The sequence below is a fragment of the Schistocerca nitens genome, chromosome 2 (genome assembly GCF_023898315.1).
Source record: "Schistocerca nitens isolate TAMUIC-IGC-003100 chromosome 2, iqSchNite1.1, whole genome shotgun sequence".
NCBI lineage: Eukaryota > Metazoa > Arthropoda > Insecta > Orthoptera > Acrididae > Schistocerca > Schistocerca nitens.
Window position 1 is genome coordinate 118,308,103 of NC_064615.1, and position 72,089 is coordinate 118,380,191.

The 72,089-nt window shown below is 40.4% G+C and overlaps 2 protein-coding genes across 3 annotated transcripts in view; one reads left to right on the plus strand and one right to left on the minus strand.

Moving 5' to 3' along the window:
- Positions 1-21,261: 21,261 nt before the first annotated feature.
- LOC126234867 (myb/SANT-like DNA-binding domain-containing protein 3) lies at positions 21,262-22,119 on the minus strand. Its single transcript, XM_049943607.1, has 2 exons — positions 22,053-22,119; positions 21,262-21,893 (listed from the first exon to the last, which is right to left on the minus strand). Exons 1-2 carry the CDS (start codon positions 22,117-22,119, stop codon positions 21,262-21,264), a joined length of 699 nt encoding a protein of 232 aa, XP_049799564.1.
- Positions 22,120-43,387: 21,268 nt separating this feature from the next.
- The window catches only part of LOC126235793 (UV radiation resistance-associated protein), a 123,398-nt gene continuing 94,696 nt past the window's right edge, over positions 43,388-72,089 (plus strand). The window contains exons 1-3 of one of the 2 annotated variants that reach the window (XM_049944606.1): positions 43,388-43,733; positions 50,320-50,440; positions 69,390-69,690. In XM_049944606.1, the coding sequence (XP_049800563.1) occupies positions 50,360-50,440; positions 69,390-69,690 (382 nt within the window). In that variant the 5' untranslated portion in view covers positions 43,388-43,733; positions 50,320-50,359. The remainder of the gene's footprint in view (positions 43,734-50,319; positions 50,441-69,389; positions 69,691-72,089) is intronic. The other variant, XM_049944607.1, reaches the window with a different exon arrangement.

Below are 72,089 nucleotides of genomic sequence, written 5' to 3' on the forward strand. Positions count from 1 at the left end.
GTGTGCATTCTTTGTCGTCTTCCTCGAGAGCTGAGAGAGAGAGGAACCCGTGACGTAGCATTTTGTGAATGAGTAGACTTCATCTGTCTGTATCTAGATTTAGCCGCCATTAGAGGAGAAATTACAAACTAATGTAAGTTGAATTATTGTTGTTGTCTAAATACATTATAATTTATCAAAAGTGTGTATTACTAATGTAAATTAGCTTGCCCATGTCATCTATAATATTTCTTTAAAGAATTTTCAGCATTTTTTAGCGGTGTTGCTTGGTTGTGCCGCGACCGAACGATTTGCAGCGGCGGCACATTTAAAATAATTGTTCCGCTAAGAAAAATTAACCAAACCCGTAAATCGGGAGCAGATAAAAATTAGCAGTGAATTAAGTAAATGTTTTTCTTTTACAGCGATCCTGAGACTGACGGAATTTATTACTAGTTTCACATTTGTGCATTCATAGGCGGATAGTTAACGTTGAAATTTAACAATTTGTTGGTTCTTTCAAATAACTTAAATGTGTAGTGAAGTGTGTTTTATCAATGATAATTAAACGTTCAGGTCGGCTTGGCAATATTTAACCATTTTCTGCTAATAGAGACAGTCTTGTGTTCCATAGCTAACGCCGGGAAAGAGTTCAGTAAATATTTATCTTACAACGTCTACGACAAGACAAATACAAACTCCCGTGCGGATAAAGGTAGGAACCCTCACTAGCAATAATAATCTCAGAAACAGGTATAGTACGGTAAGCTAATATTTCCCGACTATTAAAGGATTCCAATCCGGCTCTAACTGCATTGTTACAAGCAACGAAAGCTACAGTTAGCCATCCGTTACCCAAACTGGAGGAAGAAGAAACTTTCATTAAAGAAAACTTTAATCTCGCACCACAAAATAAAGTAGGTCCATGAATAAGAACAAATTGAGCAGTTTTAGAAACTTCTCTGGTTTCGTTCTTTTTACCCTTAGCAGAAGATGTCGAAGCACCAAGAGTGCCGTCCACATTTAGAAAATGTGTGCCAAGGCCGAATTATGTAAAAGATTTAATTCTCAACTAAATATTCTTAATCAGTTAATATGAATTTATCAGCATGAGAGGGTTGACTAAGTTCACGTAATTTTAAATGTACTTAATTCTATCTAAATGAATTTTTATTACCACACGTAAATAAGAGGTTCTACAACAAAGTTCGTACGTACAGAAAGAAAGAAAGGTAAATTAACTAAAAACAAATTTAAAAAAGGTATATATATATATATATATATATATATATATATATATATATATATATATATATATATATAAAATTTCATTAAAGTGACCGATGTAATTTCAGCGAACTGTACAGTGTATGTTGTGTTACGCCAATTCGTGTCATTGGCTGCGCATGACCCATCTTCGCGCAAATTCGTTGGTGGTTGCGAAATTATAGTCCGGCATTTGATTGTTGCCGACTGCTTGCCACTGCATCGGCTAGTTGTTACCACTTATTGGCGATGGATAGCATTGTACTGGCAGATCCTAGTTCGCTTTTGACTTTCCCTGTTCTATAACCTCGCTTAAATCTTTTGTTTTCCCTTTTCCATTACCATATCTATTCCCTTTTGTAAGTACCGTGGCAGATATGGTTGCCATGGCTGTTCCATTGCAGCAACTGATATTCAAGATGGCCACAGAATGAGATCACAGGTATTTACTTTATCCGTCAAAAGAACTTACTTAAGGCCCGTCCACACGCAACGATCTGTCTGCGCACATCACATCTGCGCAGACAGATCGTTGCGTGTGGACAGAAGATTTGCACCAACCTGAGGTGTGTGGAAACCTGGAAGTTGGAGTTTGAGGTTTGAGCGAAATCTGTGGGTTCCAACCACATCTGCGCAGACAAGTTAGAGCGTGTGGACAGGAGATCGCCGCAAATCTGGTGCGAAACAGATGTTTGCTCAGTCTAGTGTTTGTATCTGTGCGCATAGGGCATTAAAATGGCTGATACTCGTTAGTGTTCTCGAGAGTTTGTAAGTGAATTCATTGAAATATATAGCAACCACCCATGTTTGTGGAAGATTAAAAGTAAAGAATATAGTGACCGAGACAAAAAGACAGCAGCATACAATGCTCTAACTGAAAAATTGCGAGCAGTTGACGCCTCGGCAAACAGAGAAACGGTAATAAAAAAATTAAAAAAAATTCGTTGCAAACTGCTGAAATTATTTGCGGATGGATGTCGAAACTTATAATTATCTCTTCATTTAATTATCTCTTCAAGCTTGCAACCCCTCATATTATGAGAAAAAATACTCGTATGAGAGGGGCAATTTCTGCTCATGAACGGCTGGCGGTAACATTAAGATTCCTAGCAACAGGAAGGAGCTACAAGGATTTGGAATTTTCAACTGCAATATCGAAACAAGCGTTGAGTAAAATAATACCCAACACATGTGAAGCTATTTACGCTGTCCTGAAGGATGAGTTCATGAAGGCAAGTCAAGTAAATTAAGTCTGTCAGCGAACTGTTTACCGAAAAGAGTTATCCAAAGTTCAGAAATGTAGAAGATCTGGTGTAAGAGTAGATCAAGTATACCAGCCAACGTTATGGTATTTTGATCTGCTTGGCTTTCTTAATGATCAAGAAACGCCAAGAAGAAGCAGGAGTACAATTGAAGATGAAATTGGAGTGTCAATGTGCCAGGAAATGGAACACGAGGTAATGTAAAACAAAACAGGTTCGCCCTGCAACTCCCGCAGTAAATGTACGTGAGAAAACTGCTTTCGCCTTAGCAACCACTGTCTACACCATTTTGACCGCCTTCTCTGTTTCCTGCGGTTGGTCTGAATGTTTTTTGTAACACAAGTTGCGAACACAGGCCACAACGGAACTTCGTCCATTTCTATATTTCAAAATAACTGAATTAAATTTTTGACGTTACGTGGAGCGTAGTCGCTTGCCACGGATATTTCTTTTCTCCATTGCGTTTCCCCCCTTACTTTCAATCATACTTCCCAGGTACTTGAAGTTCTCTACCACTACAAGTGGTAGAGAACTTCAAGTACCTGGGAAGTATGATTGAAAGTAAGGGGGGAAACGCAATTGAAATAAATGAAAGGTGCAGAAAAGCAGGGCAGTTCTACAAATGCATTAGGGGGCTTATTTGGAGCAAGGAGGTGCCACAGAAATCCAAGGGAATTATATATCGAACCTACTTTGTACCCATATTGGCATACGGAAGTGAGACATGGGTAATGCACAAAAGCGACAAAAGTAGAATACAGGCTAGTGAAATGAAGTTCCAGAGGAGCAGGTTGAGTGTAACAAGACGAGACAGATTGCGAAATGTGTATGTGAGGGAAAGACTAAAGGAGGAACCAGTACAGGACAGGATAGAAAAATCAAGACTGCAGTGGTATGGACACATGAAGAGAATGGATGAGGGAAGAATTCCAAAGAGGATGTTTGATCTGCAACTGGAGGGGAAGAGGCCCAGAGGAAGACCAATAGATAGATGGGTGAAGGGAGTGAAGGAATGTGTGATGAGAAGAGGAGAGAACTGGACAAAGGTGGAAGAGGGGGAATGGTGGAAAGACAGAACACGATGGAGAGGCTTGTGTTCCCGACAGACCCAGCCAGTAGCTGGAAACTGTCCAAGATGATGATGATGACAGACAGATGGCGGGCGAGTAGTAGATTGGGGTTTGTGTCGTGTAAACACACCACATTTGCAGCGATCCTTTGCATGTACAGACATCTGCGCTGACAGAGCGTTGCGTGTGGACCGGTCTTTAAGAGGAAATGGTGTCAAATTTAAATTTTCTTTGTTTCGTATACTTGGAGTAGTGTCAGCTCTTGTCACACAACTGAATATTAACGTCTCAGCAGAGCTTGTTCTTGAAAAAACTTCGTGTTATCTGAAGTCCCGATAATCGCGACATAACCCAAATTTTTGCTAACATAAACACAAAAAAATTTATTCAAGTTTTCTTGATAGCGTAAAATTCTTTAAAAAGAGATAGCTACTAGTTTCATCAGTGTCTATTGTCGCAATAAAAGTGTAATTAAACGTTCCTCAATCGTATTTGACTAACACAATTCGTAATGTTTACTAGTTAGAGGCGATCTAGGCCTAAATTTTCCGAGTTATAAACGTTTAAAAACTTGGGCAAACACGCTTCATAAGGTAAATTCTCTAAAAGCAAAGTAATTACTAATCCGTCCTTCTGTCACTGTATCTCTAAATCAGTACAAAAACAGACAAAACTGCACGTAAGACCTTTTGTGTCGTTTTTTGTTTACGTACAGCCAGTCTCGCGTCCCTGACAAATTTAAAACATTCTTTAAACTTCATTATTCTTTCGAAACTGACCATGAGTGAGAAACATGGGAGTTGTTATAGGGTAGTGAGTTGAGGGATTTGTTGCCAATCTTCTAGGAAATATTTTCACTGGAGGGGGATGCAGTCGGGAGAATGTTGGGAGATCAAAAGAGGCTCTCTTCTGGAGCTGCAGAGTATGCAGTAGGAACATTTTGGTTGGGGAACAGGAGAGGAAAATCTGTGCTCTTCAAGCACAGTTGGAGGAATCAAGGAAGGGTGATAGGGGGGAAGGGGGTGGTTGGGAACTGAGAGCTGAGCATGAAGAGAATGAAGTTAATAAATCTGTTCAAAAAGTAAAAGTAAAAAGTCAGTAGGGATAGACGAAGTACCAATGTATGTACTAAAACAATTCATACAGATTATGCAAGGCGCCTTAACAAATATAATAAATGAATCCTTCACATCAGGGACATTTCCAGAGCAGTTAAAACAGGCAACAGTCGTACCTTTGCTTAAGAAAGGTAATGCAGAAGACATAGCAAATTACCAGCCCATTTCCCTGCTTTCGCCATTCTCAAAAATAATAGGAAGCAATTATGAAAGACAGATTGATGAATTAGCTGAATAAATACAATCTTTTAAGTAAATCACAGTTTGGTTTCCGAAGTGGCAAAAATATGGAGTCAGCCATAGTAGGATTCACAAAAGTTGTACTTTGATGCTCTTGACAAAGATGAGTATGTCACAGGCATATTTTTGGATATTCCTAAGATCTTTGATTCAGTTGACCACAAGATTCTGTAAAATAAATTAGAAGCATTAGGAATAAGAGGGGTAGCTAATGACTGGTTTTGATCATACCTAGCAGATATGGTACAAAGAGGAGAGATAACACATACTTCAAATAGATCTAAACATTTAATAAAACACTTATCAGAACCAAAATACATTAATATAGGCGTTCTGAAAGGTACTATATTAGGACCAGTACTATTGCTGATGTACATCAATGACTTTCCCAGTAGCGTTACTCATAGTGAAAAAATTCTCTTCGCTGATGGTAGCAATATTAAAGTCACTGAGAAAACAAGAGAACTCCTTGCAGGGAAACAAATGAAACTCTCAAGGAAGTTTGCAATTGGTTAATAAGCAATTAAGTGACATTGAACATAATGAAAACTAATGCCATGAATTTCAGTTTGAAGAGGGAGAATAACAATGTTAAATTAAATGTAAATGGCACCTCTATAGATTGTGTAACAAATTTCTAGGAATGAATACTGATTCTCAGTTGAAGTGGAGTGAACACACAAAAGTACTTGCAAACAGAATGTCATCAGCATGTTATGCACATGGAATCTTATCATCAGTATGTAACATGCAATGTCTTGTAGTTACATACTATTCATATGTACACTCAGTTCTTAGCTATGACATTCTTTTTTGGGGAAGAAGTGCACAAAACATCAACACAATTTTCAAACCCCAGAAAAGAGCCATAAGAATAATAACCAAAAATAGTAGTCAAGCTCATAGTAAAGATCTGTTCAAAACACTGGGGATTTTAATTGCTCTATGTGAATACATTTACCAGTCAGTTGTACACATCAAAAATAACATTGGTAATTACTGCACAAGCAGGTCTGTCCATGACCATAGAACAAGAGCTAGACTCAACTTACATTTACGAAGAAAAAATAAACATAAAACTCAAAACAGCACATTGTACCAAGGAATAAACCTGTACAATAAATTACCAAAAGAGATTAAATAAATTACAAAAATACACTTGTGGTGTCACCGCCAGACACCACACTTGCTAGGTGGTAGCCTTTAAATCGGCCGCGGTCCGTTAGTATACGTCGGACCCGCATGTCGCCACTGTCAGTGAGTGCAGACCGAGCGCCACCACACGGCAGGTCTAGAGATACGTCCTAGCACTCGCCTCAGTTGTACAGACGACTTTGCTAGCGATGCTACACTGACAAATACGCTCTCATTTGCCGAGACGATAGTTAGCATAGCCTTCAGCTAAGTCATTTGCTACGACCTAGCAAGGCGCCATTACCAGTTTATATTGAGATTGTAATTATGTATCATCAAGAGCGATGTTCTCCAATTATGGATTAAAGTTAAGTATTCCAGCCGCTACGTTCTTTTCTTCATAGTATAACTCCTTTAACTGTTCCAGACCTCACGCCAGTCTGCGTGAGATTAAACGCGTGCATTTCAGCCTCCTCTAGCAACACGGTGTTGGCTCTTCTGCCAACACATCAACACTTATCTAAAAAGGTAGCTAAAAGTATCTGGTACGCAATAAATTTTATACATTGAAGGATTACGTAGATAAAACAGAGTAGCGGTTTGGTAAAAAAAAGTTATACAAATAAATAATAATAATAAATAATAATAGTGGTTATAAAACATTCCACATAACACCTTCACACTATGTTTTTTCCTTCTTTTTTCCTTTTCTGGAAAAACTTACCCCCAAGCTGTGTGTAGCACAATAACACCTATTCCTTTTTCTGAGCTCAATATCTCACTTATTGTAGGAGAATGCTGACTTAGTTTTTCAGAATAGCAAATGGGAAGTTACGGCAGAGAAAATGGTCCAGATGTGTGTGTGTGCAGTGAGTGAAGTGATATGAAACAATGTGTGTATAGTGTGTGCAGTGACTGATAGTGAGATATGAGTGAACAGTGTGGCATTACATTATTTAATAAGTTATTTGTAAGGAAAGTATTGTATGCCAGGAGTAAATCTAATGATTGTTTCTAGCTAGAAATCTGTTAACGTATGTGTGTACGAATTAGCTTGTTTTAAATTGGTCTAAACTTGTAAATACTTTGACATGTTATAATGAACTTTTTGCATTTCTTACTTTTATTTTTCGTTCTCTTTAAAGGCAAAGAGAAAAGGTGAAGCAGTTGTCCAGCGTAGAGCTTGTGCCTACCATCTTTTTTTATCTTCAAACATAAAAAAACGTAAGATGCTCTTTGTGCCCTCGGTAGGAGGAAGGACTTGCTCTCTGATAGTGAACAGAGGTTGTCATTTTGGGCAATGTGAATATGTGAAGCGTATGTATTTTCTATGTGCACTGAACAGAAGAATATAGTATTATTTTATTAACTGAAAGATTGTATGAGTTATTATTTCAAGTAGTAACGTAATAAGAAGAACTGAAGCCCACCTGTGTACTTTGGAAAATATACAAAGATCCGATTAATGCAACATGGACACAGTCAAAATTTTGTAGGTGGATATGGTGAACAGACATAATATTATTAATTGGTAAGCATAAATATACCACAAGAGAAAGACTATTTCATTTATGTGAAACTAATATAAAAGGATTCTTTACCCATTTACAGGCATAGCCCAGCTTATTGTGCTTGTCCGAGTGCCAAAAAAATAATCTCATTAATTCAATATATCTAAAAAGCCACACACTTCAGTTTTTTTATTATATTATAAAGTGGCGACAAGTGACAGGCACGATATGTAATGGGCAAAGCTATGAGTATTAGTATTTTTAAGACAATGAATATACATGTATCTTAATAATTTCTTTATGTTCCATGTATGCTGATGACATGACAGAGACGATGATGTAATACTGGAAAAAATAATAACTGAAGGAAAAGAAATAATAAATAAATTAGAAGGATGAAGACAACAATGTGAAGAGTGGACAGCAAAGCACAATAGAAGAATTACCAGTTACAAGTCAACAATCAGGTACGACCGTGCAATGCATGTAGATATTGCGTTCCCAGTAGACGTATTGGAAAATCCAAGCACCTATTTCCTAAAATCCAGAACCTAAACCTTGATAGGTTAACGCAATTGCAATTAAGTAGAGAGAATGGCATTTCTTTATCAGTCTAAAAGTGTATTGAGTGAACGACAATTGAGATTACAATCACAAATAGCTGTATATGCATTTTGTCATGCGAGAAGTAGTGTGAAAGTAAAATCTATATAGAGAAATTATTAATTTTGGTAACTGCAGAGGCGAAAAGATTTCTATAATGGATGGTCAAAATAATAAGCAAATGTCATTCCAAAATCCAAATGCCAATGTAGTAGACTTGCATTTGAAAAATGCAACAATGAGCGGTTTGGAACCGTTAAGCGGTGATTATTTGGATGCTGGGCATGACATGCCATTGTTGCATTCAACGCCCATGAATATGAAAATTTCTTTACAAGCAATACATTGATTGCAGTAGACGAAATTAATGACAACTCAAGGCAAGAGACTATTTTAAATGAAAGTAGTATGTGTAGTACAGGTGCAGCTGCTGACAGGCGTAGACCAGAAGTGAACAGGGAAGACATGCATGCCTTATTTCGAGCCTCAACAGAAACAATACAAGCAGGTATGAACGCAATGAAAAGAGAAATAAATTCAAAATGTCGGGTTTAGAGACTAATTTGAACACAGTACATTCCAAAATGGCGGGTTTAGAGACCAATTTGAACACTGTAAATTCAAAAATGTCGAGTTTAGAAACAATACAAGCAGATATGATCCCAGTAAAGTCCGAGAATGGAAAGGGAAATATGAACATGACACACATTTCAGGCGAGGTACGGAATTTACGCACAGAACTCAATAATTTGGATACGAAGGTCACACAGCAGATTTCCCAAATCTCCACGGAACTGGATAAGAAAATTAACAAACAAGTACAAACTTCAGTTCATGATATGAGTGAGAATTTAAAATGCATATTGGAAGAGAAATTTGAAACACTAACATGCACATATGGGATCGGAGCTATCTGGAATCAGAGAAACTCAGGATAATTCACAGGTAATGCAAAAGAATACGCAGGTTAACATAGACAATATACAATCAGAAGTAGTGAAGTTGCACTCTTTTTGTGACGACTTGCCAGAAAATCACAGTGGAGATAGGATTACGTAAGTTAGAACATAAAAGAAAAACTCAGACATTGTGCAAAGTTACGAAACAGTAAAGGACAATAGAAAAGATGAAAACACAACTTTTACAGAAAAATGTGTACGCGAACAGCAGTAAAGGAAGTAATGGGGGTCAAGAAAGAAGAAATTTTAAAATGCGTAGAACATGACATCAGACAAGTAGAACAAAGGTTAAGTGTAGCTATAAACAGCCATGTGCCGATGAGAGAAATCAGTGGCGCGGACAACAATGCCCAACCCACGCCGTTTGACCGCATGCCGACGTGCGACGCGAGCAGCAGGCAAAGCTTTTGTGAAACAGATATGCCAGCACAGCATGTAAATGCTGTTCCATCTTGCTGGACAGCCTTGTTAATGGACGAGAGTTTAATAAAACATCGACAGTTTGCTGTATTTTCAAATGAAACAAAGCGAACGCTCCCAGAAGTGTTTGTCCAAGCCTTTATGAATGTACTGCCTAGGACTTGGACAGAAGCTCAAAAATCAAATATGTGGTAGGACACATCGAGGGTGACACCCTTTTGTGAGCTACAGAGATGTCGGGACTTTTCGAGACATGATCAATTGTAGAACGCATTTTTAGATAAATTCTGGTCAACAGCCATCCAGAAGAGATTAAGATGAGAGGTATTTAACCCAGTATCATATCATCCAAAATTCCGGGGGGGGGGGGGGGGTAAGCAACTATTTTGAAACTTATCTAAACAAGACCCACTACTGGAATAATCCGATATCTCATGTCGATGTATTGAAAATCTTAAAGAACAAGTTACCTGCAAATGTTAGGGAAAAATTAGTAACCATTCCCGAATATGACATCGGGTATTTCCTTTCAGTGCTTGACTCAATAGATCTAATTCATGAGGATGGACAAGCCATGCCTAGTTATCGTAATGGTAATGAACACAACCCAAATGGGTGGAACAACTATGGTAATGGCAGTGGCTTTGGAAATTCTAATGGTCGGGTGCATATGAACGAATGGCATCCTTATGCACCGCTGCGCCAGAACGGTAATCCGCACAATCGGTTTACCCATCAGCCACAGGGTGACTGAAGATACGAAAATAAATATCAGCCCCATAGGTACGGCAATGGACGAGACAGGAGAAATTCGAGAGAAAACTTGGACACTAGGCGACAAGGAAATGCAAATTGCCATGATTGGAATATGCAACACAGGAAGCTGAGAGAGAACCGGCAGCCCGTACAGTCAAACCGAAGCAACCGGGACACGAACTGGCGAACACGCGAACATACAGTGAACATAGTAGAAGTGACCGTAGAAAATTAAACTATACCTGTACCACCCCTGGGAAATAGCAATTGAGCATGACTGTCAGTGTACCACAGTACTAATATGAGCGATATAAACACTAACACGAACAGAAATAGAAAAGAGGAAGTAGACACTGAAACAAACCTACACATACAGCATATCCGGAATCTATTTTTAAGGTATGATAAGGAAGCAGAAATGAAAGATTTGTTTACTGAAGAGAAAGAAACGACACGCAAGGTAAGTGAAATTATTCAAGCAACAATAAAAGTAAAGGTGGGAAACATACAGGGTGTCCGAAAAGTCTTTCCCTGATTACATAAATAGATAACTCGGGCTAGAAGTAAAATACAAATATGAAACTGGTGTCTAATTGTTTACAAACTATCAAAGTTTTTTTCTCACACATCAGTAAACTTCCACATGAGAACCCTTGGTAGCACATATCACATCTAGGCGATATTCAATTTCCGTCCACACATTAGCCAACATCACTGGAGGGGTCGATTCAACGACTGTGGTTATCAATTGCTGCAGGGTTTCAAGATCTGGTACACGTGTTCGGTAGACCTCGTCCTTGACATAACCCCATAAAAAGAAGTCTAATGGGGTTATCTCAGGAGAGCGTGGAGGCCAAACTGTTGGCCCATCACGACCAATCCATCGCCCAGGAAAGGTCATATCGAGATAGGCACAGACGTCCAAACCCAATGATGCGGTGCACCGTCTTGCTGAAATAAGACATCGGGGTGATAATGAAGCAGCTGAGGAACAGCATGCAGTTGCAACATGTCCAGATACACTGCAGATGTGATGGTAGCCACAGCGAAGAAGAATGGCCCGATAATTCGATCGTGCAATAGCGCTCACCAAACATTCACCTTTGGACTGCCTCTGGTGCACTCCATGACCTCACCTAAAACAGAAAAAAAACTTTGATAGTTGTAAACAATTCGACATAAGTTTCATATTTGTATCTTAATTCTAGCCTGAGTTATCAATTTATGTAATCAGGGAAAGACTTTTTGGACACCCTGTAGATATACCAGCTGTTTTGGATACTGGCGCATCAACAAGCCCGATATCAACCAGCTTCTTTAAAGGGATAGCGCGGGAAGTAAATGTACCCACGCTACCCTTAGAGAACTGTAAGATCGTAATGGCGATGGGAAGTAAATCTAAAGTTATAAAATTACAGGCCAGCATACCCATTAGCATATGTATTGTAATTTTGCAGTGTACTTTCTTGTTGGTAGACAAACTTATAGTGAACTGTATACTTGGTATGGAGGTGTTCAGAAGATATGGGGTAAAAATAGACATCGGCGATGGGGAATGTCAATTTCACGTAGGAGAGCGCACACTGACAGTGGACTTAATAAGAACTATAATGACAAATCAGACTAAGAAGATACCCGATATTAATGTTAAATTTATCCACCCTCAAATCGTAATGGCAAATAAAATGGAACTTGATCACGCAGGCGGGGAAATCCTCGATGAGCAAACGGTAGGCAGTAAAATATGTAAATCCACTTGTCTTAACAATGAACAGTGAAGTGAATTGACAAAATTACTCTTTAAGGACCCTAGCATTTTTCGTAAACAGCCCAGTGTTATTAATGGATATGAATATAAAACGGAAATGTGCCCACATGAAACCTATTGTAGAACGTCATATGGCATTCCTTGGGCAAAGAAAGAGGTAGTAAGACAAGAAATAGAGCATATGAGAACGTAGGAGGTTTGTCGCTCTTCGACGTATAAACCGACTGGCGCTCGGTTCCTCTCCAGCTAGGGGATATAATATTTATATTTCTGGTACCCTCCCCCTCTTCTACTATCCTGTTAAGCCAACAAGGAATGTTCAGTTCTGTTCTACTATCTAATATGCATCCTACTGAATAGGAATTTTCCTTGTAATTTTGGTATTGTACTTTCTTAAGACTTAAATACCTATAGAAGCAAAGGAAACCTTGTGATATTCCTTAAGGAAACACTGAATATACAACAAGAACTACAGCAATTATACATAACACTGAACCAGTGAAAACCATTAGATGACGTAGTTATACTACATCAGGCGAAAAAAGTTAAATAAGAGTGATGGAAAGAAAGGAATTCTCAGCGCTCGAGCTTAAGTGAGTCTTGAGCGGTGAAATGTAATGAGACGCGCAGTCGCGCTTAAAGCGGAGCGTACATTAACAATTATATGCGAAGCGGCTAACAGCTGATCTTAGGGTCAGATATGTAAAAAGCAAGGTTGAGTTCAGTGTTCCCTTTAAGACGCGCAAAGACACACTGCGCAACGTGACAGAAACTGTAGTGTCACCGCCAGACACCACACTTGCTAGGTGGTAGCCTTCAAATCGGCCGCGGTCCGTTAGTATACGTCGGAACCGCGTGTCGCCACTATCAGTGATTGCAGACCGAGCGCCGCCACACAGCAGGTCTAGTCTAGAGACTCCCTAGCACTCGCCCCTGTTGTACAGTCGACTTTCCTAGCGATGGTTCACTGACTACATACGCTCTCATTTGCAGAGACGACAGTTTAGCATAGCCTTCAGCTACGTCATTTGCTACAACCTAGCAAGGCGCCATATTCAGTTACTATGTATCCTGAACAGATAATATTGTGAATCATGTACCGTCAAGAGCGACGTTCATTATTAATGGATTAAAGTTAAGTATCAAACTAATTACGTCCGCTTTCTGAATTCTTATCCCTTGTCATGTTCCAGACCTCACGTCAGTATAGTCCTTCCCTCCTCACGCCAAGCTGCGTGAGCTAAAACGCGTGCACTTCGGCCTGCACTAGTAACACGGTGTTGGCTCTTCTGCCAACACAACAAAAACCATTTTAAAATTTAAGCGAGTCGGCATCCACGGCGCGCAGCCAACTGGACAAAACAGAAGCAGTATGAAAAGGAGAACCTATCAGCTGATTACTATGACGTAAGCAGTTACACCAACAAAATGAATTTACTTCCAAGTTGGAGACTATACTGTAAAGAGCACCAATTTTAAATCATTAGGTTAAGCATATGTAGTTTTAAGAAAAGGAGCACATTGACACAAGTAAACTATAAGGAGCATAGAGTATGCTAAATTTTTGAACTTAACACAGGCTATTGAATGTACATAGTTAGAAATAAGTATAAGTATTCAAAGTAGAAGAGAATATACACAGGTATATACCCATCCGACTACACACAACAGGATTAAGAGAAGTCTGAAAGAGAAGTAACAGCATGTACACTTAGGGCCACTGCACCAACGCCGATTAGAAGTTAAGCGCGGTCAAGTCATCATTTACGCCTGATTAAATCGATATTCGGCTGCACCAACCTCAATCAAAGTTAATCGAGGCATTTGATCGCGATTAACGTTAACCGAGCTTGAAGCGGTTAACTTATTGTAAACACGTAACATGGCTGCGCGTTTTGACGTTTTAGATGGTTCAAATGGCTCTGAGCACTATGGGACTTAACATCTGTGGTCATCAGTCCCCTAGAACTTAGAACTACTTAAACCTAACTAACCTAAGGACAGCACGCAACACCCAGCCATCACGAGGCAGAGAAAATCCCTGACCCCGCCGGGAATCGAACCCGGGAACCCGGGCGTGGGAAGCGAGAACGCTACCGCACGACCACGAGATACGGGCACGTTTTAGATGGTATAGAAGTCAAAGAAATGCTATATCTTCAACATATCTATCGTTGCAACCGTGTTGGTGTACTTGTGGAAATGGGAAATCCTTTCGAAGATTATGGTGACTGGAAATTTGAAGAGAGGTTTCGTCTTTCAAAAGAAACAATGTAGTGGTTATTGGATCAAATCCATGATAGGTTCGAATTTCCAAGTTACCAAAATAATCCGGTCTCGCCCATGAACAGACTTCTGATGACATACACAACTGGAGCATCCCCCCAGGGGGTCCACAACTCTTTTGTGGATACTTGCGTAGCAAGCATGGGACCCCGAGTTAATGTGGCCCTCCTTCCTTTCCGGGCTGCATACCTTCCTTTTCTGCATCCTTCCCTATCACCCATCTTCGGCCCCCTCCCCTCACCTCTGGCTCTTTCCTTCCCTTTCTCCTCCTCTGGGAATATGGTTTGTGCCTACGTCCGGAGACGGACGCTCGTAAATGTAACACATTCTTCGCCTTCTCTACTTGTATGTCTTCATCCTTCCTTTGTCCTTCTATTTCCCTTACCTCTTCTCTTTACCCTTTTCTCCGCTGTGGCATTTGAGACCTCTCTTCTTTCCTTTCCCTTTCTTTGTTTTTCCCTTTCTCTTTCTTCCTCCCTGTGCGTGTCTGAAGGCCGACCCACGCATTTTCGTGCGTAGCCGGTGACGGGGTAACACGTAATTTCCCGCCCCGGGTAGACAGGTAGGACATGTACGTACCCTCTGGTAACGGCCAGGCCCAGGGAGGGGTGATTACCCGAGCTGATACCTTCCGAAAGTGCCCATTGGTCCCTCCATCCGTTTGTCGGGAGGTGTGATCTGAGGTGTGAACAATCACCTAAGGCGGGAGTGCCCTCAGAGAAGGCTCCCACAAGGGAGGAGCGCGCCATCGGAGATGCCGGTAATCATGGGGGTTGCTTCCGCGATGGTTTCCTCTTCTTCCACTATGTCTGCTCACAAGCGTAAGTTCACTGAGCCTCAGCCACAGACAGTTCTTCCATCGTTGCCACAGTTCCTTGTTGTTTCTCGGTCTGACGAAGGTCACGACTTCTCCACGGTCAACCCTTTCATTATTCAGAAAGGTGTCGACGCAATTGCAAGTCCTGTAAAGTCTTGTTCCAGATTACGGAATGGCTCCTTGTTGTTAGAAACAGTCAGTGCCCTCCAGGCACACATATTGCTGCGTACTTCATTGCTCCACACCTTCCCTGTCCGGGTTGAAGCGCACTGCACTTTAAATTCCTCACGTGGAGCCGTTTATACACACTCCCTCGACGGATTGTCTGACGAAGAAATTCAACACTACCTGTCTGACGAAGGCGTAACGGCTGTTCATAGAGTTATGAAAAGGGTTGACACGAACATCGTTCCAACCCGTACTGTCTTCTTGACATTTGACAGAGTTCAACTCCCATCCAAAATAAAAGCGGGCTATGAGATAATTTCCGTTCGCCCCTATGCCCCAAACCCTATGCGTTGCTATCGGTGCCAGCGGTTCAATCACACCAGCGAGTCCTGTTCCAACCTGGCCAAATGTGTTACGTGTGGCAAGGATGCCCATGAGGGTGCTTGTCCACCTCCATCCCCTCGTTGCATCAACTGTATGGGTGACCACGCTGCTTCCTCTCGAGATTGCCCCATTTTTAAAGACGAAAAGCTCATTCAGGAAATTAGAGTGAAGGAAAAAGTGTCGACCTTTGCTGCTCGAAAATTATTCGCAAGTCGAAAGCACACTGTGCCTCAGACAGGAAAATACAGCACTGTCCTTGCCTCTCCTCGGCCAACAAATGAGGCGGCCACGCAGAATTGTGATCTCACCTTTAGTGCCACGGTCGTCAGATCGGCCAGCACAAAGATCGCCCGTTCAACCTCCCCACTTTCGCCTGCTCAATCTATGGCTCACCCTTCATTGGGTTCTGCTAAATCTCGATCCCAAAAGTCAGACACCCGGACTTCCAAAAAAGAGCATACTCGTGAAGATTTTTTACGTACCCCAACTTCACAACCATCGGTTCCTCCTTCATCTAAACATCATGTTTCCAAGAAAGCTAATAAGAAACCCAGTTCCTCTCCTTCTCCGCCACGGCGTGTCTCATCTACAGCACCACCTGGCGGTAACCGCCCTCGGCCGTTTTCTGTGTCGCCGAGGCGCACTGCCGGCGGCCGATCAACCGGCCGATCGCTGGTGCAAGAGCTGCTCCTGAACAACCTATGGATCAGGATCTTTTGCCTTCGGCTGAGTGCCGTTCCACACTGTCGGTCGCAAGCTCTGAGCAGTCGTTGAGTTGACGGCAACCTTGGTCACATTCTTCGATTTTCTGTCCACCCTATGTCCATTATCCATTGGAATATCCGTGGCATTCGAGCCAATCGGGATGAATTGACGATCCTCCTACGATCCTACTCGCCGGTCATCTTCTGTCTTCAGGAAACAAAGCTGCGTCCCCAAGACCGCTTTGTCTTCCCCCATTTTCAGTCAGTCCGATTTGATCTCCCCTCTGTTGAAGGCACTCCAGCACATGGAGGACTCATGATTCTTCTCCATAATACTCTCCATTATCACCCAATCCCCTTAAACACTCCATTCCAAGCAGTCGCTGTTCGTCTTTCCCTTTCTGGATACACCTTCTCTGTTTGTACTGTATACATTCCATCGTCCACATCAATGGCACGAGCTGATCTCCTTCATCTTCTTGGTCAGCTTCCACCCCCCTACTTGCTGGTTGGGGACTTCAATGCCCACCACCTGCTTTGGGGATCTCCACATCCATGTCCGCGTGGCTCACTATTGCTAGACGTCTTCCACCAAGCGGAACCTTGTTTGCCTCAACACTGGGGACCCTACATTTTTGTCTGCCTCCACGACAAATGTCTCTCATTTGGACCTTTCGGTCGGTACTGCTCCGCTAGCTCGGCGCTTCGAATGGTTCGCCCTTGCTGATACACACTCGAGTGACCACTTTCCATGTGTCCTTCGATTGCAGCCACAACTGCCATATATGCGCCCGAGACGCTGGAAGTTTGCCCAAGCCGATTGAACACTTTTTTCGTCTCCTAGCGTCGACGATGCGGTCACTCATATTACAGACGTTATTCTTACAGCTGCGGAACGTTCAATACCACGCACCTCCGAATTGCCCCGGCGCCCCCCGGTTCCTTGGTGGAACGAGGCATGCCGCGACGCAATACGTGAGAGGCGACGTGCTCTTCGCGTTTTCAGACACCATCCTACTTTGGCCAACTGTATCCGCTATAAGCAGTCCCGTGCGCGATGCCGTCGCGTCATCCGCGATAGCAAGAAGGCAAGCTGGAAATTCTTTACTAGTTCATTTAACACCTTCACTCCCTCCTCGGAAGTTTGGAGTCGGATTCGACGGTTATCTGGCGCGCCTAGTTTCTCCCCGGTCTCTGGGCTCACTGTCGCGCATGATACGTTAGTGGACCCCGTCGCAATTTCTAACTCATTGGGTCAACACTTTGCTGAGATTTCGAGCTCTTCAAATTACCCGCCAGCGTTTCTCCTGAAGAAACGTGCAGCGGAAGTGCAACCTCTTGCTTTCTCCTCTCAAAATCGCGAAAGATATAATACTGTTTTCTCCATGCGGGAACTCCAACATGCACTCTCTTCTTCTCGCTCCTCCGCCCCAGGACCGGATGGTATCCACATCCAAATGTTGTTACATTTATCAAACAATAGTCTGCGTTACCTCCTTCGCCTTTATAATCGAATTTGGACCGACAGTACTTTTCCCAGACGATGGCGGGAAGCTATCGTCGTTCCTGTTCCGAAACCTGGAAAGGACAAACATCTCCCCTCTAGCTATCGCCCCATTTCTCTCACGAGTAGTGTATGTAAGGTTTTGGAGCGTATGGTGAATTGCCGTTTAGCTTGGTGGCTGGAGTCCCGCAGTCTTTTAACACCTGCCCAATGCGGTTTCCGAAAGCATCGTTCTGCAGTTGACCATCTTGTTGCTCTCTCCACTTATATCATGAACAATTTTCTCCGGAAACGCCAAACAGTAGAAATATTTTTTGATCTGGAGAGAGCATATGATACCTGTTGGAGGACAGGCATCCTCCGCACACTGTTCTCTTGGGGCTTTCGAGGTCGGCTACCACTTTTTCTTCGCGAATTTATGGCAGAGCGCACATTTAGCGTGCGGGTGAACACTACTCTCTCCCGTACTTTCTCCCAAGAAAACGGGGTACCCCAGGGCTCCGTGCTAAGTGTTGTACTGTTTGCCATTGCCATAAATCCAATTATGGAGTGTCTCCTTCCCGATGTCTCAGGCTCCCTCTTTGTGGACGATTTTGCAATCTACTACTGCTCTCAACGGACCAGCCTTCTTGAACGACGTCTTCAAGGATGCCTCGATCGCCTCCACTCTTGGAGCATCGAAACCGGCTTCCACTTTTCTCCCAGTAAGACCGTTTGTGTTAATTTTTGGCGTCGTCAGGAGTTTTTTCCACCCTCCTTACATCTAGGACCTGTCAACCTTCCGTTTTCGGACGTCGCTAAATTCTTGGGTCTTATGTTTGACAGAAAACTGTGCTGGTCCTGCCACGTTTCCTATCTTTCGGCTCGCTGTCTGCGATCCCTCTACACCCTCCGTGTCCTGAATGGTACCTCCTGGGGAGCGGACCGACTGGTCCTTCTCCGCCTCTATCGCGCCTTAGTGCGCTCGAAATTGGACTGTGGAAGCATAGTTTACTCCTCTGCTCGGCCGTCTATTCTTCGGCGTCTCGACTCTATCCACCACCGTGGATTACGTTTAGTGTCTGGAGCTTTTTACACGAGCCCTGTGGAAAGCCTTTATGCTGAGACTGCTGAACCACCGCTGTCCTATCTGGAGCAGTCCTTCTGAGTCGTTATGCTAGCCATCTGTCTTCCATGCCTGCTAATCCGGCCCATGACATTTTTTTCGACGCCTCCTTGGATGTAGGGTATGCGGGCCGCCCTTCCTCCCTACTACCACCGGGAGTCCGCTTCTGTCAACTGCTCCATTCTCTTTCCTTCCGCTTTCCTAAAACCTTCTTGACAACTTGGGGTACAGCACCGCCTTGGCTCCGTCCCCAGATGTGCCTGCTCCGTGACCTTTGTCAATTTCCCAAGGATGGTACCCCTTCACTTGTTTATCGTCGGGCATTTGCTGCTCTATGTGCTCAAATGAAGGAAGCCACATTTATTTACGCTGATGGCTCGAAAACATTGTTAGGTGTAGGGAGTGCCTATATTGTTGGCGACACCCCAAATCGATTTCGGCTTCCCGGCCAGTGTTCGGTTTATACTGCGGAGCTTTACACTGTTCTCCAGGCTGTCCAATACATCCGCCGCTATCAGCAGATACAGTATGTTATCTGTTCAGATTCTCTCAGCTCTCTCCTCAGTCTCCAAGCTCTCTACCCTGTCCACCCTCTGGTCCACTGGATTAAGGACTGCCTGCGCTTGCTCCACTTGGGGGGAGGCGGTTCGGCCAGCTATTCGATCGATTCCCTTCGCCGATCTACGGAGCGTTTTATGTCGTCGTTTGTTCTTTTATGGTAAGCACATTGGTCGACACTTCCCAATAATAAATTGCGGGACGTGAAAGCTCTTCCCTGTGCTTGGACCTCTTCCTCCCGAACGCGTCGTCGGGAGGAGGTAATTTTAACTAGACTCCGGATAGGGCACTGTCTTTTTAGCCATCGACATCTTTTAAGCGGCGATCCTCCCCCACTCTGTCCCCACTGCTCTCAGCTGCGGACGGTAAGACACCTTTTAATTGAGTGCCCCTATTTTACTCCGTTACGCGCCCATCTACAGCTGTCGCCTGATATATCGTCCATTTTAGCAGATGACACGCGCTCGGCCGGTCGCATTCTCGAGTTTATTAGTGCCAGTGAGATGACGTCAGTCATTTGAAGCTCTTTTTGGGGACAACCAACCCCTTTCTGTAGTGGATTTTTAAGCTTTCCTTCTGCTTTTAGTTTCTACAATTTTTTGAGTTTCGTTCCCATTGCTGCTGGTTTCCATTTTCGTTTTTTACCGTTTCCTAAGTCACAGACCGGGCGCTAATGACCATAGCAGTTTTGCGCCCCAAAAACAAAAAACAAAACAAAAAAAAAACTGGAGCATTTAATACAGTGATTGGTGATAGTGCTAATGTACATTCTACAATGGCACAAAGAATTATAAGTGAAGTGTGGGGAATCATAGCAACAATGTCTCGCCGATACATAAAGTTTCCTTCTCGAGTGGAAGTACGCTCTGTGATGGATGGTTTCATCACACTGGCTGGATTTCCTGGAGTCATTGGTACAATGGATTGCACTCACATAAGGATTCAGTCACCTGGGGGATAGAATGCAGACCTTTTTTGCAATAGGAAATCGTATTTCTCCTTTTATTGTCAAACAATCAGCGACCACAATTTAGTAATACGGGACATTGTGACTCGGTGGCCTGGCTCTGTGCACGATAGTACAATATTTCGTAATTGCGTTCGAAGGGCACAGTCTGAAAATGGCGAAATACCAGTCGGTCACTTACTAGGAGATAGTGACTATGCATGCAGGTCTTACTTACTGACACCACTTTCAAATCCACAGAGTGCGGCAGAGCACCGACATAATAGGTCTCACATTACAACAAGGAACACTGTTGAGAGACAATATGGTTTGTGGAAAAGGAGATTCCCCATTTTATCTATGGGAATGAGGTGTAATCCATAAAAGGAAATGGCAGTTATAGTGAGTACGGCTGTCTTGTATTATACTGCAAGGAGCACAAGCAAGGAAGAGCCACCAGAAGATATGGAAATTATGCGGCTGCTGAGGCTATTACGTAGCGAGAGGGGCCCCGATATCGACGATAATGAGCCAATACCTCCCAGTCAACAAATGTATCGTTATGACACATTACCAGGACGAGCAGTTCGTCGCACTATAATTGATAAACATTTTCATTGAGGTAAACTGTTACTTAATACATGTAAAATACGTAATTATTTTTATTTGAAATCATTATAGTGCACAAATAACAAAATGTTTTTTAAACATTTACATTACATTCGGTAGAATTCTCCTGCTTCGAATATTTTAATTTTTCTTTTAGTGCCAATAGTTTGAGATTTTTTATTCTCATTTCTTTCATATGTTCTCTCTTCATCATTTCCAGCTGCTGCTGGAGTACTTCCACCCTCTTCTGTATCACACTGTCCAGTGCAGAGGAGGAAGAAGGTTTAGGTCTCAGTGGCATCCTTCTCTGATTACATGTTTCTTGTGTCCCTGCACTTGAAGGTTTGGAGAAGGGTTGTTGAACATCCTCCATAACAACCTGTGCTGGGATCAGACTTTCGCCAGCTTCAGCAGCAATTACAGTTCCATTACTGTTTGTGGTACAGCTGGCATTGCCAACTGATGCATCATTAACCACATCTACATTTAGATTCATTATTACACTGTACTGTGCATCCGAATCAAAAGTATTTTCCAGTGGCTTCAATGATGAGCCAACTATTTCCGGTACTTTTGCCTTGTGTGGACTCTTTTTAGGTACTGGTACTGCCTTCGCTCCTCCTGTTTTATAGAGTTGAACCTTCTCTTCAGCCAAATCCTTCTGCAACGTCCTCTTCAAATTCTCATAACATGTTTTAAGTCTTTCAGGCCTACTTTTTGTTACACCTGAAATGGATATATTTTGTAGTAGCTGATATCAATTTTTGTTGTGTGTATCTTGAACTGTTATTCAATATTAATCTAAGCACCATGAAAAATAGTGTTTTAATTTACATTATTAACAGATATTTATTGATTTATGATTCAAATAAAATTTAGTCTTACCTGGAGTTGAATTAAATTGTGTTGCTATATTTTCATGCATCCAGTTTTTCCCTAACTGTGCAACCATCCGTTTTTTTACACTCTAATATACTTGAATTGGAGACAACCAACTCCAAAAGTTATACTTCGAATTTGGAAAAATTCGGCGTCCTTTTCTTGTGCTCCATAGTGCAGTAACAATGCTCATGTTATGCCAACAATATGAAAAGCGCGCGTACATACCACAGACCAAGGCAGTTACAACACCCTAGCCACAGGCAGACAGCGAATATCATTATCTTTGCGTGTATATGGGCGCTTGCCTTTTTAACACGCGGAGTTAACTGCGGTCAAACTCCCAATTAGCTAACCACGTTTTGGTAATCGGCGTTTAACGTTGGTGCAGCACAGAGACAACTTAATCGTGATTAAGTTTTAACCATGATCACGGGACCCTCGGTTACCTTGCTTTTTAATCGGCGTTGGTGCAGTCGGTCATTAAAAGAAAGCGATTAGCACAGAACTTAAAAACTAAGCGACTTACATACAGCACGTAAGTAAGCGACGATATGAAAGGTATAATGAACATAGAAAAATGCGTGTGACTGAGACATAAACTATAAAATAGCATATCGTACAAGATGTAGCGAGAGGAGCCATTGTGCACTTATAGAACTATACTTCTTTACAGACAACATTAGAAGTAACCAGCTTGATGTACAGCGAGAACACATACCCACAAATTTCCTATTACAGAACTCACTTACATTAGTTGCTAGTAATTACATTAATTACCTTATAGGAAAAGCACAAGCAGCAAAATGAAACTGTGAACATGAATCGTACAACACACAGGAGATAAGCTAAGTAAATACGAAAACCAACCAATAAGCACAGATTGTAATTACTTGAACTTAAACAAAATAACTGAGGATAGTACTGTATGTTTAAAAAAGTGATATGAAGAAATAAATGATTTTCACTGCGGGATAATACTTGGAAATAGAGACAGTGTGAAATATTTTGGGTTCAATTGGAGGTATTAATTAATCTACGTTTGTGGTGACATATCATACATGGAGTGAAACTAGGAAAAGAACGAAAGTTTGTTAGAGTAATATGAGTTTATTTATATTTGCAGGAAGAAGTAAATAGAGCGGTGATTCCAGTGTGAGAACCTCACAGGTAAGGCATGGGTATAAATTGAGATTTATGTGGAAGATTTTTAATGAATAATTATATGGGTATATGGCGATGAATATGAAGATTAATATTACAGGGGTACCTAGTAAAGGGACACGAAGGTAATGTAAGAAAGAATAGACTATATAGTTTTAAGTCTTAAATGAATGGTTGTATGAGTGTGGAAAGCGAAGTATGATGATGCATGTACGGTAAGTAATTATGAAAACGAACATCTCGAAGAAACAGTGAAGAGTAAAGAAGAAACAGTGAAGTCAATAGTAACAAAGGTATACAGTACATTTAACATACACCACAATACAGTGATTTGCTACATATACATCACAATGTAAGACAACTTAGTATGAAAAATATTTCCTTAGCGACCAACTGCTACAGCTTGAGCAACTGCAAGTGAATATAAATTAAGATATGATATAAAATTCATACGAGGAATGAACACAAAATGCAGTGAAACAATATTTTCTACACTGAGTTCTTGACACACGCAGAAGCGAAAACAGTACTTTAACATAAGCACGTTCTTCTATAGCAGGAATGAATTATGAGTGGAATTACACATGATAAAAATACAGTAAAATTACCGGTCACACATTATGAAGGTAAACGTGTATATGTCGTTGCACCAATAAGGCAGAAATATGGCTTGGAATATGTATTCATGAATGTGAAATATTATGATGATTAACAAGCAGTGATGAAATCAGGATTGTCAAGAGAGAAAACATTCCCCACACTCTCTCACAAACGAGCACTTGTAAATTTGTACATAGTATGAAATTTATCAAATGCCAAGGATAGAATAAGCACACAAACGACGCAATACAAGTAGCAATCCTAGCAGTAGCTTGATCTCTGAAGGAGACCCTAGCAAATCCTCTTTTCTCTATGTAGTGAGCAGTTGGGTTGTTTGAGGGAAGAAACCAAACAGCGAGGTCATAAGTCTCATCGGATTAGGGAAGGACGGGGAAGGAAGTCGGCCATGCCCTTTCAAAGGATCCATCCCGGAATTTGCCTGGAGTGATTTACGGAAATCACGGAAAACCTAAATCAGGATGACCGGATGCGGGATTGAACCATCGTCCTCCCGAATGCGAATCCAGTGTGATAACCACTGCACCACCACGCTCGGTGTAGTGAGTGGTGCTGGAACGTATTTTCTATATGTATTTGTGAAGGTAAAAACACGCAGGAGGTTGGTCCTGCAAGACAAGAGAAGATAATGCAAATATTCAGAATGAATGCAAGATTCCTACTAATTTACTTATTAGTGTGTAAAGAAGGTGCCCAACACGGAATCCATATATGAAATATGAATGTGAATTGTCCTTTTAATTGTCAACTATATTATTGTCAATGTCTGTGTCTACAAAAAATGTATGTACTACACTCCTGGAAATTGAAATAAGAACACCGTGAATTCATTGTCCCAGGAAGGGGAAACTTTATTGACACATTCCTGGGGTCAGATACATCACATGATCACACTGACAGAACCACAGGCACATAGACACAGGCAACAGAGCATGCACAATGTCGGCACTAGTACAGTGTATATCCACCTTTCGCAGCAATGCAGGCTGCTGTTCTCCCATGGAGACGATCGTAGAGATGCTGGATGTAGTCCTGTGGAACGGCTTGCCATGCCATTTCCACCTGGCGCCTCAGTTGGACCAGCGTTCGTGCTGGACATGCAGACCGCGTGAGACGACGCTTCATCCAGTCCCAAACATGCTCAATGGGGGACAGATCCGGAGATCTTGCTGGCCAGGGTAGTTGACTTACACCTTCTAGAGCACGTTGGGTGGCACGGGATACATGCGGACGTGCATTGTCCTGTTGGAACAGCAAGTTCCCTTGCCGGTCTAGCAATGGTAGAACGATGAGTTCGATGACGGTTTGGATGTACCGTGCACTATTCAGTGTCCCCTCGACGATCACCAGTGGTGTACGGCCACGTGCACGTGCACCTTCCGCCGACCACTGGCGACAACATCGATGTACTGTGGAGACCTCACGCCCCACGTGTTGAGCAATTCGGCGGTACGTCCACCCGGCCTCCCGCATGCCCACTATACGCCCTCTCTCAAAGTCCGTCAACTGCACATACGGTTCACGTCCACGCTGTCGCGGCATGCTACCAGTGTTAAAGACTGCGATGGAGCTCCGTATGCCACAGCAAACTGGCTGACACTGACGGCGGCGGTGCACAAATGCTGCGCAGCTAGCGCCATTCGACGGCCAACACCGCGGTTCCTGGTGTGTCCGCTGTGCCGTGCGTGTGATCATTGCTTGTACAGCCCTCTCGCAGTGTCCGGAGCAAGTATGGTGGGTCTGACACACCAGTGTCAATGTGTTCTTTTTTCCATTTCCAGGAGTGTATTATCTACGTGTAGTTGTGAAGGTAAAAATGCGCAGGAAGTCGGTCCTGCAAGACAAGAACAGAAAACCCAAATTTTCAGAGTAAATGAAAGATTCCTTCTAATTTACTTATTAGTGTATAAGATGGTACCTTATATGGAGCCTATATATGAAATGTGGATGTGAATTGTAAATTTATTTGTCAGCTTTATTATTGTCTATGTCTATGAAAAATGTATGTACTATTTTCTATCTGTAGCTGTGAAGGAAAAACATGTGGAGGAGGTCGGTCCTGCAAGACAAGAACAGAGAATCCAAATATTCAGAATAAATGAAAGATTCCTTCTGATTTACATATTAGTGTGTAAGATGGTGCATTTAATGGAGTCCATATATGAAATGTGAATGTGAATAGTAAATTTATATGCCAACTTTATTATTGTCAATGTCTATGTCTACATAAAATGTATGTACTATTGTCAATTTTATGTGAAATTTTATTCTTGAAGAAGAACTATGTGTATATGTATGTGAAGTGCAAAGCGATGGACGAGTAAAACACTCGCACATGAAGTGATACAAAAATATTAAGGCCTGATAATAGTGAAAATAGCGGCTGAGCCATGATAAGACTAAACGCTACAGTCTAGCAAAGTGAATACAGTGAATGTGATGCATGTGTGATGGAGAAATCAGAGGAAATCCTTATATCCACTAAGTGATGTGTGGGGACCGCCGAACTACAATGCATAACGGAGGATAATGCTGAATCCTGCAGTGTGGCCCTTACCTACAATGCCACTGGCTGAGAACCTCGTCCAGGTGCGAGATTATGTATTGGTGTTCTTCGGGTTGAGCGTTGGAGCTGAATCCGTCGTATCCAGTCTCTGGACTAGAAGGCATATACAACACCGATTTCATAAGCCAGGAGCGACATTACGATGGATGCAAGAGGCAGTGCTGCTGCTCAAGTGGCGCTTGCGTCAATGCAATGGGCGTGTTAAACAATGAGCTGCTGCTGGCCATAAGTGCAGCGAACAATGAGACAGCGTGCGCCAAAAGGGCTCCTTCTCAGAACTGCCAATGAACCAAAAGCAAGTGCAAAAAACAATTTTTAAAATGGGGTGAAAGGACAATATAAGAAATGTAAAATTTTTCCCCTGTTCATACCATATGGCTTAACAAATGTAAGGAGAAATAACAGAGATGTCAGCACAACATAGGCATTGCAATTATGTAATATAAATATTTATGAATGTATTTAGGCGTATGAATTTGTAATGGACAAAGAAATGAAGCTTTGTAGATATACTTGTAGTAGCATAAGGGTATTAAAACTCCATTGACTTGCACTAAGTGACCAAATTATGAGCCCTAACGAAAATAAGCCTAATGTATACTGGCTTCCTAAATAAAGATACTTATTTCAGACAGTATACAGTAGGGAGGCATTTATGATGAACCTTTTGCATTTCTTACTTTTAAGTTTTCGTTATCTTTAAAGGCAAAGAGAAAAGGTGAAGTGGCGGCCCAGCATAGAGCCTGTGCCTACCGTCATGTATTTTTGATTTTCAAATGTTACAAAAACGGCCATGTGGTTTGAGGCGTCCTGTCACGGACAGCGCGGCCCCTTGCGCCGGAGGTTCGAATCCTCCCTGGGGCATGGGTGCGTGTGTTGTTCTTAGCATAAGTTACTTTAAGTAGTGTGTAAGTCTAGGGACTGATGATGACCTTGGCAGTTTGGTCCCTTAGGAATTCACACACATTTGGACATTTCAAAAAACATAAGATGTTTTTCCTGTTCCTCAGTAGGAGTATGGACTTGCTCTCTGTTAATGAATGAGAGTAGACGCACGTTACCTTACCGTGTAGTTGCAGACCGCCATTTTGGGTGATGTGAATAAGTGAGGAGTACGTATTTTGAGTGTGCATCAAATAGAAAAATATAGTGTTATTTTATCAACTGAAAGATAGTATGAGTTATTATTTCAAGTAGTGCAGTAATAAGAAGAAGAACTGAAGCCCACCTGTGTACTGCGGAAAATTTACGAAGATCCAACTAACGCAATATGGTCACGGTCAAGATTTTATAGGTGGATACGGCGATCGGACATAATATTATTAATTGGTAAGCATAGATATACCACAAGAGAAAGACTAATTCATCTATGTGAAATTAATACAAAAGAATTCCTTACCCATTTACAGACACAGCCCAGCTTATTGTTCTTGTCCAAGTGCTGAAAAAATAATCTCATTAATTCAATGTCTATAAAAAGCCACACACTTAATTTTTATTGTTATATATAGTTTTATTATATTATAATGTCCTATATCCTTGTAAAAAGAGATCTATGGATGAATAAAGCTACTATTGCTACTACTACTACTACTATTTACATGTTGCTTACCAAAGATGTGTTGAGGTGTTTGTTTATCTGCTGCTTTATGTTGCCATAGTGCCTCTTCATAAATCAGGTCAGTGGAATCCAAAACTGACAAAAAGCACTGTGTCGTGTTCTGGTGTGGCTACTAATTGTTTCCTTATGTGTGGCGAAAGTCGGCTCTTTAATATCTTCAATACATCCACCTGTGATATGGGATTGATCCAATATCTGGTTTCATTTAAATACTTTTCGAAATAACCCCACAAACATTCCATGCTTGCTATTAAATGGAGCCGAGGTAAAGACTTCACATCTTAATCTCTCTTGAATGGCTTCTGACCAGTACTTGTCTAAGAAACAACGTTCAAATTGCTCTTAACTGTGACAACATCCTGCCATTTCAGTGGCCCACAAAAGAACGTCACAGAAGTATGTTGTAGAACGTACTGATAAAAACTACCGGATTCATACGCTTTCCATCTGTCGAATACATGGGAAACTGCCTGTGTCTAAACAGCCCTTCATCAGCGAAGATGTGTGTTAAACATGCAGCATTATCAGACATCTGTGAGTTCCAACAAGTGTGCAGAGCACTTTGTGGCAATTGTGTATGTGTTGTGGGTACTACTGTAGGTAAATTACGAATTTTAAATTTTCACTTGCACTTGCTATGGGGCTTGTGACAAGATGTAGATAACGATTACACACATCCGTCTTGGGTACAGGTAGTTGAATATTAGCAACCTGACCTATTTCATTTGATGACTCGGTTTCCCTTTCATTCATGGCCTCTTCTGCCACATCTACATATACTTTGCTTTCTGATGCTTCCTTTTGCGCTAATATACTACTTTAGTCTAAGGTACCTGCTTCTCCTCTTTTGGTCATATTGTCTAAATTTTTCCTTATCTGAGTTCATTCGCTTTTGGCACATTCAGATTCTAATTCCAAGCTCTACTCTTAATGTTAGCTCCTCTACTGCCAATGGTAAAGCCAATGTACACCTTCATAGTCCTTGTGTAACTTGTTGACAGTCGTGGTCAATTTCTTTATAGTATTACACATTTGGTTTTGATTTGCTCTTATACTATTATTCGTGTCCAGGATTTCCTTTAATTCACTTTCTACGTGTTTTGATTGTCACTGATTGAACCTACCTTTTCGTTCAAAACATCAATATTTTCTTTAATGTCAGGAATAATGTTTTTTCATTTTTTTTAAATTTTCTGATATATCTATGTGTGGATTTTCTGTCAGGTCATTTAATTTTTGTAGGACACTGCTTTGGAAATTTTCCAACACCAGTTTTTATTCTCTTTTGAAATCTGCAAAATCTTGTGATAACTCCTTGTATTTTGTGTTCAAGTTACTAAGTTGTTGTGTAACTGGGTGCAGAATTTCGTGTTCGTAGTTGTCAGTAATTGCTGTAACAGCGCATTGGTGGTACTATTATCTTTGTTATCAGCTGTACTTTGCATGTTAATTTGGGGATTACTGATAATCGGTGTCCCTCCTTTGTTGTCAGAATACATTGCTGTTTCATGTTCCTCTGTTTCTTTCAGCAGTGATACATCGCTTCAGGAGATGTGGTCTCGTCATAGTTTGTGTATCTGTGCTGTCACTTCTTACATCTGTGATACCTAACTCTGATTTATGTCGGCTTTCTGCTAGCTGCGCGGCTGGTGCTTCATTTTCATTTATCCGTTCATGCACATCACCGCCATCTTGGCCGATTGCACCTTCTGTATTACGATCAACGACGGGTAATTTTTGGTAAGCCTATTTGATCATGGTAACAGTTACCAAAAAATTAATAAAAATCAGTAGAAACTTTTTTATGCAGGTCAACTTGCACCTGAAACCTGCAATTTCCTGTGAAATCACGTTTCGAGAAATTCATGTCGAAAAAAATTTTCCTAATAATTTGAACTAAACTGATGAGTCAAAGTTTGACATGATTTTTAATGAAAACGGTGAGTAAAAAGGAAAGAGTGGCGCTACTAAGCATATTCATGCAAGGCATTGCGCAAATTTCCTACCTTCTTTGCGTAGTCAAGCAACTCACTTAGGTCTCCCATTGGCATATAAATTGCTCTTTTGAATTCTCTGCTTCTCGTTTTTTATATTATGCTCCTCATTTTCATATAATGTGGTTTTTGTTCCACTCGTATTCATGCAATAAGAAAATAGACAAAAATTAGTTTTTATTTTACACAATAATGACAAAATCTTACGTATGTTCATTTAACATACGTTAGAAAAAGTCTGTGTTTAGCTATGACTTGCCTAGGAAATTCGGTAGGGAATTGTGGTAGATCTGTGGTCGATTTTGGAATAACCATGCTGGGAGGAAGCCCAGCAGCTAACACAAAGAGTATGAATAGGCATGCAATTTAAGCGATCAGAGATAATTACTACTTGCAGTACTGAAATTAAAGCATGGATTCTTGTTGAAACTAAATCTGGTGCCATGAACAGTCTTCCTAGCAATGTAAGAAAAATAAAATGCAATGTACCAATACTGAAGTCACACAAACCGTATTTTGCAGCAAACTTAATGCTTAGCAAAAAGTCAATTGTTCCATAATTATACATATATACATTTAATAGAAGTCACTATTAAGTTATGCTAACATCATTAATTTACCTCTAATTTTCTGTGGTTCCTGATCGTACAGTCCATCCACTGAATCTTGATGACTAGCAGATATATATTTTTAGACATCTGACAGGATAGAAGAAATCACTGCCTCTTCTTCTGATTGCAGACATAAATCATGCTGTGAACGAATATTGGAGTAGGAAATAAAAATATTATTCTGGCTTGCATTTTTTATCACACACAGCGTTTACTACATACATTGTTGATACACGAGTAAAAATCACACGTCCTTTTTGTGTGAGATCTAAAACATAAGTACTCTCAAATGGGACTGAAACAAAATTTGCTAAAAAATTGAATATTCTCCTGACATTTCTCTTTTGTTACAAAGATAATTTTAAAAGCCTATCTTTGCTGTCTTCTGTGGCAATGTAGAAATTTCTTATTACTAATGAGGAAAAGAAAACATTCATAGAAGTTAACAATGATATAGAAAGTAAAAGATATTACGCACAGGCTGTGATGGTAACATGTAAGAAGATCATAGTATATTATGTAACAGTCTTTAGAGAGGTTGAATGGAGTAGGAGAAGGTAAACAGTCGAATTAAATAAGTACCAAAGAAGACGAGAACATTGGTAAGATGATGTGGTGTCTGAAAAGAATGAAGTGAGGAGATAACTAGTTGGCTAGGCAGATAAGGTTTATTTACCCATAACAAGGACAAAAGAACAGATCTGAAGTTGAAGGAAGATGGCCAAAAGCCCACCAAAGAGATAAAATCAAAGCTGTGGGTAACTGAGCACTGTGTGTACTTACTAATGGCACATGACACATAGGAATAAAGTTTTCCCCAAATTGAGTATATAAGTTTTGATTTCTTTACTGTTTGAGTCGAATATTCATTTCTTTGTTTGTTTTTTAGTATAGGCATTTGTGTTCTAATACAAATTGTCCATTTATTAGACAGTGACCTAGCCCTGATTATGAAAGTGTCGAAGCTAGACATTGCATTTATTTAAAGAATTGCCAAGTTAATAGTTGCAGGAATTTTTCTTTAATATTTCTATCTGCCCAGAATGTATGAATGAAGTTTTACTTTTAGAGTGTATATAAATATGAACTGGGTGCAGAATTAGCAATTAGTGCTAAACATGGCCACTGCATGACAGGTAAAATGTGTAGGGTAAGAACTAACATGAAAGATGATTACATCTTGAATTTAGTAGATCTGATAATAAAATTTCATATTTACTGGTAGGAGTTCTTTTGGAATGAATATTTGTTATCTTGCATATCAAAGCTAGTAGTTATTATGGAAATGGAAATATCCTGTTTAGGAGATGGAGGAGGCACTAAGTTACATTCAGTCTACAGAGTTTTTTATGGAAGTATTAAGAACCAATCAGATGTTGTAAACACCCGGAGTCCACTCTAATTCCTCATTCTTAAAACAGTAAGATTTGATTTATGGTAAAATTGAAGCTGAGGAGGACTAAGTGTTCTTTAAATAGTTAAATTTGAGGTACTCCAAAGCTTTGAAAATATGATAAGGCGAGGAGGCAGCCCTGTACTGCGCCAAATTGTGTGACGCGGTTTTGGTCTACTTGTTGCCATCATGTGTTTGCAAAGGTAAATGGTCGTATAATACCAAGGAAACTAGGGTGAACCACCTGAAGATGTCGGACAGTTGCTTTGAGGAAATATTGGGGAATTTCCACAATGTGATCCTGCGGCAAATCCGTGAAGACTATTTACAACACATCCGCCAGTAAAGCTTGAAGAGACACACCAAGGAAACTAATTCAAAACTGTATGTGGATAGTTGTTTATATATTTGTAATAAAAGAAATCCAGTACGAGGATGGATGCTTCTAAAAAACCAGCGCATCAAAGCAGAGAGCCTGTGAGACAGCAACTGTGGCCTCGAGAGATCATATACTGGCACTGCGATCTCACTGCTAGTAGACTGACCAACAGCTGTCCAATACAATAAAGTGATTATTGTAAAATTGCAGTATCGACACAAGGATCTCTAAAAGTATGGTTACTAATGTAATCAACATTAAGAGTTCTTTCTTGACCATTACACACTGCAGATCATCCTGAGGAGGTGAGTTTGGTCAAGAACTTTAAGTTCAGGAGTGGTAAGCTTAACTACATGCTACTCACGAATCTGCCTATTGTAAATTTTCTCTGATTCAAAGAGAACAGTTTTTTTTATTTATAATAGGGAATGTTGCTGTGTGATAGTTCATGCTAAAGCTAGGAAGATATTTTTAGGTACTGATGCGAATTAGCAGATTAATACCAAAGTTTAGCTCCTACAGTTGTCATTAATTTCCGTTTCTTTCTGGAATTTTTATTGATATCCTGGATTTGATCGGACAGAGGATCTGATTTGTTTCCTTTAAAGTAAAGCTAGTGGATCAGTTGGCCCACTCAAAGCACATTGAGTGCAAGTTTTCTATTCATTTAATGGTTGTTGGTTGTCTGGGATTACTCGAGTGAGGTGATGTCTCAAGGTGTGTAAGTGGTTATTATATTTGATCTAACAGTCCCTAGCAATGAGTAAATCAGGAACACTGCAGAAAGCGATGAATAGTGGTAAGTTCCTTGAAATTTGGAACCATATAAGGAGACTGCATATATCTATGCTGTAATTTGTTGATTGATGGAGTGACAAGTGAGTGATTTTCGCTTTGAGTTAATTAGTCAACAGCTGAGGTGGCTTAGCTTTGTCTGTTGTCTTAAGGTTAGTGTAAGCAGTGTAAACTGGTGGTCACACTCAGAGCTTTCATTTTATTTCTGTTGTTTTTTTCTATTCTGTTAGAAGGAATTAAATTGATTTGCTGGCACTCAGTCACTACTTTTTGTAAAAGGTGTAAAATACTGAACTTAATTGGCACATATGAAGAACAAAGAAAAAATAACATCTTATAGAATTCAAAAACCCCAAATCAGAATTTTTTATTTCTGTCTGTAAGTTATAAGAAAGTTGCAGAAATATCTTACAGGTGTTTTCATCATAAAATGACTCCTACAGTTAACTTTTGCGTGATTTCTTTAATTATGACTAAAATGGACCTGCATGTAGGAAATAGAGCATCTTGAGAAATATCAGAAAAATATTTTCTACAAAAATAATTCGCGTTGAGTATTATTAATGCAACAACGTTTGATTAATTAATCAGGATGTGCATAGCAACAACTATCCACTTCAGAACACGTAATAACCTCCGAGTAATTGCAACATGACAGAGTAAACAAAAAACTGTTGATATCAATTTACATATCTTAACATGTTCCCTTAAATTAAATTCGACACACAGTATGAAGTCTAAATGTACAATCACTCCTTCACTTATTTCACAAGGCCATAGTTTTTCTTACATACGTTTCATGTCTGGCGTTGCTAAGTGGTTTTGTGAAAGCATTGCCTAACATTTCTTCAGTAGGCAAGTGTTCAACATTAATAAAACCTGACTCAACATGCCTACTTATAAAATGCTACTTTATATGCTTTGATCTTGAACTTGTCACTACATTTTTGGGTCTCTGAATGGCACCGTTATTACCACAATATACTGTAAATGAGGTTATGACTCTACTTGGATCTACCTCAAACAAAAAGTTGTCTTAACCACAGTAACTCTTTAACAATTGATACCAAGGCTATATAATCAGCTTCACAAGGAGAAAGTACAATAGTTTTTCATTTTCTACTAGACCATGAAATTAAAGGGTTTTGCAATTTTATACATAGATTTTACTTCCCCAGTCTGCATCACTGAAGATCATTATTTCTCTGTTTCCATCTTTAGAAAATTCTGGCTTGTAGGCCATGGTTCTCTTCAAATATCTAAACAATATTTTTACTGACAACTAATGAATCCTTTTAAATTGATGATTGTATCTGCTATGGACATTTACAGCGAAACACGTATCAGGTCTGGAGATTTGATCTAGATATAGAAGACATCTTATTGCTTCTTGATATGGAACCTTGATATCACCGGATTCTACAACTTCAAAGTCCAAACCAAGTTCAAGTGGTGTTGACACTGTTAGCTTCACTCATTCCAAATTTCTCCAGACCTGTTTTTGCTTAGGATTTCTGAGAGATTCAACTTTTTCCTTTATAACAAAGCAATGTAATTTCAATGCCTAGGTATTGGCATATCTGCCCTAAATCCTTTATCAAAATATGTCTTCAAATAACTTTTGAATTGATCAAAACACTTCTATCATTTGATAATAATAGCACAACATCGACATATAAAGCTATGATGATAGTTTGGTGCTGCCTCTGTGAAAATAGTTACATGGATCAGTGTTTGAGCTATTCAGTTTCAGTTTTCTTAACACCTCATCAGCTTTTTGATCCCAATTCCTACCAGTCCATTTGAATCCATAAACAGCTTTCATCTGACTCCATACTTTTCCATGAGTTGGAAAATTTTCTGGTGGAATTACATAAATTTCTTCATTTAAGTCTCCATACAAATAAGCAGTAGTGATGTCAACATAATCGATCTCCAGGTCCTCTCAAGCTGCCATAGACAATAGATATCTAATGAATGCATGCTGGACTACTGGTGAGAAGTTTTCCTGACATTCAACACATTGAACTTGAGCACATTCTTTTACCACTAGGCGTGCCTTAAATGTTTCTGGTATACTACTAGTCCCCAGCTTTATTTAAATACCTATTTATTCTTGAGTAGTTTATGTCACCTGGGTAGTTCTACTTCTTCAAATATATTATTATGAACTAGAGATGCGAATTCTTTCTTCATTGTTTCTTTTCCATTCTTCATTATTTGTCCCTTCCAAGGCTTCTTTGACATCAGTGTCCTCATTCGGAAGTCCTTCTTTCAAGTAGTAAGTAACATGATCAGCCTGTGTCTTGGGTTTTGGTTCTCTGTTTGACCTTCAAGGTGTAACATCTTGAACTATGTTTTGATTCTCATGATCCTCGTCTTGAGCTTCAGGTTCTATTGAATCACCCATAAAAGGGTTCATTATTACTGTCTTTTGATTTAACATTTTCTTCAGTTTGTGAAGTTCTGATGTCCCGTGCTTCTTGTTCTAATTCTAAAGCATTTGTGCTCTTAGGTTCCTCTGTCTTTGAAGTTGAAAAGCTCCCATACTCCAGGGAATTTTACATTCCTCCTGACAATTATCTGGCCAGTCTCCCTATTGATGAATTGTTAGCTTTGGTTGCCTGACAATAACCTATGAATGTCAACTTCTGTTACTTATTATCCCACTTCTTGCGATGGGGTTTTGGAATGTGAACCGTTGCACTGTAGCCAGAAATTCTCAGATGTAATAAACAATGCTTTCTCGTATGCCAAAGTTCATATGGCCTCTTATCTCCGAGTGTGGTGGCCAGTGAATGGTTTGATAGGTATGCACCTGTAGACACAGCTTCAGCCCAATACTCCTTCAGTAGGTTAGCATCGAACATCATGGTACATGCCTTTTCAACCAATATTCTATTATCTCTCTCGGCAACAGCATTTTGCTGTGCACTGTAACGTACTTTAAGCTGGTGGATGATACCTTCAGAAGCCAGAAGTCGTTATACTTCATCGTTGACATACTCCTTTCTATTGTCAGAACGCAACTTCTTGATACTTCTGCCTGTATGCTTTTCCCCATGGTTCTCAAATTTTTAAATATCTGTGTTACCTGATATCTTTTCTTCAAGGAAGAAAGAAACTCGAATCTTGAAAAATCAGCAATAGATGTGAGAAAACAATGATTTCCACCAATGTACGCTGTCTCCATTTGCCCACACAAATCAGAATGTACTACGACTAAGGTATGTTTAGAATACCTTTTGCTATGTTTGAATGGAAGACATGACAACTCACAGGAATCCTTAAAAACAATATCTTCGTTTAGTCCCATCGAAACCTTTGACAACTTTTGCGATTCATATGAACTAGACATAGGAATCCACTATTTTTGTATAGTATCACTGTTTCATTTCACTTGTATTCAAACAATAGATGCCATTCTTAGGCAATACTTTGGCAATTAGTTCACCTTTTACAGCGTAGACGAATCCATCTTTTTCAGAAAAGTCACTTCATAACCTTTGCTTGCAATTTTATTAACTGAGAGCAGATTTACAGCTGAGTTTGGGAGATGAATGACGTCAGATGCTTCTACTTCTCTTGTTTTATCACTAGTATAGCAGGTCAGATCTACACTTCCAGTAGTATCTGCTACTAAGCTATCACCCTTCGTGCTGGTCACTAAACTATTACATGGCTTGATATTATGAAGCTTCTTTCCATTATTAGTAATATGAGACAAGGCACAGGAATCTAAATACCACATATAATTTCCGTGAGATTGTTTAACATCAGCAGCAAGAAAAGCTTTCTTTTGTTGTGTCTGTTTCCTAAATACATATGCATCATGATTATTTTTTGACGAGCTTCCTTCTTTTTCGTTCTTGCTAGAACAATATTTAGCAATATGATTCGGTTTAAGCACTTGTACCGTCTTGCATTTATCTAATTTGGTTGTGATTAATGATCTGAGCAAGCCCACTCTACGTGTGACTCCTAAGTCTACAAATGATTTTTCCAAGGACATCCCGACTTGTGCAGCCGCATTTGTGTCCCTTATAAGGGAATAATTCGTTTTGTCCACGAAAAGTGTAATTTGGGCATGTGCTGTTTTGTTTTTCGTCTTCCAAGAATGGTCCTGTTTCGTCGGATCCGAAGGAGGGTTTTTAATAACATCTCACAGTTCGTCATGGACCAAATACGCCTTCATGGTATAATTACCCACGTCGTGTTGTGCTGACTCCACTGTAGCTTGAATGGATTTTTAAGTTTGTTTTATATGCCCGACTTCTAATTGATGACGACATGCAATACAGTTTGTTAAAGCAGAGTTCGTTGTTATTAATTATGTTTTTAGATTTAATTTTATTACTCGTACAGAGACTCAACGTTCCTTTGTTTAACAGCTCGTCATCAAAATAAGTATGAACTGCTAATGTCTTTGCAATACCTAAAATCGACTAATGAATTAAAGTTTGTACGTATTTTGCCATTTTAGAGAAGAGAAACCTTAAGCGCTTCTGTTTCTATAGTCTCAGTATCAAATGTTCACTAATTTCAATTTACTTCCTATCTCAGTTCAGTATTAAACACAAATTATGTATCAATGTCATTTCAGAGATATTACGTCGGTTCCACACTAACGGAATAACACGAAATTGTCATTTAACATCACTTTTATTAATAATCCTTTTTCTTATGATGTAAATGTTAATGAATGATCACTATCTAGGAGAAAACAGGGATTGATCCTAATCATGAGATAATAGCTTTTAATGAGCCCTAAATCGTTAATTAAATAAAAAGTCACATTCAAGGATGAATGCGAAAACTTTCCTTGCGTCCGTTTTCACGTATCTGTCAAAACTAATCCTGTCGCCCACAATTCAAATTAACACTGACGTTAACCACTCTTGTCGGAACATCGAATTGTAAATATTATGTGAAATTTTATTCTAGTCCCCGAATTAATTCCTTTCAGATGCGCGTACGACCCAACAGCAGAATGAAACACAACCGACTTGTTTTAACAACCGAACAACGCAATGATGTTACATTACCACAATGTCTGCCCAATGAAAATCTCTTTGACTTTATCTTTTCTACTCTGCTTGATTAAATTACTCCTAATTACAATTCATTCAGCTATTTAACGAAAACATCTAACAAAAAATAAAATAAATTTATCCCAACATAAAAGATCTGTTATAATGGTCAATTTCCACATCAAGTAACTTACACACACAATCAACTTTTCAAGTGCTAGAAGTCCAGTTGAGGCTGTACCACTCATTTTTAACATTGAGTGAGAGGAAAAATATTGGCAATATGCACGCAAGAATGACCAGTCGGCAAAATATGAATGATCGGCACAGGCCAAACTGGCTCTGGATTTCCGAGCACGACTTCGATTTGAACATTTATAAACCTTACTTTCACACCTGTGCTTCAGCCCACAGCCTTTTGTTGAGCCTTTTTTAATATAAACGTGAAAGCTTTTTGAACCAAAGTTTTATTACTTAATCAGTATGTGCATAACAAAAACTACACACCTCAGGACATATAATAACTACCGAGTAACTACAACACAGGAGTAAATAAAACTATCGATATCAATGTACATATCTTAATAATTCGCAATAAGGAAATAAATTGAATTATCTCCTTTTTTATAATACATACTCAGAGTTCAGGGGTATTGTTTGTATAAATAAACCGAAGTAGCGAAATACACTATTAACATTGCTGGTATACACAAAAGGCAAAGGGATAATTTTCATTCAAAGAACCTGGGCATCTATATGAAATATTCGTGCTACCTAATATTACATTACGAAAAATAATAAATTTACTACAAGGTGACATTTGTTTTAACAAGGTATACAGTAAATAGAAGAGTAACTTCAAGTTCTTTGTATATTAATAACAGAGATTAATGACTTACAAAGTGGGTAAACCAAACTCATTCAGCTACTCTGATATGAAGTAGATTCATCTTAGTAGTTTTCACACGAATTTTCAAGTGATAAAAACTGTTGTAGATTTTTCAATGAATTACTAATAACTGGTAGATGTTACAGTGATTTTTACCTGGATTACTCATTCATCGAGTAGACGTCATTCCTGAGAATTTAAAACCATTCATGTAGCAGTGGTGTGTTTGATTGTGTAGTGACAGGTCTATTGAACATTAATAACTGTAACAAATTCTGTAAGTGCAATTCTAACAAAAAGAATATCGAGAAACAATAGACTAAGAATCCTTAGCTAATTCACATCAGAAACTACAAATTATTGTACTATGTGCAGGAATCTGTGCCCTTGAGCTCATTCTTTATTAAAATATTATTTTTTTCTGGTGCACTTGTTGCATCTTATTGCAGTGTCTTCTTGGAGTGTAATTACTGTTTGATAATACTCTTATTAACAGCAAAGTACGGTATAACATTAAAACATACAAATGGAAGTCGAACTAATAAATTTCACACATTAGACAGTGCAGGATGGCACAGTACAGCTGACAGTGCCTCTGTTATTTTTCAGCAGGTGGGCTTGTTGTGATTGGGGACCGTGTCAGATGAGGTGAGTAGAGAGAGAGAGAGAGAGAGAGAGAGGGAGGCAGAAGGCAGCGAGAGGTTCTGGCAGTAGGTAGCTAACAGCTCAGAGGGTGGCAGCTTGTGTGCAGGTTATGAATGTGGAAGGAAGGGGTGGCAGGTATATGGGCTGACATGATTGTAGTGGCTGATGAGAAACGACACACACAGAAGACAATATGGGAATAGGAATTGGAAGGGGGTAACAGGATTGAAGAAGGGGAAACTGGTGGGTGGAGGCAAAGTGCATAGAATTAAATAGAATGGCGTTTGAGCCACATGAGGTGTGTCAAGCTTCCCCCTCATTCTGGGTACCAACAAGTGAAATTTAAAGTCATCTGATTTGCTTCGAAAAATTGTTTTATGTAGATGAAGCAAAGCTACAGCCATCAGTGTAGTTAGCTTCTTAGTAAAATTTTACTTTTCGCATAAAAAAATGAATACCACTGTTTTGAGATTCATATGTGTTCTTCACTATGCAGTCTTTCTCATTCGATTTCGAGGAAACTACTACTTTTCTGGATCTTATAGCTATGTATTGCAGCTTAACGACGAGCTTTTGTACTTTTCATTATGGTCCATAGTTGTTGTGATACTTTGTGGTAAAGTACAACATTGTGCTAATTTTGGAAAGATTTCAGTGAAAAATGTACTTGCTGGCCTGTTTACATTTGGTTCACTTTATGCCAACCGTTACTGCATACGAAATATACCTAACATATCGAAATTATTTTTAACAGTGGAAGGAGAGTCCTGTCTCTTTCAATACTCGAGAAAATATGGGAGATGCACTGCATATTCTCCATGATGACTTTGGCAGCTGCATGCCATTCGCTTGGCTATTGCTGCCTCCTATGTCAAGTGCAGAGCTGCTTTGTCTTCCTTGTCTTCATATACTGCCGGTACAAACCGAATCTGGAAATGAAAGAAAAACCCAACTCATGAAGCTGACTGTATGTTTTTTCAGTCTATGCTACCTGGTTTTCGGAAACAATGTTACCTATATTACCAGTGTTATTTGCTCAGAATGTATATTATTTTATATTTTCGCTCATTAATGTCTGAATTGTGTACCTTACAATTGCCGTTTTAGCTGAGCTCGCTGCAACTGTTTACATGCCCCGTTACTGGTTGTTTCAAATGATGGAAGAGCAGTATAACCATAACATGGTTCCAGAACTGTACTTGATATATGCGCAGCAAGTAAAACAAACGTACATTCTGTTAACACGTGTCTACAGAAAAACATCTGAAATAGACGACAAGAAAATAAAGCTTGTTTGCTTTCGAACAATGCGATTGTGTGTATAGGAGATAACGATACTTTCGCTTTTAATATGTTCTTCTACAGGAAAGTATAGGAATTAAAAAAAACATTTCTTACTTTTTGATAACTGAAGAACATTGTAATACATTTACTATTGATACATTCTTCATGAGAGAAGTGTAAGAAATTTTTTAAAAAAACTATTGTTTTACGATCTAATAACTGGCACTGGGCTTCTGATCACAGTTGTTGGTTTCTTTGCACCTTTCTCGTTTTCTCTGATTGTTCTAAGAAAGAGTGCACACCTCGCTACAATTCCCTCTCTCTCAAACAGAAAAGTCCTATTTTTACATTTTTAACATGAAGCTTATCTTTCTGTTTTTCTTCTCGAAAGAAGTGAACTGAGTTATTTATCAACACTTTTCCATCCAAGCATACTCTTCGATATTGTATATTTGCACAAAGATTATCCATTTCAGCAGACGTTAAGAATACACAGAAGTAGTAGCACACTATGACTACAACGTCACAGTTAATTGTCAAGCCATGAGTGTCAATCATGTACTGTTGAGTATTGTCTGATGCCTTTGGATCAATCTGTATGTTAATTGAGTTTAGTTCCGCTTTCTGCTGTCAGATACTCTACAATGATAGGTTATCGTTAACTTGAAAACTAACAGCAGCCAGATTGGAGCTGTAGTAAGCGCAGTAGACACCCAAGAGGTGGGGAGCGTGGGCATACGCCATCTGGTGCTTCGCCATGAAAAGGCTCCTCTATTTACTTCTATGCTTTGTGGGTGGAGGGTGCAGATACAGTGGGTTACCTGAGATTGAGGCCCTGGGCACTACAGGAGCCTAGCTACCTTAGACGATGTATCTGCAGTGACAAGAACCCTCATTGCTTAGCATACTGAAGGTCTTGCAGAGCCCTTCACAAGCACTCATCCCAGTCCTACCACCACCCAAAAAAAACCAGCTACAAAGTGGCACCCCATCGTCACCTAATATCACCTTGGACTAGAACAACTGAATCGTATCCTTCGCCAGGGCTTTGATTATCTCTCATTCTGCTCTCAAATGAGGGTATTCCATCGCCCACCCGACCTGCAGAACTCCTAGCCCATCACCATTCCCAACCAGTTGTCACAGGGATCATATCCCTGCGAAAACCAAGTTGCAAGACCTGCCCAATCCACCCACCTAGCACTTCCTACTCCCAGTCCTGTCACAGGCTTATCCTACCTCATGAGGTCAGGCTACCTGTGAAAGTAGCCAAGTCATATAGCAGTTCTGTTAAATCATTGCACAGTTTTTTTATATTGGTATGACTACCAACCACGTGTCCACGAAGATGAATGGCTACCAGAAAACTGTTGTCAAGAGTAAAATTGTCCACCTGATTGCACAACGTGCAGCTGAGCACAACACACTCAGTTTCAGTGGTTGCTTCAAAGGCTGAGCCATCTGGATCCTTCCCTGCACTACCAGCTCCTCTGAACTGCACTGATGGGAGTCGTCCTTGCAACAAATCTTCCACTCCTGTAATTGTCGTGGTCACAATCTTAGGTAACCTAATGTCATCGCATGCTCCACCCATCAGTTTCCCCTTCCTATTTCCTGTCACCCCCCCCCCCAATTCATGTCATCATATCTACTTCAGCAAGTGCTGCTTCCCATTGGCTGCTACGATTGTGCCAGCCTATATACCTGCCACCCCTTCCTCCTGCATTCATAACTACCAAACCGGCCGCCTCCCTCCGAGTTGCTAGCCACCCACCTCCAATCCCTATCCCTGCCTCCTGCTTCCATTTCGCTCTACTTGCCCCGCCCGACACTACCCCCACAGCTCCCAGTCCACCTGCCGAAAAATAACGTTGGTGGTGTCGGTCTAACTGGCAACATGCAGGCGCAAAGGCGTGTGTATGTGTGTATTCAATTTTCTCGAGCTCGTCAAAGTATAGCTCTGAAAGCTACCAAGTTTTCTTTCTATTGTGTGTGCCTGTTGACAACTCAATGCTTCTGCTTTTTGGTGAGTGGTGTACTTTATTCCTAAAGTATTTACATATCATCGTTTCAAATCTTTCTAAAAATTTCTTAGTGACCGTCGGCAGACAACGTCTTTGTAGAACATTTCTGCTAGGTAGAAGCACCATTGGTTGGTATTTCTTTAAGTATAGCACTTTAGTAATGTATAAACTACCTGACAGATTTTCCTAATGATTTCTCTCATTATGATATTACGATGCAAGAAAGAACGGGTCAAATAACTGGAAAATATACTAATTATACGTAAAAATTGTTATCGTTGAAACTTACGAATGATTACGTTTATCTTTGGTAGTTGGTTGGTAGCTGTGTAACATCTGTGAATGTTGTGATTTTAAGTTTTCTGCTAACCTGTAGTTGTCAAAACACGAAAATGTGTGATTGCCATATATGAATGGTGATTTTTCCGTTGCGAGAGTTTTATGACGTATCAACAACTTGAAATAGTAACTGATTTTAGGACTTATGGCCTTATATACATTAACGCTCGTCCTCACGTGACAAACACTTGCTGTGGCTAGCGATTGGGTGGTTGATATGTCTGCATTTGTGACAGCCAAGTAGTTTGATGTGTGAAGGTCTCGATGGCGCTGCAGTGTGCGGAGATGCATAACTACCCTGTAATGACAACTGAAATTTGTTTATTTACTATTTGGTAAGAACGATATTATGTAGTTTCCTGCTACTTCGTATTTAGTGTTTTCATTTTCTCACATATCAGTCAGTACCGACACTGACAATTCGTGTATTGTGGTAAAAGGTGACTAACGCTACCACTATATTTATTTTTTGATCTGCTGAAAATACTTAAGTTCGCTGTTTAGTGCACCCAATTTGAATACCGCAGTGGTTGTATGAGATACGGGAATATCAAAAAGTAAGTAAACGATTATGATGATGATATATTCGTTGCCCAGCATTGAAAAGGAAGGACTCCATACTTTGTACTGCGCGTCGGGCTTTATTCTATAAAATATCAACCATTTGAGGGGGACGGTGTGGGGGGGGGGGCAGGGGAGGAAAGGAAATCATTATTACGATATTTTGTGCTGTACGTCCAAACTACTAATTCTCCAATTCCAACTTACGTAATTGCTGCCCAGAACAGCTGAAATTTTACTAACGACTGCTTACTGTATTTGCATGAAAAAAGTACCATTTTTCATATTTATTTACCCACCTTTGGTATTTTATCTCATTTGGTTTTTTTGGCCGATTCTGTAAGTGGAAAAGGATGTAGTAGACAACAGAGTAGACATTGGCTATTGCAGTTTAGATTTCTAAAAATGCAGTTTAGTTTATGAGGTAACAGGAAGTTAGATTAGATTAGATTAATACAAGTTCCATGGATCATGAATACGATATTTCGTAATGATGTGGAACGAGTCGAATTTTCCAATACATGACATAATTAGGTTAATTTAACAGCATACTTAAGTTAATATAACAACTTTATTTTTTTGTGTTTTTTGTTTTTCTTTATTTTTTATTTTTTTAATATTTTTGTTTTTTTTTCTTAATTTATATCTAAAAATTCCTCTATGGAGTAGAAGGAGTTGTCATTCAGAAATTCTTTTAATTTCTTCTTAAATACTTATTGGTTATCTGTCAGACTTTTGATACTATTTGGTAAGTGACCAAAGACTTTAGTGCCAGTATAATTCACCCCTTTCTGTGCCAAAGTTAGATTTAATCTTGAATAGTGAAGATCACCCTTTCTCCTAGTATTGCAGTTATGCACACTGCTGTTACTTTTGAATTGGGTTTGGTTGTTAATAACAAATTTCATAAGAGAGTATATATACTGAGAAGCTACTGTGAATATCCCTAGATCCTTAAATAAATGTCTGCAGGATGATCTTGGGTGGACTCCAGCTATTATTCTGATTACACGCTTTTGTGCAATAAATACTTTATTCCTCAGTGATGAATTACCCCAAAATATGATGCCATATGAAAGCAATGAGTGAAAATAGGCGTAGTAAGCTAATTGACTAAGATGTTTATCACCAAAATTTGCAATGACCCTTATTGCATAAGTAGCTGAACCCAAACGTTTCAGCAGATCATCAATGTGTTTCTTCCAATTTAATCTCTCATCAATGGACACACCTAAAAATTTTGAATATTCTACCTTAGCTATATGCTTCTGATTAAGGTCTATATTTATTAATGGCATCATACCATTTACTGTACGGAACTGTATCAAAATTCAGTGAGAGTCCGTTTACAAGGAACCACTTAGTAATTTTCTGAAAGACATTATTGAACATTTCATCAGTTAATTCTTGTTTGTCAGGTGTGATTACTATACTTGTATCATCAGCAAAGAGAACTAACTTTGCCTCTTCATGAATATAGAATGGCAAGTCATTAACATATAATAAGAACAACAAAGGACCCAAGACTGACCCTTGTGGAACCCCATTCTTGATAGTTCCCCAGTTTGAGGAATGTGCTGATCTTTGCATGTTATGAGAACTACTTATTTCAACTTTCTGCACTCTTCCAGTTAGGTACGAATTAAACCATTTGTGCACTGTCCCACTCATGCCACAATACTTGAGCTTGTCTAGCAGAATTTCATGATTTACACAATCAAAAGCCTTTGAGAGATCACAAAAAATCCCAATGGGTGGTGTTTGGTTATTCATATCATTCAAAATTTGACTGGTGAAAGCATATATGGCATTTTCTGTTGAAAAACCTTTCTGGAAACCAAACTGACATTTTGTTAGTACTTCATTTTTACAGATATGTGAAGCTACTCTTGAATACATTACTTTCTCAAAAATTTTGGATAAAGCTGTTAGAAGGGAGATTGGACGGTAATTGTTGACATCAGATCTAGCCCCCTTTTTATGCAAAGGTATAACAATAGCATATTTCAGTCTATCAGGGAAAATGCCCTGTTCCAGAGAGCTATTACACAGGTGGCTGAGAATCTTACTTATCTGTTGAGAACAAGATTTTAGTATTTTGCTGGAAATGCCATCAATTCCATGTGAGTTTTTGCTTTTAAGCAAGTTTATTATTTTCCTAATTTCAGAGGGAGAAGTGGGTGAGATTTCAATTGTATCAAATTGCATAGGTATGGCCTCTTCCATTAACAGCCTAGCATCTTCTAATGAACACCTGGATCCTACTATATCCACAACATTTAGAAAATGATTATTAAAAATATTTTCAACTTCTGACTTTTTGTTCGTAAAGTTTTCATTCAATTTGATGGTAATACTGTCTTCCTCTGCTCTTGGTTGACCTGTTTCTCGTTTAATAATATTCCAAATTGTTTTAATTTTATTATCAGAGTTGCTGATTTCAGACATGATACACATAATCCTGGATTTTTTAATAACTTTTCTTAATATAACACAGTAGTTTTTATAATGTTTGATAGTTTCTGGGTCACTACTCTTTCTTGCTATCAGATACATTTCCCTTTTCCAGTTACAAAATATTTTTATACCCTTAGTAAGCCATGGTTTGTTACAAGGTTTCTTATGAGTATATTTAACTATTTTCTTGGGGAGGCAGTTTTCAAATGCATTTACAAAAATGTCATGAAATAAATTATATTTTAAATTGGCATCAGGTTCACGGTACACCTCATCCCAGTCTAACTGCTGTAGGCTTTCCCTGAAATTTGCAATTGTTAAATCGTTGACTGAACGTACTACTTTGGAGGACTGTTTAGTATTGCTGAATGGAGCTATGTCATATATTGTAACTAGCTGTGCACCATGATCAGAAAGACCATTCTCAACAGGCTGAGCATTTATCTGGTTAAACTTATCTTGGTCTATAAAGAAGTTATCTATCAGTGAGCTGCTATCCTTTACCACCCGAGTAGGAAAATCAATAACGGGTGTCAAATTGAAAGAACCGAGTAATACTTCAAGGTCATTTTTCCTATTACCCTCTTTCAGAGAATCTACATTGAAGTCCCCACAAATAATAATTTGCTTCCCTCTGTCTGACAGATAGCACAAGGAGTCCAAATTTTTCAGAAATAGATGAAAATTTCCTGATGGGGACCTATATACAGTTAAAATTATAAATGTGCCTTTATTTAATTTAAGCTCACAGGCACATGCTTCTATATGTTTCTCTACACAAAACTTTTTTGTTTCTATACTTTATAATAGTCAAAAAGTTTTCGTCCACTTAATGTCACCATCAGTTATTCTCATAACACCAACCACTGATTAAATTGATATCTGATATTTGCAACCAATAGGTAACCAAAATAAAGCTGCCATAAGTCCAGATGCTGACCTTAACCATAACGGGACTTTACTGAATGTAACTGTAAGTCAGTTTGAGATAGTATACTGTTCACACCACCCAGCTGTTTATAGGATGATCTAAACAAATAAATAACAAGATATGGTTTGGCAGAAAGTAATTTCTTATTTTGTGGATTTATTAGTGATGCTTGTGTGTATTTTGATTCATGAACTATTAACAACAATGCAATGTTTCTGAGAAGCTACAACCACACTCAGCAAACCACTGCAAATTTATTGCAGAATGGACTTCTCATTCTATTGTATTTTCTTCATGTTCCACATACATAAGGAGCATGGGGAGAATGACTGCTTAAATACTTCTGTTTGCACTGTAATTAGTCTAATTTTGTCTTTGCCATGTGTGTGGGGGACACTGCAAAGGAAGCTGTTGTATATTCCTAAATTTCTTACTTTAATATGAGTTCTTGAAACTTTGCAAGCAGATTTTACCAGGACAGTGGGGCTCTATCTTCAAGCAACTGCCAGTTCAGGCTTTTCAGCATTTCTTTGACTTAAAAAACTTGTGGCCATTAATGCTGCCCATCATTATATACGGACAGTACCCCCATTAGCTCTATTTGGTATAGCTCCTGCAATTTGACCAATATCCTAGGACGGGTTGCACAAGTGTTCGAGGAACCTCCTTTGTAGATTGACTGTGTTTTCCCAGTATTCTGCAAATTAACTAATGTCTGCCACTGACTTTACCTATTACAGTGTCTCTGGGATTATTCCAGTTTGTATCCCCACAAATTGTTACATCCCAATATTTGCCTGAATCAGCTGATTCCAGTTAGGACTCATTGATACTGCATTCATCAGGTACTCTGTTTTATGAAGTGCACAGTTTTACATGTATGAATGTTTAAAGCAAGCCTCCAGTCTTTGCACCTCAGCTTCAGTTGGTGACTCTCCATTCAAGACAATATGTTGGAGACCCAGAACCACCAGTCCAGTCACAAATTTTGATACACTAAATGATCGCATTTTGTTAATAAAAGTTGATGCCATCAGATACTTTTCAGGAGTCAAGAAATACAGTAGGAACTGATTTTCTTCTTCCATGGTTTTCAGGATGTCATTTGAGGAAAGCAAGTGTGAGTTTGGCACGACTGTGATGTGTTTGGAAGCCATGCCATTTGTCACATGAGAGTTCATATTGTTAGAGGTGCCTCACTGTGTTTGGGCTCAGAATACTTTCTCAGATTCTACATTGTGGTGATACTGAGCAGTTGTTTTGTGACTCACTTCTACCATTCTTGTAGATAGTTGTGTTCTGTGCTTTTTACCAACTTGTGGGCAGAGTGTTTTTGTTTGATCTGTGGTAGGCTGTATTATGTGTAAGAGGGCCTAAACTTTCAGCAGTAAATGAACCAAGTTTTGATTCTCCTCCATGTGTTTGCACGCAAATGGTTTGTAATTGTGAATATTACCGTTTACTTCCACATTACTTCACTTCTTCTTATCTCAGTATTTCTCAAATTAAGTACCCTAGGTACTGAAAGTCAAGATTCATTGGGTTTTGTGGTAGATGGCTCTTATTTGATCCCAAAGCTACTGTATTTGACATGAGGCTGTCTCTTGAAAACCACAGTTGTAGTAGAGCATTGGGAAACAGAAAAAAAGATACAAACCTGTAACAGCGAAGTGTCTACTTGTATGATGACTGTCAACTGGTGATCAAAAGGCTCATTGCCATCTATTGGCCAAAGTTTACTTATGGTGATGGCTGCTCTCACATTGTGTGCAAACGTTAGCTATTAGTTGATGTTTGCTCATAGCCAACCTGGCGACAGTATACAATAGCTAATGAGAACTGCTGTCTCTAATGATTTTTTTCGGCAAGTAGGAATTGATTACATTTGTTTTTGATAAGTAGAATACCAGAATAACTTTTGCAGATATTATTATTATGAATTTTAAGGTTTCTGGCTGATTTTCTTATTTGTTTGGTTGTTGGTAAAACCAAGATGTGCTGACAGGCTGACCACTAGCAAAACCTGAGCTTAGTTAGGTTGGAATGTGACAGTTTGGTTGTGAGTTGGGAAAGCCAATGAATGTGTGTGTGTGTGTGGGGGAGGGGGGGGGGGGGCACGATTATGCTGATAGACTGATCTGTAGCATAACCTGAAGTCTAAGTTAGGTTGGAATGTGATAATCTGCTTGTGAATTGGTGAAAGCAATCTCACTCCAAAAATAAGACTGCTGTAGTAGACCAATGTGTAATGTAGCATTAAACTTAATTTGGTCATTGGAATATCAGACTTGTATGTGTTATTACCAATTTTGCCAAAAATATCAATCATTCGGCTAAATTCTAGCCTTATATAACAAAATACCAGCTAACTTTATTTACAGACCATAGGAAATTACGAATGAGGATCTCATTCACTACTTACATCTCACCCACGATTCTGTGTGCCGACTTCTCAGAATTCTTCACACAAACTGTCACCCACAGCAGCACACAACGGAAAAGCAGAAGACAACATAACTGCATGTTTACCCATCTATTTCAGCTAATGATACTATTACAATTGTTTTAGCACTTCTGATGTGTTTAGTTTTTGTCAAAGCTTCATGTGAGTTTTAAAAGTTCCAAAATTTGTTGCAGTTGTAATTCCCTATTAAACTCTAGATAGTATATAACTAGATGAATGAGCCATTTGGAGAAGAGGAGGCAAAATCTTCATGTAAGACCATTCATATGTTAACGGTTCAGTGTTATATACCAACATTTGGACGGACATCTTTTTTAACTATAAAATTCTCTTCTTATTTATTCCTCCACTCATCTAGGAAAAAATAATAATCCAATGCATATGTGTCTCCTTACCAAATGGAGACCTTCCTTCCTTTTGTGATGAAAAGTAAGTTTTTAATGTTTTACTTTTATATTTGTCATTTTACTTATTTTAATACAATGTAGGCCTATTCCAAATTTTATAGGTGTGATGCACAGTTGCGCAGTTAAGGGATGGGCTGAAAGATGCAGAAGCAGAATGAGGCGATGGCACATCAGCGCTCAGCTCCGAGATGGAAAGAATGGATACCTCTTGTCACTCAGCAGGTGTGTCAGATTCAAGTTTAATGTGACAATTTCTTGAGAAATCAATATTCAGGATCATATGAACTTCTCATTACAAATCATATGTTGGGTATCTTGTGAACCAGAGTATCTGTACTAGTACTTGTTGGAAAGACACATTACATCTGCATGATCTGGAAGTAATGGTCACTGTTTATCTTCCCAATAACACATTACTATGTAAAATACCAAGTAGGTCATCCATCTGTTTGAATTTCTTCCACACCTTCATCTTACATTTAAATATGAATATATACTTGTGAGGGTATATGGGGGCGAAGGGGGAGTGGGGGGGGGGGGAGGTTGCCCTCGACTGGGAACCAACTTGCTCGTTCCTAGAAAATGTAGGCTTTGGGTCTGTGAGGTACAGAACTATGTGAACACACAGTAACCTACCTTCACGAGTTTATTCCCTAATAACAGTTTACAGTGACACAGACACTACATTGACCTGTCGTTGCTGTGTCTGTCACCCTAGCACCGGATAATTATGGACTTTTTGGGGTCTTGTGAGATGAAAAGACACTTACACAACATCCAGGCCATGCTAGTTAAAACAGCAGCCAGCAACTCACTGTGGAGGGACTGTGCAGCAGGAGTCCACTTCTACTGACACAAGTAGTTCATCAATATTCCAAGATAGTGGAAGCTTGCGTGCGTGTATGCAGATTCCACTACGTGCAAGCCTTGAACCCTTACATTACCCCCACCCCACCCCGTCCCTTCCCCAAGAAAAAGAGCTACAGAAGGGTGGTCACAGTGCCCACCTTAGCATTGTAAATTTGCTTCATCAGTTACGGCATTGCAACATTTATTTCATTTGCAGACACAGTAACAGCTCATACCGATGAGCAGGCTTTTAAAATAACAACTTGGTATGTGACTTATGCTGTATATGCAAGACAAATTAATAAATGGAATAAGAACACAAAGCTGGCAATTAAATATGAAACTGAGCAATGGAAAATCCAGGTTGGAATATCAACAGTTATGAAAAGGATAGATAGCTACTCACCATAAAGATGACACATAATTTGGAGACAGGCACAATGAAAAGACAGTCACACACTAAGCTTTTGGCCAAAGCCTTCTTCATAAAGGAGAGGAATACACACACATAGCTGGAGGTCCGGCTAAAGCAGCCGGAGGTAGCGGTCATGTGTGCATGAAATGTGTCTGCTTGTGTAAATGTGTGTTTTCCTTTCTTTTCTGAAGAAGGCTTTGGCTGAAAGCATAGTGTGTAACAGTCTTTTCGTTGTGCCTGTCTACAACTTGTGACGACAGTTGCGTTCCACAGTTCTTTATTTTCACAAGTTCACAAGGCCCCCCTCCCCAATATTAAACAGTTAATATGGCCAGTTCACTATTGGTTAACTTTTGATAAGCCTCATTAATAGTTTGCAGACAAACATCAGCATACTGCTACAATAGCTTACCATTGAACATCTATGAGCAGTAAAAACCTAGCCACACAGTTCTTGCAGAATAATATGGTACATGCGACACTATTGAACAGCCTGTCATTATTTTAACACAGCCTATTTGTGTTACACTTATTTCACGGTTAAGTTGATGCATTGTTGTTGATCTAACCGATACAGGATTCTCGTCTGAAAATTGGCCATGGACTGACTGTCTCAAGACCAATATCAGGCCTTTATATATCCTCACAATAGTAGGTACTGAAACTATACATTGTTCGATGTTTAATTTACAGAAATTACAATTAAACATAACTCATTCAATTAACTGAATATATAGAAAAATTCCTTCTTTTTAATAGTTTCTTCTACTACAAGGGTTAGGCTGAATTATTTGTTTAAATGATGAAATTAAAAGATAGTGCTATACAAACAATACTTTTGACAAATCTGGTAATTATTTTGGAATTAATTAAGGGCTGGCTTTGCTAACATGTTTTGGAATAGAGCCAAATAAATACTTAAAGACTGCTAGTGGTTTGTCTTCCAAATATTTATAATCAGTATAGAATTTATATTTGTTTATAAATCAACAATAGAATCTAAGTCATGGAACAATTACTGATTTCACCCTATAACAAGATATATTAACTAGGAATAATCAAAATAAATTAGGAAATTGATGACATACACAAAATTAGATCTGGTGGTATAGTCCTTAAGATTGAGGGCCAGCCATTCTATTTTATGAAGATGCAGATTATACTCATAGGTGTTAATGATAATTAGTCAAAAACTGAAAATAAAATGAATTTAAGGAGGCAGATGGCAAAACAAGAGAGGAAGTAAAAAGATCCCAGCTTGCTTCATCACAAACTCAACGTGTCATCTTTATGATGAAAAGCACTCTATCCTTTTCATAGTTGTTGACAGTTAATCCATATTTAACAGTACTGGAAGACATGGAAGACTTAATTTAGTTGCTGCTTGGAAGAAATTTTAACTTGATGGTAGTAGTAATTACATTTTTCCGTACAATCAGGATTAAATCATTATCCTTGGTTAAACTGAACAGGCAGCAATTTACATTTGTTAGTATGTGTCATTCATTATGAAACATCACGTGATAGAGTTTTTTTTACTATTTTTTTGAGTGTGAAAGATAGTGCAGGTGCACTAAAATTTTTACATGTAAATATGGCATTGAGAGTTGAATTGAAAGAGTAAATTATACCTTCAGAACATTGTTTAAGAAATGTCAGCTAAAGATGCATTAAAATTCTAGTGCAATCATCTCTCAGATAATTAGTCATAAACAATTCTTTGTCATAACTGTACACTCTAAGAACACTGCTGATTCTGGGCAAATTAACCAGTCCAACGAGGATCACAGAGGTACATATTCTCTTTTCTGCTCATCTCTAGGAATGTTGCAATCTCTTCTCACAAAGTAAGGAACCTCTTCAGAGTTTATCCACAGCTTAACTATTGAACTTTGGAGTGGTATTGAACATTGACGTATTTGGCTTCGGAATCATCCACGAATTCCTTAAATGTACAATGTTTCAATCCAGAGAACTTACGTGAAGTTTGCAAAGTATGAGAGAGGTACTGAAAGATTTGGAAAGTATGAGAAAGGTACTGAAAGAACTGACATTGTGAGTGCTGGTTGTGATTATTGTGGTCCAGCATACAGTTTGAATCTGTCAAAGTTTCAAATAAGGAGTGAGAAATGTATCTTAGAGAGAATGTGCAGAAGTAGAGTGATCCTTATGATAGAGGCTTAATATCTTGGTGACATTGAGTTCATTTGAAACTGAGTGCTAACTTAGGTACAGGAAATGTAGAACAAATCAGCCATAGCATGTTGAAATAGTCAATCTGACTTTCAGTTGAAGTTATGCAAGTCAACTATAGGAAATCAGTCAGAACATTATGACCACCAACCTATTGTTGATATAAACCTGTCCAGGTGATCCACGTTCAGACGGCGTGGGGCTGGGCAGCCACCCCCATTTACAGATGTCAGATGTCATTGGCTGGGCAGACTGGTAAAACAGGACCATTGGCAGACTGTGGTGAACTAACATCAGACCTTAATGTTAGGCAGAGAGCAAGTGTGTCTGAACACACAGTGGAGCAAACACTTCTAAAGATTGGCCTCCACAGCCAATGACCCATGTATGATGTAAACATCACAACATTGACAAATACAACTGAAATGGGCACATGGCCATTGGCACTGGACGTTGGCGCAGTGGCAGAGCATTGCATGGTCTGATGAATCCTGATAGCTTCTTTGTCATGCTGATGGGATGCGCAAATCCGTCTTCTTCCAGGGTAAGAGCTCCTTGATACCAATACTGCTGGACAGAGACAAGCTGGCAGTGGCTCCATTATGCTATGGGGAACATTCATGTGGGCATCTGTGGGTCCAGTGGAGCTTTTGCAAGGCACCATGATGGCCAAGGAGTATCATACACTGATTGCAGAACACGTACATCCCTTCATGATGATCATGTTTCTCGATGGCAGTTGCATTTTTCAACAAGATAATGCGCTATGTCACAAGACCAGGAGTGTGATGGAGGGGTTCAAGGAACACAGTGGCGAGTTCCAATAGATTTCCTGGCCCCTCAACTCACCAGATCTGAAACTGGCTGAACACATCTATGATGTGATTGAACTTGGTGTCAGAGCTCATCGTCCCCCACCGGAATTTACAGGAATTAGGTGACTTGTGTACGCTGATGTGGAGCAAACTTCTCCCAGTGACCTAACAAGGCCTCGTTGCTTCCATGGCACTGTGTGTTGCTGCTGTGTCCATGCCAAAGGTGGCCATACCTACCTATACCATACCTACCTATTAGGTAGGTGGTCATAATGTGGTCAATGTAAATCAAATGACTCGATGGAGTTAAGAAAATGCACCCATGGAATACAAATCCAGTGCCTCAACCACATCACTCCCTTCCAAATTAACACTGTGCCATGCTCTGTTCTTGCCATCTCAACTCAGGTTCAGACAGTTATTAAAATAATCTTCGGAAAGTACTTTCATGTTTTTCCAACACCACCATTGGAAATAGACCTCCAACTTCGTATCAGCTGCTGGTCAACTGGCACAGTAGTTAAGATACTGGAGCAGTGCCACCAACCATACCATAATTTGTGTAAATGTACCTGGGGATGTATTGAAGAATATAATACAACCAATGTGCTTTGAACCTTTATGTTATTGGCCAGTATGGTGACTGTAATGTCATGCAAGCACATGTATTTTAACTAACAAAGTATAGGGACCACTGCAGAAATGGGGATTTTGGGCAAGCATGTTCTTGTTTTTCTGTGAAACATTTTAAAAAAGTTTAAAATATAGACCACAGTGAGGAAATAGTGGTTTTAATGAAGGGTGTAAATGTAACTATTGAATGTACAAGCAAAAGAGCAGTATTTTGGACTTCTTGCGCCTTGTATAAATGAAAAAAACTAATTACTTCTTCTAACTTGTTTCTGATGTGACCATTATAGAAAAGCTCCATAAATTAAGTATACTCATGGTGCCAACATATTACTTCATGCTCCCCATCCTTTTTTTGAGGAGGGGAATTATGCTGATACAATATGTACAATCTTCTACTAGCTGTACAGTGGCTTGTGGAGTAAAGATATAGACAGGGATGTGGATGTACACTTGCCTAAATGCATTTTGTGGAGATTGTAACTACTGAACAGTTGAATAATGTACCTGTATGAATGATGTTGGTGGTTTCCTATGGCAGCCAGTGGCTTACAGTACATGGCTGGCGATGTTATCATAAACGGTAGTACATTCCTAATCTGTGTCGCCATCTGCATGAATGATATTTGTATTCATAATATTTTGAGTTATGAAAAGAATAGTTGCTTCTCACCAAATAGCTGAGATGCTGAGTCACAGATAGGCACAACAAAAAGGCTGTCGGAAAGTGACCTTTTGACCAAAAAGACCTTTGTTAAAATTAGATCACACACACACACACACACACACACACACACACACACACACAAAACCACAGTCTCTGGCAGCTGAAGCCAGACTGTGAGCAGCAGTGCAGGATTGGAGAGACAACTGGGTGGTGGGAGTAAGGTGGAGGCTAGGGTGGGGAGGGGGAGGGATAGCAGAGTAGGGGTAAGGGGTAGGAGCGGTAAGGTGCTGCTCGTGGGAGCGTACAGGGACGAGTTGGAGACAGAGTAGGGCAGCTAGGTGCAGTCAGGAGGTTAGACAGAAGGTAGGGGGAAGAGGGGGGGGGGTAGTGGAAAAGGAGAACATTAAAAAGACTGTGAGTGCATTGGTGGAATAGAGGGCTGTGTGGAGCTGGAATGGGAAAAGGAAAGGGACGAATGGGTAAGGGTGATGACTAAAAATGTTTGAGGCCATGAGGGTTACTGGAACATAGGATATATTGCAGGGAGAGTTCCCACAGGTGCAGTTTAGAAAAGCTGGTGTGGGTGGGAAGGATCCAGTTGGCACAAGCTGTGAAGCAGTCATTAAAATGAAGAATGTCGTGCTGGGTGAGGGGTGCTCTGAAATGGGGTGATCCATCATTTCTTGGCCACAGTTCGTTGGTGGCCATTCATGCCGACAGACAGCTTGTTGATTGTCATGCCCATGTAGAAGGAAGCACAGTGCTTGCAGCTTAGCTTGTAGATCATATGACTAGTTTTGCAGGTGCCCCGCCTTTGATGGGATAGGTGATTTTAGTGACTGGACTACTTCATTGTACGTGGGCATGACAACCAACAAGCTGTCTGTGTGCTTGAGTGGCCACTGGTAAACTGTGGCCAAGAAACAGCTGGACAACCCCATTGCTGAGCACATCTCCCAACACGAAGTTCTTCATTTCAGCCACAATTTCAGAGCCTGTGCCACCTGTACCATTCCGACCAACACCAGCTTTTCAGAATTGCGCAGGTGGGAACTCTCCTACATTTCCATAACCCTCCTGACCTCAGCCATCGTTAGCCATTGTCCTTGCCCATCTAGCTCCTTCCCTGTTCCCATTACAGCACTACACAGCCCTCTTTCCACTAACACATCCTTAGTCTTTTTACTTATCTCCTTTTCCACAAGCCCCAAAGGAGTCCACAGCTCTTTTGTGGCTACGTGTGTGGTACACATGGGGCCCTGAGGTATTGCAACCTCTCGTTTCTCCCAGGCTGCACTCCCTTTGCCATATCCACTCCTTCCCATGCTAACTCCTCTGCCTCCTGTCCTGGCTCCTTGCTCTTCCTTCTTCATAGATGTTTCCCTTTATGATGACCCAGCTGTTCCCATACTTCTGCTATTACTTTATGATCTTGTCTCATGCTTGCACTCTCCCTTTTTTTCAGTTTCTTCTGATCCCCCTTGGTGTTTGACCTCCCTTTCTAGGTTGTTTCCTTAGTGTAAGCCATTTGGGGAAGAACTCCTTCCCTAGTGCCTCCTACATGGGTTCCTCTTCCCCCAACACCTTTCTTCCACAGTCTAGCACCCCTCCTGCTATGTCACCAGCATGGTAGCCAGTCTGTGTGGTTGGGCTGTTATGTAACCATCTGGCTGAGGCTCCTGACAGCACAGGGATCACATTTCTAGTACCTGAGCTGTCACCGTCTTGTGTGTACCTAGTAGTAGTTTGCTCATCTTTTTGTGGCATTGGAACTCCCGCCACACCAGGCAGCCATTGCAACAGCTGCATGATACCCATGGAGTGAGCACCTTATTGGAATGGGTGGACACTCTGCACATGAAATGTGCTAAGTTCTGCATTCCTGGTTGCTCTTCTACAGCCGTCTCTTCCGATAGGAACACTACTCTTTGTGCTCCTGCTTTTGCTCTTTCGGCCTTCCCCTGCCCAACCACTTTCCAGGATTAGGGCCAGGCCTGCTGGCTTGGGGCGAAACCCTTTCCCTGTTGCTTGGTTTGTTCCAGGACAGACAGGGAAACTTTCGCTGCTTCCAGATCGTTATTTTTTGTAGAACACATCAAAGATAAATTTGGTGAAGTTGACTCTCTTAGTTAGGTGTGATCAGATTCTGTAATGATTAAAACCTCTTCTGCCAGTCAGTTGGCATCCCTTTGTGTGTGTGAGCACTTAAGAGACGTCCCAGTGAGTGTTATTCCTCACCAATCCTTAAATATGACCCAGAGCATTATTTTCCACTGAGACCTGCTCCTTCAATCTGATGAGGAACTTGGAACTTATCTGGCACGATGCCAGTATAAATTTCATTGAGTGAGTCTGGAGAGGTCACAAGAATAATTGCATTGATACCAGAACTTTCATCCTGGATTTTGAGGGGGTACCCTTCTGGAAAAGTGAAAGTTACGGTTTGCCATTGCAATGTGAAGCCCTGTGCCCCATCTCCCAAGCACTGCTTCTGGTGTCTCCATTTGGTCACACATCTTCACAATGTGAGGCAAGTCCTATTTGTGGTGACTGCAACTGCCCTCTCCATGTTGGGAGTCCTTGCACTCCACTGTCCAAGTGCATGAACTGTTCCAGACCACATTCTTATTGCTCACCAGACTGCCTGATCTATAAAAGGGAAAGGAAGATTCAGGAACAAAACTCTTGAACGTCTGTTACTCTGAGGCCTGACAGAAATTTGACTGTCTCCGCCTGGTATCTTTAAAATCTAACTTTTCTTCTGTTGTGTCCCTTCCTTCTCTTCCTTCCTTCATACCTCCATTCTGTCCCCTTCTCTTTCCTCCTCTGTGGCAGTTACCACTTCCTTCCCTTGACTTGCTCTCTTCCCGACCACACCTCCTCTTGCCCTCTGTCATTAATGATGATGGACACTGACTGGACACAATGATTGATTCTTGTACTACTCTCCTCCAATGGAACTGTAATGGTTACTACTGTCACCTTCCAGAATTGCAGTCTCTTCTTTGTCTCTACTCAGTAGCTCGTGTTGCATTGCAAGAATCTCGTTTTGTGGATAGTCATTTACCGACTCTTCATGGTTTGCAAACCATCTGTCGGAATGAGGTCAACCTTTTGGGAGCCTCTGGTAGTGCCTATAAGTTGGTCTGCTTGGACATTTAGTCCCTGGCTGCCTCTTCAAACCACACTAGAAGCAGTGGCCATCGGAACCATTTAGACTCTGTGGTAATGATTTGCAATCTTTATCTTCACCCGACTGGCCTCCTATGCTTCCTGCTCTTTTTGACCTCCTTACACAGCTTCTTCCTCTGTTCCTTCCCCTTGGGGATTTTGAGGCCCATAACCCTCTGTGAGGTGGTACTGTGACCACTCACCACAGCAGGATTGTTGAAGACCTGCTGGCAGGGCTCGATTTCTGCCTCCTCAACACTGGGGCTCCCATATACTTTCATGCGGTACATGGCTCTTTTCAGCCATTGATCTACAGCCCTGGATTCCTCCCCTCCATTCTATGGGACATTCACAACTATTTGTGCAACAGCTATCATTTTGTGGTTGTCTTATCTTATCTTATCTTCAGCGTCACTCACCTGGGCACGCTTCCATGTAGGCTTGTAGTAATGTGGATTGGGATGCCTTTTCCTTGGCTGCCATCCCAACCGCTTCATCACATGACAGCACTGATGAGTCTGTGCAGAGTTTGACCAATGCCATCCTTTCACTAGCTGTTTCAGTGATTGTCTTTGTCGGGGTCTCCTTGGCGGAAGACTGCCCCTTGGTGGGGCCTTGAAGTTTCTGCAGATATTAAAGACCACAGCTGTGTCCTCCAATTCTACAAACAGAATCCATCTCCCAACCACCTCCTGGCCTTTAAACAGCTTTGTGCCACGGCCATTTATCTTCTTAAACAGTAGAAACAGATTTGTTGGGGACGATATGTTGCCGCTATAGGGCTGCCCACTCCATCTTCACATGTGTCAGCATAGATCGGGCATATTTTTGGTCGCTGCACTCCTGAAGGTGTCCCAGGAGTTTCCCTGGATGGTGTTGTCCTTACCAGCTCGGACTCTATCACTGAGCATTTTGCTCGGCATTTCATCCAGGCCTCAGAGTTCCAGCTTATCAAACACTGTGTGGAACCACTCCCTTCATCTTTCATTCCCCTTTGCCTGTAGCCTCCTTGTGCCCTGTTTAGTGAATGGGAATTCACAGCAACCTTGCTCTCTGCCCTGAAATGGCTTGTGGACAGGATCAGGTGCACAAACAATGCTTCAACACTTACTGGTGGCCAGCCAATGTTATGTACATGCCCTTTGTAACTATCTCTGAAGTGAGGGGGAATTCCTTTCCCAGTGCAGGAAAGTGTCATTATTCCAGTTTTCAAACTGGGCAAACCACCCCTTCAGATGGACAGCTAGTATCCGATCAGTTTAACCCATAACCTCTGCAAGTTATTTGAACTTATGGTGAGTCAGAGGCTGTATTGGGTCTTTGAATCCTGGGATCTTTTGGCTTTGATGCAGGGTGGTTTTCGACAAGGCCGTTCTGCTGCATATAATTTAGTCCACCTGTATTCTGCTGTTTGAATGGCTTTTGCCCACATCAACACCTTGTTGCAATCTTCTTCAATCTGTATAAAGTTTATGATACCACATTGTGCCACCACATCCTTGGTACCTTATACACTCCTGGAAATTGAAATAAGAACACCGTGAATTCATTGTCCCAGGAAGGGGAAACTTTATTGACACATTCCTGGGGTCAGATACATCACATGATCACACTGACAGAACCACAGGCACATAGACACAGGCAACAGAGCATGCACAATGTCGGCACTAGTACAGTGTATATCCACCTTTCGCAGCAATGCAGGCTGCTATTCTCCCATGGAGACGATCGTAGAGATGCTGGATGTAGTCCCGTGGAATGGCTTGCCATGCCATTTCCACCTGGCACCTCAGTTGGACCAGCTTTCGTGCTGGACGTGCAGACCGCGTGAGACGACGCTTCATCGAGTCCCAAACATGCTCAATGGGGGACAGATCCGGAGATCTTGCTGGCCAGGGTAGTTGACTTACACCTTCTAGAGCACGTTGGGTGGCACGGGATACATGCGGACGTGCATTGTCCTGTTGGAACAGCAAGTTCCCTTGCCGGTCTAGGAATGGTAGAACGATGGGTTCGATGACGGTTTGGATGTACCATGCACTATTCAGTCTCCCCTCGACGATCACCAGTGGTGTACGGCCAGTGTAGGAGATCACTCTCCACACCATGATGCCGGGTGTTGGCCCTGTGTGCCTCAGTCGTATGCAGTCCTGATTGTGGCGCTCACCTGCACGGCGCCAAACACGCATACGACCATCATTGGCACCAAGGCAGAAGCGACTCTCATCGCTGAAGACGACACGTCTCCATTCGTCCCTCCATTCACGTCTGTCGCGACACCACTGGAGGCGGGCTGCACGATGTTGGGGCGTGAGCGGAAGACGGCCTAACGGTGTGCGGGACCGTAGCCCAGCTTCATGGAGACGGTTGTGAATGGTCCTCGCCAATACCCCAGGAGCAACAGTGTCCCTAATTTGCTGGGAAGTGGCGGTGCGGTCCCCTACGGCACTGCGTAGGATCCTACGGTCTTGGCGTGCATCCGTGCGTCGCTGCGGTCTGGTCCCAGGTCGACGGGCACGTGCACCTTCCGCCGACCACTGGCGACAACATCGATGTACTGTGGAGACCTCACGCCCCACGTGTTGAGCAATTCGGCAGTACGTCCACCCGGCCTCCCGCATGCCCACTATACGCCCTCGCTCAAAGTCCGTCAACTGCACATACGGTTCACGTCCACGCTGTCGCGGCATGCTACCAGTGTTAAAGACTGCAATGGAGCTCCGTATGCCACGGCAAACTGGCTGACACTGACGGCGGCGGTGCACAAATGCTGCGCAGCTAGCGCCATTCGACGGCCAACACCGCGGTTCCTGGTGTGTCCGCTGTGCTGTGCGTGTGATCATTGCTTGTACAGCCCTCTCGCAGTGTCCGGAGCAAGTATGGTGGGTCTGACACACCGGTGTCAATGTGTTCTTTTTTCCATTTCCAGGAGTGTATGAGTGGGGCCTCTGTAGCCCGTTTCCAGTTTTTATCCGGAACTTTCAAGTAACGCTTTTCAGGTACAGGTTGGCACCTCACATAGCACCTTCCATCTGTAGGAGAAAAAGGCTACACAGGGTTTTGTTTTGCTTGTCCCTCTCCTTGTAGTGGCTATCAATGGTCTGGTGGCGGCTGTGATTTTTGATTGTCCATGATGAGCGTTGCTGAATGCGGACCAGAGGGAGCAATACACTGACTGCAGTGCTTGGTTCTCACTCATGCCTTCCAAATCTGGCTGCCAAGACCTGCACTATGCATTTCTGTCATTTCTGTACAGTCCACCCCCATTTGGATCTATACCTTAATGGCCATTCCCTCAATTTGGTGGGCTGCCATCATTTTTTGGGACTGGTCTTTGATGCCCCATTGACATGGCCTCCCCATATTTGTCAACTGTGGCATATGTTGGTCGCACCTCAATGCTCTTTGATGCTTCAGCAGTACCAACTGAGACGTGGGCCACTCTGGTCAACTACAACTCCACAAAGCATTGGTCCAGATCCATCTGGATCACAGGAGTCCCGCATATGGCATGGCATGCTTGACCCGATGCACCATTGCGGGGTGCGACTGGCAGGTGGTGCCTAGGGGACTATTCCTTGATCAGCCTCCCAGCCAAGGCAGGGGTTCCACTGGTTTGGGTTCTGCATCAACTGCAGTTTATTGCTTAAGTGTTATGCATCTGCAGCTCCCCAGAGCACTTGACCTACAATCTCCTCTTTCCAGATACAGAGATCCCCCTCCTACAACAGCAGCCCAGGTCCGGTGTTTCAATCACCATCCACATCTGGCCCATTTTTTCAGAATTACAGCTTTCCCCTTTACTACCTCTTCTCCGGGCCTTTTCATGTATTCCTCAGTGGTGCATTCCCTATCCACAACTCTGCCATGACCTATCACAAGGTCCAAAAGACTTGACTCCACCTGAGGCTCTCTGCTGCCAATTCTCCATTCTCAGCATGTTTCGGGGTTCAGAAGTAGTCTATACCGATGGCTTGATGGTTGCCAGTCGCACTGGCTTTGCTTACATTCAACAGGATGTAATGAATTCCATTCCTTGCCAAATGGCTACAGTGTTTTCACTGTGGACCTGGTAGCCATTCTCATGCTCTTGAGCATATCCTTTCCTACAGTGGTGAGTCCTTCTTATCTGTAGCAGTTCTTTGACTGGTTTACAAGCTCTTAACCAGTTTTACCCTCATCATCCCTTGGTCCTGACTATCCAGGATTCCCTTTTTTGCCCTCAAACAATGTGGACACTGGACTCTGGGTGAGATTGGGATCCTGGGGAATGAACTTGCTGATAGTCAAATAGGCTATTAGCAAGCCACCTCTTGATATTGTTATTCCAGAACTGGTTCTTTGATCGTTATTATGCTGTTAAGTTCTAAGGATCTGGAATATGGAATGACATACTCTGACTTCACCAAACTAGCTATGGGTGATAAATGAGACTACGAATACGTGGAGGTCCTCTGTGCGGGCCTCTCGCAAGGTCTCCACTGTCCTTTTCCGGCTCTGCATCAGCCATACTTGGCTGACTCGTGGTTATCTCCTCCATCACGACGATCCACACCACAGTTGTTGTGGTGTACGGTTGGTGGTGGTCCACATTTTGCTGGACTGTCCGAAATCTACCCTGTGCTGCACTCTTTAATATTCCTCAGTCTCTACCCACGGTGTTAGCGGATGATGCCTCAGTGGCTGACGTGGTTTTACAGTTTATTCATGAAAGAGCTTTTATCACTCTTACAGTGCCTCAGCCTTGTTGTTCCATTGAGGAATTGTCAGGACGCCCTGTTGGCTTCTCTGCTGCAACAGGGCAATGGCTGTGTGGACTTGGTGGCCTGCAGCAGCATTTGTCCTTCCCGTTCTTTTTCTCTTCTTCCCACTTATCGTGTGTTCTGTTTGATGTGGTGCTTTTCCTGTGTTTCTCCCGCTCTGTCCATGTTGCTAGTCTTTTTTATGTATTATTGGGTGGGATGCCTGTGTTAAGTGGCTGTGGGTATGTCCCCCCAGTCGCACTTTCTACCTGTGAGGGCCTACAGCTGCACCCAGGATGGGCCAACTCACCCCTCTTTCTTCCTTTACCCCTTTTCTTCTTCCAGGTTCCTGTCTCTAGGCTTTGTTGACCTGTGGGAGATCTTGTGGTTTTCTTTCCTTGGCTTTCGCACACTAGGCCCTTCTTTGGTGTATAGTTTTGTTGACTTGCCTGACTGATGACCACGTAGTTTGGTTCCTTCAGTCTTCAAACCAACCAACCAACCACGCAGAATAAGTAAACACTCCTGCTGTCAGGTCAGCACAATGAGATATGCTTATATGGGCAATAGATACTGATCTGTACTGCTTGATTAGTTTTGGTATGTTTTACCTCAATTTTAACTTGTCGAGCTTTACACCAAGGAATTTTACACAGGATGTTCCATTTAATGTCTAACCATTAATGTGTACTTCTGGTGCTAACAGGTCACTTTGGCTTGTGTATTGTGAGTAGTGAGATCAAGAATTAAGCTGTCAGCTGTGAACCACCTGTAAATTTGTTCAGCAATCATAGAGTTTGGACTATTGCTTACTGTGCCTGTCATTATCAAACAGAACAATTTTTAATTACCTTTAAAATCATTGGAAGATCATTTATGTAGATTAAGAACAAGTGGGCTCAGTATCAATACTTGGGGTACCCCATAAGTTATGCTCCCCTATTCTGAGATTAGTTTAAAGTCTGTGACACCATTTGTCAATGAAGCACTCTGTTGTGAATGGAATGCAAATGCCATTAATGCCACAACACTCTAGTTTAGCATGGAGAATTTTGTTATCCATACATTCAGAAGGCTCTGACAGGTTCATAAATATACCATCTGGATAATTTTTATTGTTAAGCTTTGCTAGGACTTAATTTGTGAGGTACTGTGTTGCACCTTTGCGAAGAATCTAAACCGAAACTTAGGGGCCCTTATCTAGTTCAGCTCAGTTAAATGAATTGATAATCTATAATTGGCCACTTTCTCAAACGTTTATGGAAAGAGTGGAGAGAAATGTGTGTGTAGTTAGGTGGTCTCCATACCTCCAATTTATAGATCGGTGTTACTACAGCATATTTAAATCTGTCAAGAAATGTGACCTAAGTCATTGATTGATTGCAAAGGCATCTTAAGGGTAATCTTATCAAGTCTGCACAAAATTTTAATATTCTGCTATATACTTTTTAATGATCTGATGGATTTCTTTTAATCTCCATAGGGGTAGTATTTTTGACACTAGGAATGCAATTTCCTTTTGGTCACCATTATTGTGTGTTTCTTGTTTGTTAATGTTCCAAATGGGCTATACTTTATTCTAGCAGTGTTTTATTTTTGAGCATAGTGCATGTTTTCATTACTTAATGACAGACTGAAGAATTTGCAATATTGGTGGTAATGGAATTTAAACTCTTTACTACAGCTTGCACTCTGAATTAGGGAAAGCTCTCTCTTCACAGCATAAGACACTTGTCCTTTTCTGTACCTATATCCTTATCTTTGGTTTTGTTTGAAGTTAATGTTGTTTGTTTTAGGGGAAAACAAGACTCATAGTGTTGTAGACATGTATTTGAAAAAGTGTTCAATTTTCCACCAGTGGTGTCTGCTTTAAAAATTTCTCCCCAGTGTCCTTCACATAATTTCTCTCTAAACACTGTGATAGTCATTTTTTATGATTCTACAAGATAGTACCTTTATTCCATGATCTGTACTTAACTGGTCAGTATATTTTGTTATTAACATTTGGCCATAATGCTCAGAAAAACCATTGGCAGTTGTTTTTGCATCTACATTGCTACAGGTTGCTTTGTCTAAAAAGAAACTGCCAGTGTCTATTAAACAATGATTCTCCAGTTAAATCTGCAGAACTTTTAATAACTGTCTCTAGTTGCAGTATGAATCTTAAGATACATCCTGCAGAACAAATATGCTGACATTCCATCTATCCTTTCATTTTGTTGTATGGATATGAGAAGTTCACTCTATTTAGTAGACTTCTGATGTTCTGATGGGAGATATTAAATGCATTTTCTTTGATTTTGATGAATTTGCCCTACTGCTGTATGTTGTTTTGCTTGTAACTGTTTGAGCTGTTATCTACTATATTCTGAAGCTCTATCTTTTGGATTAATTTACCCTAAAAGGCTTAGGAAACATATAGGAAATTATTAGGATAGGATAGATACTGCTTTTGTCAAACTGAGTGCTTCTGACAATTTGCCGTACAATTAGGTTCTCACCAAAAGCGTTCAAGTGCTAACCACACCATACAGAAAGCACATATTGAGGAACAATGAAACTATCACGCCCATATGTGAACGTCATCCCCCTTTCCTGAGCAATTTTTCCAAACTGTGCAGTGACATGATCATACATTGTTTATCATACTGTTCAAAGAGTGACACAGTCCTCACATTGTTTGATGTTCTCAGTTGTGTAATTAAAGTTGTGGTGCAAACTGTTCCCTGCACCTCTACTGCTATGACACATCTTTTCCAAAATTCTCCTCCGCAGAGTGTTAATCGTAGGTGACATTTCTGAACTGTGTACTAGGTTTAAAAATATTAGTTACCTGGTAATTACTTCGTAAAGATTTGTATATCAGTTCTATATTCCCCTCCTGTGACTACTACCAGCAATAAGACTTTCTTGTTCATCTTAAAATGTTTCTTTCTAGGCTTAGCTTGCACCTTAGGCCTTGTTCTGCCATACAGCTTCTGAACTCCCTGGGTATTCTGAATGTGTTTGCCCAGTTATATAACATTTAACCTGTTAGAGACAGGTAACTGGAGCTATCAAACTCCCAGTATCACCTGGATGTTTTCACCAATTTGAAAGGCTTGTCTAATCTAGCCATAACATTACTACTGCAGACTGCAGTTCACAAAACTGCTAACTGTTCTTGTACTACGTCTGAATACCCTCAGTGTTTCAAGATTAGCTGCTCTTTCTGCTTATTGTGTAGTGACAGTGACAATCACTGGATCTCCAGAAAGGACCAGCATCTTTCCTCACATAGGCTGTATTACAAGATCTCGCAAAGAAACAACACTGACGTTACTCTCACTGATTGCCATTCTTGACAGTTCTGCAGAATTTTGCAAACTTCTCCATTTTGACAGTCGATTTTTGCATAAGGTAATCAGTTTAAAAGCTTTATGCAATGAAATGTAACACTTAAGGGATTTATAAATTTAATTTTCGATAAAATGTGGAAATGGGAGGTTGTTGATAGACTATGTACTGTTTAGCGAGCAAAGGTAGCAATTCGTTGCATAGTTAAGGCACTGAGGCATCGACAGGCACATAAATAGAACATTATTAGCTTTTGGACAAATACTGTGTGTGTGTGTGTGTGTGTGTGTGTGTGTGTGTGTGTGTGTGTGTTCACTTCACTTTATAGCTCTGAGAATGGTTTTTCCTTCAACATTATCAATTTTGTTTATGTACCTATAAAAAAGCTCAGGTATTTGAGTAGTTATCCTTACTCCTAAAATCATTTTTTTTATTAAAATAATTTATAAATGAGAATTATTAAGTAAAAACTGCATTGTATTTAAATGTACTTTATAAGTGTAAGTATTTTACACAATGAAATTTACTTGTGAGAGGAAATGAAAATTGTTCATAAAAGATAATTTTACTTATGAAGTAGAATTAATATCATTTAGAAAAGATAATTAAAATTATTGACAAGAGATCATTTATACAGTTTTTAAGAACAGTTTATTTTATTATATTCATTAGTGACAGTTATCCAGTATACTGGATGGTTATAATTAAATTTTCCCTGTTTAACATGTTATAACATGGAAACTAATTACCGTACAATTACCAAACTTGCTAGCATTAATGTCCAGAGTATTGGGTGCATGATTTCCATGTGTCACAGTGCCACCATCCAGTTCCAACTATGACCACCAGGTGCTGTGATCAGACATCGTGATTCATAGTCTCACACACTTGACCAGTCGCAGCGCACTTGTTGATGTGTCAACATGAGCTTGGAAAAAAGGAGCAGGGCATTATTGGTGAAGCTCTATTATCAAAACAACAGTAGTGCTGCATCTGCACTTCGAAAATATCACTGGCTGAAAGGATTGAGGAAGGGTCTGTTTTCTGTTTTCTCCACTTGCTGTGGGGAGCATGATGAAGAAATTTGAATCAAGCGGAGAACTGGGCATCGCTTTGGGAAGAGGCCGATGACTGGTTGCACCTGAGGTGGTTGATGAAATTGCTATTGCTATGGCAGACAACACTGCACACAATTCCCAATCATCAGGCAGTGGCATGCTGTGTCACGACAGTTGAACATCCCGTGGTCCACTGTACGTAAGGTGCTTCAAACCATTCTCAAATGGTATCCGTGCAAGATCCAGATTGTACAGCAGCTTTCACCACAGGACACATGATGCTATGTAGACATTGGTCTCCACTTTCCCGCTAGAATTTAAGTTGATGAGGGCTGGCCCAGGACCATCCTATGGACAGACAAAGCTCATTTTTCTCTGACTGGTGAAATGAACACACAGATTTTCCGAGTGTGGGGATCTTCACCTCCAGTCACTGTGCATGAAGTTCCCCTGTGAGGTGAATGTGTCACCATATGGTGTGCATTCACAGCTACATTCATCATTGGCATTTTTTTGTAAAAGAGGTTGGTGCTCAAGGACCAAGGATGTGCAGTCTGGCTGTCCAGCATTACTGTGATATGCTTTGCCACCATGTCATACCCACCCTACAGGAGAGAGACGCATTGAACTCAACAGATTTCGTGCACCTATTACTTGTGAAGTTCACCTGCTTCTCAGAGACACATTTGGAAACGATTGAATTATCAGCCGATCATTTCCAAATGCTTGGTCAGCATGATCACCTGATCTCCGTGTGATTTCTGGTTGTGGGGCTGCCTGAAGGACAGTGTTTTCCAGGGGAACATTCACACATATGCTGATCTGAAGTGCAGCATATCAAGAGATGTAGTCAGCATACCTACAGACATGCTTTGTTCTGCTGTGAAGAATGCAATCCTGTGTGTTCAGGCTCTTCTGGCCACTGATGGGCACTATAATGAGCCTCTTTTGTAGCAGTAATGATACCAGTATGTAAGGGTATGATGTATTGTAGCAGCACATTAAAAGTGTTTCAGTTGAATTAATTCTGTATTATTTCTCTTCCACATGTCCTTGAGATTAATGCTACCAAGTTTGGTTCTCGTATGGTGATTGGTTTCTGTGTTATGACATGTTAAAATAGAGAAAGTTTAATTATACACACCTGGTATATGTGATGTTTTGAAGTTGATTGGTTTTCAGTTTTGATTGATATTCTAACATTTCTTTCTGAGCCCATCAGATGTATTTTTGTAGTTAATGTGCTTTATACAAAGATTGTGAACTTATGTTCCAAATTACCTTTTTTTTTTCAGTTACGTTTGCGAAATTTAATCCAAGTTATTGGCTACAATGTTGGTATTAATGGAGAAGATAGTCATGATGTGAAAATAGATTGGGCACACCAACAGAAACCAGTCAGGACGTGCTGTTCTCCAGATTACATTCTCCAGAAGCAGAAATCTGACAACAAAAAATTTTCTTTCTACTACACTTTACACTTGACAACAATGTCATCACCATTTTATACCAGTGAAAAGCTGGAGAGTGAAAATCCAAAGTGGGAAGAAATTGAAGTGAATGATTTTGTGGGCAATGTAAATACTGCAGTAAATGGTAAGAAATAGAGCAATATATGTTTGTATGTCTTTTGTAGTATGTATGGATATGACTTGCATGTATCTAAGGGACGAAGGTAATGATAATTTATTGGAGAAATTTGCAGAATTGATCTCACTGAAGAGAAGTACTATTCCTTCATATAAAAAATAATTATGAGAATCAACTTTATCAGTAATTACAGGTAATGGAACAAATGTTTTGGGCTGACAGTAATGCTCTTTGATGCTCCTGTCATAAGTATATAAAACTCACTACATTTTGGTTTCAATATCTGGTCAACATTTACGTAGAAATCATGTATAATTTGTGTTTGATAACAAATGTAATGTAACAACAAAAACAATGTATAATTTGTGTTTGATAACAAATGTAATGTAACAACAAAAACAATCAATTATTGACAAAATTATTTAATTAGATAGATAAAAAATCTACTCACCAAGTGGCACCAGAACATACACATAGAAGGCTGTTGCAATGGGCAAACTTTCAGAGCCAGTGGCTCCTTCTTCAGGCAGAAGGGTTGAAGACGAAGGAAGAAGGGTGAGGGAAAAGGACTGGAGAGGTCTTGGAAAAGGGGTACATTTCGGGAAAGTCACCCAGAACCGTGGTCAAGGGAGACTTGCCATACGGGATGAGAGGGCCAGACAGTATATGACCCATTATGACAGTCCTATGTATTACTTTAAGTCCAAAATTTATGATTTTTTTGAAGCAACAGTTTATACACAACTATCTATAATAAAAAGAATGGGATTACCATGAATCAGGAGAATTCTGTTGCTATCTGTGCGGATCTGTGCGATCTCGTTGCACCAGAAAGTGCAGCACAGAAACTTTCAAGTTATTGATAATTAGCTGTTATGTTTCTATAAGACTGCTTCAAGACTTGTTGCTCCATTGTTGTCCACAACTACTTGTTGATAGTGAACTATTTGTCTGCTCAAATCATTTGCCATTCTCCATGTCATGGAACCTGTCAGGTAATACCAATAGTTCACCAAATTTATAAGCAAAAGACAACACTTTTTTGTACATAAATTGCTTCCACATTTTCTCATATGTATCAGGCTTCAGTATGTGCAGTAATTGTGGTAAGCCTCCCCTGACCACACTTCTGGGCGACTTTCCTGAAATCTACCCCTTTTCCTAGACCTCTCCAGTCCTTTTCCTTCATCCTTCTTCCTTTGCCTTCAACCCTTCCGCCTGAAGAAGGAGCCACTGGGCCCGAAAGCTTGCCAATTACAATTGTCTTTTATGTGTGTGTTCTGCAGCCACTTTGTGAATAAAAGTAATGTGTATGTTTATGGCATTTAACCCATGTCATTCTAATTTTTTGTGAATTTCTGGCTTATCTAGATTTTCAATAATCTGCATGATCTAGGAGCACCTAGTCCATATAAACCAGATTCCATTGTGATTCAGAATATCTAACAAAATCTCCCACATTTGAGATCTCTTATGAATCTCTTTATTTCACAACAGCATCTTATGAACGTATTTAGTAAATTTGCAAACAATTTAACATGACAAGCTGCAAAAGTGTAGGGCAGGAAGACAGCATCAAATGAAGAAATTTGAGTACAGGAACAAGGGGTCATAGTTTTATATTTACAGCATTATGGCAGTGTGAAAATGGTCAGTTGGGATATTTGTTATAATATGCTTATGTTAACTATTAGTGGCAAGTCTGTGTACAAGAGCATACTAATTTTTCATGTACTTTTACCTTTGTAGGACATATTGAAACATGAAACCGGGATATGTGATTGTTTTCATTTCTAAAGAAGTGCTGTATGGCACATCAGCTAAGTACAATACATGTGTGTGTGTGTGTGTGAAGCTTTAAGTTTTTCTTGTTCTCATTGTGATGATTGATTAGTCCAAATGTTTTGTTTATGTAAACATTTTCAGTGGATTACATATAATTTTGAGTAAAGACTTCCATAGGTCAGATTCCAATTACATTCCTGTAGCCTCGAATACCTGCAACTGTGGCACCTAGTTCCTGTACTCAAATTTCTCTTTTTGATGCTGTCTTTCTACTTTACAGTTTTTGTCAGTTGTTTTTCTGCACCCCGTGTGTTAGCAAAACCCAATATATGACAGTACAGTGTATTACTTTAAGTGCAAAATTTATGATTATTTTGAAGCAACAGTTTATGCACAACTATCCATACTAAAAATAATGGGATTACTGTGAATCAGGAGAATTCTTTTACTATCTTTGTGGATCTGTGGGATCTCGTTGCACCAGAAAATGCAGAACAGAAACTTTAAAGTTACTGGCAATCAACTGTGATGTTTCTATAAGACTGCTTCAAGGCTTGTTGCTCCATTGTTGTCCACAACTACTTGTTGATAGTGAAGTATTTGTCTGCTCAAATTATTTC

Excerpts from the sequence above, each read along its gene's own strand:
- LOC126234867 (XM_049943607.1), bottom strand. The coding sequence starts at position 22,119 with ATGGTTGCACAGTTAGGGAAAAACTGGATGCATGAAAATATAGCAACA. Across the intron at positions 21,894-22,052 it reads ACAATTTAATTCAACTCCAG|GTGTAACAAAAAGTAGGCCT; the intron begins GTAAGACTAAAT and ends TATCCATTTCAG.